Source organism: Bidens hawaiensis, unplaced genomic scaffold (assembly GCF_021521415.1).
Source record: "Bidens hawaiensis isolate Kalapana, Puna unplaced genomic scaffold, B.hawaiensis_p1.1 tig00021688_1, whole genome shotgun sequence".
NCBI classification, from domain to species: Eukaryota; Viridiplantae; Streptophyta; class Magnoliopsida; order Asterales; family Asteraceae; genus Bidens; species Bidens hawaiensis.
In genome coordinates this window covers 235,661-307,749 of record NW_027493372.1, presented here as the reverse complement: position 1 = coordinate 307,749, position 72,089 = coordinate 235,661, and the positions used below count along the sequence as shown (strand labels likewise).

At 35.3% G+C, this 72,089-nt stretch overlaps 1 protein-coding gene and 1 long non-coding RNA gene across 7 annotated transcripts in view; one reads left to right on the top strand and one right to left on the bottom strand.

The window, feature by feature from the left end:
• The window catches only part of LOC143564010 (uncharacterized), a 2,214-nt gene extending 555 nt beyond the window's left edge, over nucleotides 1-1,659 (bottom strand). The window contains exons 1-3 of one of the 6 annotated variants that reach the window (XR_013140766.1): nucleotides 1,636-1,659; nucleotides 570-1,511; nucleotides 1-472 (exon numbers count right to left, since the gene is read on the bottom strand). The exon at nucleotides 1-472 is cut by the window's left edge and continues 437 nt beyond it. This is a non-coding gene — a long non-coding RNA (uncharacterized LOC143564010). Of the gene's footprint in view, nucleotides 1,512-1,635 lie in introns of all 6 variants that reach the window. The other 5 variants (XR_013140768.1, XR_013140769.1, XR_013140765.1 and 2 more) reach the window with 5 other exon arrangements.
• Nucleotides 1,660-37,729: 36,070 nt separating this feature from the next.
• LOC143564012 (uncharacterized) lies at nucleotides 37,730-51,903 on the top strand. The gene is made up of 18 exons (XM_077051414.1): nucleotides 37,730-37,735; nucleotides 37,826-37,876; nucleotides 37,952-38,248; nucleotides 38,363-38,380; nucleotides 38,471-38,750; nucleotides 38,839-38,942; nucleotides 43,483-43,552; nucleotides 43,666-43,761; nucleotides 44,044-44,172; nucleotides 45,350-45,550; nucleotides 45,644-46,082; nucleotides 46,186-46,606; nucleotides 47,269-47,337; nucleotides 47,786-48,059; nucleotides 48,639-49,012; nucleotides 49,249-49,411; nucleotides 49,531-49,660; nucleotides 51,234-51,903. Exons 1-18 carry the CDS (start codon nucleotides 37,730-37,732, stop codon nucleotides 51,901-51,903), a joined length of 3,792 nt encoding a protein of 1,263 aa, XP_076907529.1.
• The last annotated feature ends 20,186 nt before the right edge of the window (nucleotides 51,904-72,089 follow it).

Sequence of the window (72,089 nt, the reverse complement as noted above, 5' to 3'; positions counted from 1 at the left end):
GATTTTGATTAAGCTTACTGTATCCAAACATTGTCCCTCTCTCACAAACCATTACATTCTGATTACCATCCAATTTGCAATGCCTATCTATGAGTAACTTGATAGGTGATTAAAGGATGGGTGAGTTTATAAGCATTACTATCATTATCATTATATTTAAAATGCCAAATCCAATTCCCCGTCAGATTATTTGAACTTCCAAAAAAATGCTATAAATGGAACTTTTTATAATCCCCTCATAAACGAAATACTCACACCACCCGAAACCGGAAAGGCAACCCGAAACGTATTACTGCACTGCAAACAACTCCATCCCGAATTGTGACCCCACAACCCACACCAAACTCACATAAACAAATAAATTAAACATACCGTATCGCTCCTGAAATTCAAGTGTGCCCTGTTAATATATCCAGTAGTAGCATCTTTAATCAACATGTTACCATTAATCCAATAATCAACAAATGCATCCCTACAAACAAACAAATAGCATTTACAAAACATGAATAAATATGTATCCTTGATAAAAGTAACTATATGAAAACTTATTTTGTGGAGTAAAGTCGCACTTTCATTGCAGCTTCTTGACCTTGAATTCTCCCTTTTTTAACTGATTTACATGTTTGCCTAAAATGCCCTTTTCCTACTTTTTCATGGCTTCACCAACCTGGAACATGTTTCCAAAATGCTTTTAAAAAAATGGCGAAACATTTATCCAGTCTTGTAGCCTAAAACCCCTGTTCACTAATCACCAAATGCCTTTAACAAAGAAAGAAAAAAAGAATTAATCACCTAAGAGCTCCGCAGTTTAGACTTGAATTTTTATCTGAATATATTCAATGAAGCAAAAACAGAATAAATAGAACTGTCAATGATTACAAACTGCAAAATTAATGAAAACCTATAAGTGAAATAAGAAGTACCATCAGTTTCGTGGCAAATTTGGCACTCTCTCCGGAACCAACTTACAAGTCGATAATCTGATTCAGTGATGTGCAAGTGGATGAATCAACATGCAGACTCATGATCAATCTATCAAATATCAATAAACACAACAATACATACATCCTAAATCAAAAGGTATAGAAATCCAAATCCAGCAAAGAAATTATAAAAATTGAAAGAAGAATGAAGCAAGATCTGTACTCTTTTTTGGGATTTCAAAGACGTAACCGTAACCATATAAATCTGCTGCAAACCTGAAAAATGGCTTCAGGCTGTTATTGCATAAACAACTTCAGACTGAAAAGAGTATCGATAGAATCAAATCAAGGGTTGTAAAGTAGAGAGATAGCCAGATAGGGTGAACCAAAACACTATTGGGGTTAAATTAGGGTTACCTTTTAGCTTGAGAGAAAGATGCATCACCCAAAGAGACAGTCGCATGAAGAGGACGAATGGCGTTAGGATTGTGTTTCCATCAGTTTCCTCCATCTCTTCTACAAACCATCAAATTGATGATCAATCATCCCACCATTAAAACCCGTTGAACAGAAAGGAAAAGAAGTTGTCTGCAACCAAGGAGGAAAAAAAAAGCGAAGCATTCATTATTCAGAGGGAAAAACAGCGAGGGCAAGACACGCCAAGGAACACGTGTAAGCATCAAGAGGTCTTCAAACGTACAAATGATGATACCTTGCGTACAGCTCCTAAAGCGGCGTTTGCAATGAACAGTTAATTTGTGTGTGTAGCCTATGTTTAAATTTAAAACGAAGATCACCGTAAATATACATAAAACTTATATGAATGAAGATAATGCCAACTTAGAAAATTAATCTAGAAAGTAATGGTCACGGTTTATACAATAGAACTATGAAGTGATCATTCAAAACCATTATGATGCATTTAGTAGTATACCTTTAGACTAGTTTAACTGATTCACATGATATCTTATGAAATCCTAAAAACACAATTAGTATAACATTCTTAAGTTGAGAGTTTTAGATGGTTGACAGTCCTAAAGGAGATGGATGACTAATATAACAGATTTTAGTAAATGCATTCACTGATGAATAAAGGCAACACAAACAAATATTTTTGTAATAACTCAAAACATTTTGAGTTCTCCATAAGCATAATTTAGGATCCTTCTGGATTACAGTATGAGTAGTTGAGAACTAGTGGAACTTGATCTCAATCTTTAAGTTTGCTACATGAATTATGTGTAAACTAAAGTCTAAAATCATAAAATAACATATTATTATATAAATATATAGATCTAGTGAATCAATGAAGTTGTTATTATTATTTTTACTACTCTTATTATTATTAGATTATGACTATTAGATCGTATCTAACAGCTTTAGTTGACAGTTGTTAAAAGTCTAAGGCAGAATATGTAAATTATGAGGCGCGAACTCAAAACTGACTGGAATTTAAGCCAAATTCAATATTATCGGAACAATTTCTATGAAATTTCCACCATAAATCAAGAATTTTGTTATTAACAACGCTAACTATAATATACCAAAAATAAACTAACCTAAACCCTAAATGTCATGAAATTAGGTTACGATTCAACAAATTTACAATTGCAGACAACATTAAACCAATCTAAACAAGCTGAAGTGAGATTAAAACAATAAAAACAATGGCTGACCTATAAATCGATGGAATTGAGATGGAAGTAGTCAGATAGAACGTATTGTGATGAGTGTTTGCCGATCGAATCGCAACCATTGGTAGCGCATAGACTGACACAAGCTCTGGTGCCGACGTTCACATCTAGGAATATTGAACGACAGAGAAGAGAAGAGGCGGAGGCGATTGCGGCGGCGAAGACGGCTACGGTTGCGGTGGTGGTCATCTGGGAAGAGAAGAAACCGTCGTACCTCATAAACTAGGGTTTGAGAAATTGGGGGAACATAAATTAACATTTTTATTGCTTTTGCAAATGAGTTAAATGGTGGCAAAGTTCCCGATTTTATTTTTGTTTTTTTATATGTTTAATTTTTCTCATATTAAAAATGCCATTAATCTTAAATTAGTGGCATACACACACCGTCACTAAAATCTTAAATTTAGAGGCGTTAAAACTAAGTGTCACTACAAATGTGTTATAAACAAAGGTGACATACGTCAAGTGCCATTAAAAAACTAAATTAGTGACACAAAAGCTAAATGCTATTAAAATCGTGTAACACTATATTTTTAGTGGCATACGCGAAGTGTCACTAAAATCATAAATTAGTGGCATTAAAACTAAGTGCCACTAAAATGTGTTATAAGCAAAGATAACATACGCAAAATGCCATTAACAATGTAAATTAGTGGCACAAAAGTTAAATGCCATTAAAAACGTGTGACACTGGATTTTTAGTGGCATACACAAAGTTCCACTAAAATCATAAATTAGTGGCATTAAAATTAAGTGCCACTAAGCATGTGTCATAAGCAAAGGTGGCATACACAAGGTGCTATTAAAAACCTAAATTAGTGACACAAAACCAAAATGTCATTAAAGATGCGTGCCACTAAATGACTTTTTGTTTGTAATGTGATCTCCACCACCGATTCTCTCTCTAATCTCCCGATGATTATACCAACCCTAATTCCGGCGGCGAGATCTACAATCAATTCTACCACTGATTTTCGGTGTAACTTTCCGATGAATATACGAATCCTGCATCCGCCGTTCAGATCCACCATCGAACCTCTATATTGTTTATCAACAATACGAGCCCTATTTGTGCCGTTTGGATTCGAACCGATTGGAGACATCAAAATACTGGGATTTGATTATCCGATGATTATATTGAAGGTAACTATCAATCCAATTTTGCAAATACAGTTATTTTATTTAAAAAATCCTCAATCTTTCCGACAAATCTGTTATACGCCTATTTAATGTTTACTGATTCTTCCGGTCAATTATTAATTTTTTTGTTTACTGATGTGGACTGATTCTTCCGGCAAAAGTTTCCTTCAATACTTTATATCCGACCGATTTGTTGATATATTTCTGTATAATTTATAATTGTTTTCTTTGTCCCAATATTAAAATTTTCCGGCTAACCTGTTCTTATAGTTTTGTTTTTCAAATATTTATATTTAAAATTCCGGCTAATTTTCGTTCAATTTATTTCCCTGGTGGTTTTTGTATTGTTATGGAAATATTATTTTAAGTAATTTATATCCGACCAATTTTATGATCTATTTGTGTTAAATTTATAATTGTTTTCTTTGTCCAATCTTAATTATGATTTCCGGCTAATTTCCGTTAAAATTTTTTTTCCGGCCAATTTATTTTTAGTTTTATCAAAAAAACAGAAAATTTTAATTTTTGTTAAGATTATACGTTTAGTAAGCTTTCTAAATCATAATTGTGATTTTGTAAAACAAACAAATAATTTTAAGTTTGGCGATAATAACAATAATTAAGTAATTAAGTAAAGAATTAATGATCTCAGTAACTGATTTCATTGATCAATATATAACAATAAAATAATTCTAACCTTAAATATTTAAATCAAATATTTTTGTATAATAATACATTCTAAATTTTATAGGGTTGCAGTTAGACCTGCAATGCTATATGGAGCAGATTGTTGGGCCATCAAGAAGGCACAAATGCGGAAGATGGAGGTAGCAGAAATGAGAATGCTACGTTGGATGTGCGGGCACACAAGGTTAGACCGAATAAGAAACGTCGTGTTTCGGGAGAGATTAGGGGTGGCGAACATAGCAGACAAGATAAGAGAGTGGAGATTAAGATGGTTTGGACATGTGAAGAGAAGACAAACGACGAATCCTGTTAGATCCATAGAAAACATTACTATAAAGGGGAGAAGGGGTAGAGGCCGACCTAAATTGACTTGGGATGAGAGGATTAAGCATGATTTGATAGGCCTAAACCTCTCCGAGGACATGGTTGAGGATAGGAATTCTTGGAGAAGTAGAATTAAAGTTAAGGATTTTTAGGGAGAAAAGAATACCTTAGGGCTTCTATTTACCTTATTTTAGTCACACACCATAATAATATTTTCTCTACATAAATAGTATTAATATCATTATTATTTTTATTATTACTATTATTATTACTTTTGAACTCTGATTACCTTTGTATTGCTTCATACATATGTACGTTAGAGCCGAGGGTCTCTCTGGAAGCCACCTCTTTATCCATGTGGATAGAGGTACGGTGTGCCTACATCCCACCCTCCCCAGACCCTACTTATAACTATGCTATTGGTGGGACTTTACTGGGTATGATTGATTGATTGATTGAATACATTCTAAATTTATATATTCGATATGTTATTTTCGGGAAAAAAAAATCAATAAACCGATTTAATTATATTAATAATGGTTTTCAGTTACCTTTAATATTTAAAAGATTTTTATTATATAATAATACATTATAGATATAATTTCATAAAATTATCAAGCGGTTATTTTTGGAATAATGAATTACAATTAACCGCTTAAATTATATTCAAACTATATTTAGAAAGTGTCTAAACATAATACGTTTACCAAAATTTTTATTTTCTACATCCTACTATATAACATATGTCTAATCACATAAGCCTTTATCATACTTTTCTGAATTAAAAAATTCTGCAACAATGTAAGCTCCTCCCATTTTAATATTTGTTTTTATGTTTCAATTATTTTTGTCTAATCTGTTAAATTTAATTTTATTCATAGGACAATGGAAGCTCAAAATTTTACCATGCTTAATGAGATTGATATTCTAAAAACATCACCATCAACTCTTAAGGTTAGAGTTATAAGACTTTGGAGCATAAAAGACAATAAAAATGTGAATGAGGATTTTCTGATCGAAATGGTGCTCATGGATGAAAATGTACGTATGTAATTATGAATCTGTATATATGTTACAGATTCTACCTTTTTATTTAATTATTGATTCACTTGAAATTCTAATTCTCATATATATTTTTGGCTTTAATGATAGGAGAATCATATCCAAGCAACAGTTTACAAACAGGATATCTTTAGATTCAAAAGATTCCTCAAGGAAAACTCAACTCTGACTATAGTTAATCCGAGCGTTGGTCTAAACGGATCTAATTACCGTGTCATTGACTGTTCCAACAAATTAGTGTTGGGACCAAACACACATGTGAATCCATGTCAGGAGTTTGATAGTCGGCTATTTGGTTTTAAGATGATTTCTTTTGCATCACTAATCAATAAAGATATTTCTTTGAAATCCACAGTTGGTATATAAAAGTTTTCATTCAAATAAACTGATTTATATATTTAGCGTTAGATGTCCATTAAATCTGTTAATCAATTATTTATTTATTTTTGTTTGTTTTAGATATTATTGGTCACGTGGTTCATGTGTTCAAGAGCAATGCTTCAATCGTCAAGGAAAAAAACAAGCGTACAATGGAGATATGTGATTTAAGGTATTACTATTATTGTCTGTAACATGTAACATCCTACTTTTGGTTATAATAATAAAATAAATTTCGTCTATTTTATAGTGGGTTGTTATCGGTTTAGATAAATAGAATACGAGTTGGGCTAGTGTTGGGTAAATGGATATGGGTTATGGACTTGGGTTAGGAAAGAAAGAAGGAAAGACCATGGGCTTAAACACATGATCCATAAATATATAAACCCTTAATCACCATTTAACTCCTCATTTACACATATTCCATACACCACCAAAACACACACTTAAGCTTTCTCTCTAGTCCTCTCCTTACCTAAGCCGAAATCAAGAAGGAAACCGAGCACCGACCCGAGGTAATGATAGTATGATATTGTATAAACCCAACCTGTTAGATATGGTCACGAAACGACGAGCCGACACCGTTTAAACCGTTTAAGTCACGAGATCCGAATGGAATCAGGTATAAACCGAACCTAAGATGAGCTTAGGGATCACCCTAGCTCAGATCTGGATCAAACAGGACGAAAAACGGTGAAAACGGTGCTGAAACACGTTTTTCCGGCGAAATCACGCTTTTCCGGCGACGACGGCGCCGGAAAGACAACGCCGGAAAGGCGGCTGGGAATTTAAGGATGTTAGAGAATGTTTCTGACATTCCCTGACCTAACCCTAATTCGCTAACGAAGAGTTAACGAACTAGGGGTAATTCATCAGCTGATTCGCTAAGGAAAGATTGACGAACTAGCTTTAATTCGTATCCAATTCGTTAAGGGAAAAAGGATAACGAATTACCCTTGATTCGTTATAGTCATTCGTCAACAGAGATAACAAATTAGAAGGTCCAATACGTTATATGGACTGATTCGTTATATGGACTGGTTCGTTATATGGATTGATTCGTCAGAGGACCAGTTCGTTTAAGGGTCCAATTCGTTACAGGACCAGCTCGTTATGATAACCCAATTCGCTAAGACCAAAGTAGCGAATTAGAAGTTTAATAAAATGGCAGAATGGTCCCTGGACATATATAAGAATGGTTTATTTGCAAAGAAGCCCTCGAACTTTTAAGTTAGCTAAATAAATAATGATTCAAATTCTAATGGAAAATGTGTTAAGACAGTTAATGGAAATAAAATTTTTCCAAGCTGACCTGGCAGCTCGACCCCATCTAGGGGCTCTGACCCTTGGACCCTGCTAGGGGCTGCCGCCCCTAGACCCCGCTGCCAGGGGCGCTGCCCCCGGACCCCCGTTCGTTGTGGGTTATGAATAAACTAGAAACGTGATATAGATAGTGATAGTTAATTAATATGTGTAATTGCTATACAGTTAGTCGTGCACAGCTCAAGAAAGGAATAACTATAAACGGTGAACGTAACCGCATTCAAGTGAGTTTCTAGCCCCATTCCTTATTATGTTTTCGGGGCTGTGTGCATACTCGATGTGATTACTTAATACACTTATCCTAAGTGATAAGTGTATGTCATATATGTATCATGCGAAATGTATGAATGCTTTCTTGTCGGTACATGAACGGTCTTCGGATATTGCATGTACTGCCAGGTAGCGGTTGATGTTATATGTATGTTGTAAGATGACGAATGAATGATGTATGTATGTGCGAAACTTACGATTATGTATATAGGAAGTATGTTAAGGAGGTATGGAAGAAAGGGTACCGGACCCTAATAATATCCGAGGATGAAGGGTGACCGGACCATAATAATATCCGAGGATGAAGGGTGACCGGACCCTAATAATATCCGAGGATGAAGGGTGACCGGACCCTAATAATATCCGAGGATGAAGGGTGACCGAACCCTAATAATATCCGAGGATGAAGGGTGACCGGACCCTAATAATATCCGAGGATGAAGGGTGACCGGACCCTAAATGTTCGAGGATGAAGGGTGAACGGACCCTAATAATGTCCGAGGATGAAGGGTGACCGGACCCTAATAATATCCGAGGATGGAGGGTACCGGACCCTAATAATATCCGAGGCATGTAGGGCGAATGCTCTTTATAACGTAAGGTTAGTTATATATGTGTATGAAAGATTGATGGACAGGTTAAGTATGTAATGCGTACCTTCGGGCACGTATATGTATATGTAAAGTAAGTTATGTGATTAACTAGAACTCACTCAGCGTAGCTGACTTTTAGTATGCACGCAGGCAAATAGGTTGAGGCAGCTCGCGTGATTGAAGACACATGGCATGGAATCGAAGATACTGACATCTCGAAGAAATGTTGTGATGTTTTAAAGACTATGTTTTGTTTTAAGTGACTATGAATGTTTTATAAGACAAGATTTGGAGGTTATGTAAGATATTATGGTTGAAGTTTATATTCCGCGTAAAGTTTTAATTAACTCTGATTTGTAGAACTGTGTTTATGAGTAAATCCAACACCAAAGTAGGGCTACCGGTAACGGGGCCTTACAAGTTGGTATCAGAGCAAAGTTCGAGAGATTTAAGCATCCTATATGCTTAGACTCGAACAGATAATGGGATTAAAGTAAGAAAATAAAGAAGATGCCAGTTCGAGATAGCCATGTGTCACTCAAGTAAGCTCAGTAACGATAAAGTGTATGATTAAATATGTATGTAAATGTTAGCTTAATTGCTAAAGAAAGAATATGTGAATGTTAGGGATAGGATTAATTGATTGTTCGATTGGTTAACTGTTTACAGTAGAACCAACACAAATAGACTCATAAGAGGAAGTGTATAGGACACGGAAAGTAACGTGATCAGCTAATCAAAGCTAACCACTGTTATTACCTGTTAGCCTTACTATCCTTGTACTAAATAGTTCCTTGAGTGATGACGTTTGTGTTTTCCTTTCTAGAACACGATGGCTGGATCTAGGGCAATTGTTGGAGCAGGAGGCCGTACTGGACGTCGTGGCAGGCCTCGTCGTGCCCAACAACCTTCAGTAGAAACAGCTTCCAACACCGGAGCTGAAGGAAGCGCAGCTGGAAGAAACCCTGATAACAATGAAGGGGTTCAACTCGATCCCTTAATCCAAGCAGCTATTGTTCAAGCTGTGGCCACTGCTGTAAAGAACATGAACCCGGAGAGGTCTGCTGGAGATCGTGAAAGAACGGCTAAAGGAGCAGGAGGAGATGGCAGGAAAGACGATGAAGGAGAAAGAGAGGCCTCAAGTGAGGTTAAGTCTGTGAAGGTCGATGACAGGAAAAGGGGCCGAGGTGGTTGCAACTATAAGTCCTTCAAGGGTTGTGACCCGCCGAAGCTGACTGGCTTGGAAGACGCAATCGCTACTCTTCAATGGATAACCGCTATGGATAAAATTATCTGCATTAGCGAGTGCCGTCCAGACCAAGCTGTCGGTTATGCCACCCAATCGTTTGGTGAGGAGGCCATGTATTGGTGGGAATCGATCGAGTAGAGGAAGAGCCAAGAAGAAATCAAAGCACTAAAGTGGGAGGATCTGAAAGAGCTGGTGATGAAGAAGTTCTGCGCTGACGCCGAAGTCGAGAGGGCGGAGATGAAGTTCCTAAACTTGAAAGCTGAGACGATGACACATCGTGAGTACACCATAGAGTTCAACTGAATGTCTAGGTTGGTACCCGATATGGTCAACACTGAGGCTAAGAGAATCAAGTGCTATGTGAGGGGATTGCCACAGAAAGTCCGCATACTGGTCAGGGCGAATAAACCAGCTACTTTTGACTCCGCTGTAGAACTCGCAGAGATGGTTTATGAGGACCTGGCGGTAGATGAAGTTGTGGTAGGGGAAGAAAAGAAATATAAGAAGTGGGTCAATCATGTCAAGCGACCGGGTACTCAGTTTGGAACTCTACGGACAAGAAGCAGAAGGTGTGGGAGAGGAAGACGTGCAAGACGTGTGGGAAAGTGCATGGTGGCGAGTGCAAGTGGGGTACTGGTTCGGATGTGTGTCATAAGTGTGGAAAGGCTCATGGTGGAGAGTGTAGGCTTGGGACAAATGCCTGTTATAAGTGTGGGAAGGTGGGGTACTATGCTAATGAGTGTTATGTAAAACCCGCATGCTACAAGTGTGGTAAGACGGGTCATATGGCAAGGAGTGTACTGATGGTGGAGCTGGAGGTAGTGGAAAGAAAGATGCCGACCAAACTAGGACAAGGACTAGAGCCTACATGTTGACCCAGGAACATGCCAAGCAGATTCCAGAGGTTGTGACTGGTACGTTTTTTAGTAAACGGTATTTCTGCTTCAGTATTATTTGATTAGGGTGCGAATAAAAGTTTCGTAGCTACACCGTTTAGTAAATTAGCTAAAATGAAATGTTGTCGAGTTTCTGAAACTTTTATAGTAGAAACCGCTAGTGACGCTTCGGTTAAAATAACGAGAGTGGTTAAAAACTGTAAGATAGAGTTAGAGGGACATGAGTTCCCTATTACCTTGTATGTTATGACCTTAGGAGGGTTCGATGCAGTTTTGGGAAAGGATTGGTTTTCTGAGTATGAAGCTCAGATAGTATGTAAGAGTAGGATGATAAGGTTAAAATCCTTGGATGGTAGTACGGTGACGGTTTATGGTGATAAGGAAAGTTATGGGCTTAATGTCATTTCGATGATAAAAGCCGAGGGTTTGCTAAGGCGAGGGTGCGGTTCCTACCTGGCGTATGTAGTCAACGCTACGGCCGAGACGAAAGAAATGAACGATGTTCCTATCGTGCGCGACTACCCAGAAGTATTCCCTGAGGATCTTCCGGGGTTGCCACCGGAGCGAGAGATAGAATTTCAGATAGATTTAGTACCAGGAGCCCAACCCGTCGCGAAAGCGCCTTACCGTCTAGCACCGTCCGAGATGAAAGAATTGATGTCCCAACTGCAAGAACTCCTTGACAAGGGTTTCATTAGGCCAAGTGTTTCCCCGTGGGGCGCACCTGTGCAATTTGTTAAGAAGAAGGATGGAAGCATGAGAATGTGCATTGATTATCGTGAGTTGAACAAGCTTATGGTAAGAATAGATATCCTTTGCCAAGGATCGATGATCTGTTTGACCAACTGCAAGGTTCAAGTTGGTTCTCACGAATAGATCTCAGATCAGGCTATCATCAGCTGAAGGTGAAAGAGGAAGACATCCCTAAGACAGCGTTTCGGACGCGGTATGGACACTACAAGTTCCTCGTGATGTCATTCGGTCTAACGAATGCTCCTGCAGCATTCATGGACATGATGAATAGGGTGTGTCGGCCGATGTTGGACAAGTCAGTTATCGTCTTCATTGATGATATAGTGATTTATTCAAAGAACGAGTCTGAACATGCTGAGCATCTGAGAGAGGTGTTGGAGACTCTGAAGGAAGAGAAGTTATATGCTAAGTTTTCGAAATGCGCGTTCTGGTTGCGAGAAGTGCAATTTCTTGGTCACGTGATTAATCTCGAAGGGATTACCGTGGACCCAACTAAGATTGAGACAATAACGAATTGGAAGACTCCACAGAATCCGACTGATATACGAAGCTTCCTAGGGTTAGCTGGCTACTATAGGAGATTCATCGAAGGTTTCTCCAAGATAGCCGCACGGTTGACCGGTATGACCCGAAAGTCGAAAGTATTCAGTTGGGGTAAGTTTCAAGAAGAAGCTTTTCAGGAGTTAAAGAAGAGACTCACACAAGCTCCAATCCTTGCTTTACCCGATGGTGACGAGGACTTGGTTGTTTGTACTGATGCTTCGCATCGTGGGTTAGGTTGCGTGTTGATGCAATGAGGAAAGGTGATAGCTTACGCGTCTAGACAGTTGAAAGTCCATGAGAGTACTTATCCGATGCATGATTTAGAGCTAGCAGCAGTAGTGCATGCCTTAAAATATGGACGCATTACCTGTATGGTACTAAGTGTACTATTTATACGGAACATAAAAGTTTAAAGTATTTCTTCGAACAAAAAGAGCTGAGCATGAGACAGAGGAGGTGGTTGGAGTTGATTAAGGATTACGACTGTGACATCAAATACTATCCTGGTAAAGCTAATGTGGTCGCCGACGCGCTAAGTCGTAAGAATGAGGAGGTCATCGCAACAGTGAAGTCATACCAGTTGATTATGAATTCAAGTCTGTTTGATGAAATCATCAAAGTACAGTCTGAAGTGTTGGTAGATTAAGGGCTAGTGAAGAAAGAAAGGATTTTCGGTCAGAAAGACTAGTTGATGGAAAATACTCATGGTGTTAAGACTAGGTTTGACCGTATGTGGATACCACGCCATGGAGATCTCAGAGGCCGAATCTTAGATGAAGCTCATAAGTCAAGATATTCGATTCATCCAGGAACTACGAAGATGTACCAAGATTTGAAAAGAGATTACTGGTGGCCAGGCATGAAGAATGATGTAGTAGATTATGTCAGCAAATGCCTAACTTGCTTGCAAGTCAAAGAAGAACACCAGAAACCTTATGGAAAGATGCAGCCTCTAGAGATACCAGAATGGAAATGGGAACACATCACCATGGATTTCATAACTAAGCTACCTCGTAAAGCTAAGCATCATGATACCATCTGGGTGATAGTGGACCGTTTGACCAAAAGTGCTCACTTTCTACCCATACGAGAGGCCATCTCGTTAGAAACGTTAGCAAATTTGTTCATAAAAGAGGTTGTGGCCAAGCATGGAGTGCCGTTATCGATCGTGTCTGATAGAGATACTCAATTCACTTCGAGGTTTTGGAAGAAGTTCCATGAAGCTATGGGAACGAGATTGAACATCAGTACGGCGTATCATCCTCAAACCGATGGACAGTATGAAAGGACGATCCAAACCCTTGAGGATATGCTACGTGCTTGTGTTTTAGACTTTGGTGGAAGTTGGGATGATCACCTGCATCTAGCAGAGTATTGGTATGCCACCATTTGAAATGCTTTATGGTAGAAGATGTAGAACCCCGATGTGTTGGGGCGGGGGGGGGGGGGGGTGGGGATTGGTCAGAAACAAATGGGAAACCTAGAAGTGGTTCAAGAAACGTCTTCAAAGTTCGATCAGATTAAGGCTAGGATGAAAGCTGCTCAAGACAGACAGAAATCGTATGCTGATAAGCGGCAACGACCGATTGAGTTTAACGTTGGTGATAATGTGATGCTCAAGGTCTCGCCTTGGAAGGGAATTATCCGTTTTAGGAAAAGAGGAAAGTTGAGTCCAAGGTACATTGGACCGTTTAAGATTATAGACCGTGTAGGTGAAGTGGCTTATAAGCTGAATTTGCCTGAGAAGTTAGAAGGGATTCATTCAACCTTCCATGTCTCTCATATGAGAAAGTGTCTTGCTGATGACACGTCGCACTTTGTTAGTGCACGGTTTTGCGTCTTGAGTCTTTGTAATTATCGTTAACGTTTTTGTTTTATATTTAATGTAATAATTAATTAAGTTATTCTCTAGTTCGTTATTGTAATGTCTAGTTCGCTAAGGATGTTTAGCGAACTAAGACTTAAGTTATTATCCCTCCTGATTCGTTAGGGGATGTTAACGAATCAGGGGGTGATTCGTTAAGTTATTTTGTTTATTAATGTATGTAACGAAGTAGTGTCTGGTTCGCTAGGGAATGTTAGCGAACCAGACCTATCTTTTATATATAGTGAACACTGTTCACCTTTAATAATAAGTTTTGAGAGTTAATTAACAAAACCCTGTCCAAATCCTCTCTCTATCTTCATCCTAATATTAAACAATAACTAATACATATATACTGATAATACATAAACATATATAACACTTAATCATACGTAATTATGAGCTAGATCTATAGTTTAGGTATTAATCGATTATACACAGATCTGAGATCTGTTATAGTTATTGGATTGATACACCCGGGGTTCCAACAAGTGGTATCAGAGCTTTCGGGGCTCAAATTACACTTGATTCTGATGTTTAGACAGTTAATTAGTCTTAGTTATTATTAGTGTTCTGTTTTGGTTAAATTTGGATCAAATTAAGGTTAACTGAATGAATTATGGACGAGTTGGATTGGATTTGAGTTGATATGAGTATTGGTAGGGTATTGTGAGTTGGAATTGAGTTTTGGTTTGGTTTTGGATTTATTCGGTATTGTTTTGGTTTGTGGCCGAAACAAGGTTGATGTTTTTGGATAATTGAGTTAGTTATCGGTGAAAATCGGTTACGAGGTTTGGTGTATTGGATTCGCGATCGTATTACGAGTGTTTTGGTAGGCAATTTGTGGATTTTGGTAAAGAATCGAGATTGTATTACGGATTTTAGGCTTTTGGGTTTCTGGGTTTGGTGTTAATCATTTCCAGATTTCTGGAAATCCTTTTTGAAGATTTAAAGATTCAAAGATGAATATGATTCGCTACATTGATTCGCTATCCTGTTCACTTTGATTCGTTCATTAAGGTCGTCAATTCGTTATTCATTTCAAGTGATTCACTATCCAGTTCGCTATAATAGTTGATTCGTGTTATCTAATTCGTCATTTGGGTTAACTGATTCGTGTGACACGCGTCCACTTTGGGATTTGTGTTATAACAACCTTTGCCACGTGGCATAAGGTGTCAGAGTTTGTTACAAACGGTTGTAACAACCTGATTCGTTATAATTGATTCGCTAATCAACTGTAGCTGATTCGTTATCTATTTCGCTAAGTGTTTCTTAGTGATTCGCTACTGAATACTTTCTAATTCGTTAAGTTTTTCTTATCAATTCGCTAGCTAATTCGTTAGTTTGACTATCTGATTCGTTGACTTTCTGATTCATTAGATTGATTCGTTAAACTCAATCGTGATTCGTTGTTTGATCAATCTTAGCTTCGTTAAGATTTGATTCGTTAATCTACTGTTCACATTTCGCTACAACTGTTTACAGTTTGTTACAATTCTCATTCGTTAATCTTATTCTCTGGTTGATTCGTTACATCATAAAGTTTTGGAAATTTGTCAAAAATGGCCGGTATATATGCATTAGCGTCTCAAAACATGTTGATGCAACAAATGTTGCAACTTGATACCGAGATAGGTTCACATTCGAAATGACCAAGATTGATGAAGTTCAGTGACTTTGCCAAATGGGAACCTCGGTTTCGTGCTCATCTAGGATCAGTTCATCCTGACTGCTCATATTGTTTAGATGAATTTTATATTGTTCCTATGATTGGAGATGAGACTATCGGATTCAGACCTAAAGCTATATCTCAATACTCACAAGAAGAGAAAAAGGCTCTAGAGATAGAGATGAAAGCATATTCTACTCTAACTATGGCTTTACCTGAAAATATATTTCACCAAGTGGGTAGTATTAAGATATGTGCTTCTTTGTTTCAACATATCCGAATGAGAAGTATGGGCAATACGGCTGAAAGCAAAAAGGTGATGCTTAAGTTTCAGTTCAGAAACTTTAACTTACTTAAAGGTGAAACGGTTGAAGAGATGACTACGAGATTCAATCACTTGATTGCTGAAATGGATAAAATGAAGATGGAAATTTCTGAGATTGACAAGATTGATACTATTAAGAGTGCATTACCAAGTTCGTACTCTACTTTTCTAATGGTATTAAAAGAAAACAGTTATTTCAATGAAGACTTGACTGCAAGTGAGTTCTTACAAAAGATTGAAGCTCGTGAGTATGATCTCAAGTGTCAAAAATCATCAAAGGAAAGTCAAGATCCTGCTTTCTATGGTGGTAGCATGCCTTTAAGTTCAACAATTTCACCAATCACTGCTTTTCTGACACAGAACGCAAAAGAGAATGAAACAACAATCTATAGTGATCCTGGAGCATGTTTTTATATTGCTAGTAACTCTGGATCACCAAATGTTTCTGCTGGTTCAGGAAGTTCGTCTTCAACAAATCAATACTCATCACCTCCGGATGTCAACATGAAAGAAGTTGAACAAAATTTTGCTTTCTTATCAGCTTTCATGACGTCTTATGAAAATCTGGTGAGTAGTAAAATTGCCACAAGTGATCTGACCGATGAAGACTATGATCAGATTGATCCAGATGACTTAGAAATCATGGATTTAAAATGGAACATGGCAATGATTGTTCGAAAGGTGAAAAGATTCATGCAAAGATCTGGAAAAGATCTTCCTGCTCTAAACAAAAAGTTGGGATTTAATAAGTTGAAGGTGAAATGTTATAATTGTCAAGAATTCGGTCATTTTGCAAAAGAATGTGACAAACCGAAAAAGGAGTATAATGGTCCTCGTGGTCAAAGTTCAAACTCTTCAACACCACGAGGTAATGATGCTGAGAAGAAACCAACAAGTTCCGAGTCACAAGCAATGTTAGCTAATGGAGATGATTGGTCACAACGATTACTGTGCAACGATAATCAAGCTAATTTGGCTTTGTTCGGGTTGACTCAATTTTTTCCATGGAAGTGAGGTGTCTTCTGATAATGATTCTGGATCGGATTCTGACGATTCATGTGACAAGCCTACAACAGTCTTTGCATGCATGGCTAAGATAAACGAGGTTAGTCATTCTATTTCTGCTACATCATTTGTTAAAGTAAATTGTGCTGATTGTGAATCTAACAAACCTAAGTTAGAATATTTGAAGAATCACAATGACAATTTAGTGAGAGAAATTGTGTCTCTAAAGGATACTTATCGACAATCTCTTGAATCTCAAATGAGATCTCGAGAACAGATTGAAGCATTGTCGACAAGTAATCATGATCTCAAAGCTGAGTTATCTGTGAAAATGACAAGTAATGACCAAAAGTTTCAAGAAATCTTGAAACATCATTCAAAGATAACTGAACTTGAGAATGAGGTTCTTGAGTTAAAGAACAAATTGGGTAAATTTCGAAATTCATCTTTTATGTTGAATGAAATTATCGAAGTTTCTGGAAAACAAAAGGATTCAAAGAAAGGTATAGGCTTTGTTGAAATTCCACCACCATTTCACAATGATTATAAAATTAATCCTTTTGCTCCAACTGAGGAAGATGTTATTCTTAAAGAGCCTGTGATTTCAGAAAAATCTAAACCTAGTAAGTCTGAAACTGTTAAAACCCAATTTGTTTCTCAAAAACCTCATGTTCAAAGCAACAACGTTTTTGTAGAAGATGTTGACAAAGTTATCATTGAGGATGTGTTTGAACCAGAACTTATACACAAGAACAAGAACGTTCCAAGTTCTAATCACATACTGTGTGAACCTCATGAATTTGAGGAGGCTGTGTATGGTTCGCGCACAACTAAGATAAAACAAGATATTCAAGCTAAACCAGTGAAGACTAAGAGACCAGAAAAACCCAAAATTTCTGATGAGGATTTGTTGCGTTTTATAAATCCTAATGCACTTAAGCCATCATCTGCTCATGTTTTTAAGTTAAAATGGATGGACACAATGTTCACTGAGAAAGACATTCCAATAAGTATCATTAAACCTGAACTGATTGAGAGTGTATTTCACAATGAAACCTCCAAGGTTCGTGAACTTGAACGTCAATATGCTCATGCGAAAACATCAGTTTCATCTGACACGTTGACTAAAGCAAAACAAGTTTTAAAACAAGCTAAGAAAATTAACTTTGTGAAGTCAACTGGGACAGATACGTTGAAAAGTTTTTCTGACTGTTCTAATTTAGATTTTTACTTGAAAAAGAAATCTGAATTATCTGATGATTTTGCTAAGAGCATGGCTAAATATGTGAGTCATCAGTCATCATCTGTGTCACATGTTCCAACAAATTTTCAACATCATCATGTTGACATGCGAAGTTGTTTTATTTGAGGTCAACAAGGTCATGTTGTAAGAAACTGTGGCCAGAAGAACTATCAGAATCTTCATCCTTTTATCAAGGACCACTACAAACTGATTCCTTTGGTAAAGGAGATTCTAAAATGACCTGTGTCGTATGCTGATGATACTCATATTATGTTTTCGAATGTACATCCTCGAAAAGTTGTTCATGTGAATGAAACTCATGGTTCCGTTAAACCTAAGTTTATTCCTACTGAACCATTATGCAAAAATGTTAATTCAAATGTGGTTCAAGCTGCATATATAAGACAAAAGTCTAAGAAACCTGTAACTTATTCTCAAGTTGCTGAACAAAAATTGAATGCAACTAAAGTTAACTTTTCTCAAGGAAACCAAAAGGTGCCCAAGACTGAGGCCTGGGCTGCCTTTTTGAACTAATCATTTTCTTTTGTGTGTAGGGTGCATCCAAGACTATTTCTGGTGAAAACCGGATCATGGATAGTGGATGTTCTTGTCATATTACTGGGAATCTCAACCTCTTAACAAATGTGAGAAATATACAAGGGGGGTTATGTGGCGTTTGCTGGGAATTCTGGGGGTATGATTACACAAGAATGTGATGTGTTAAATGGGGAGATTACTTTTGAGAAGGTTAATTATTGTGATAAAGTGGATCATAACTTATTAAGTGTGTCGCAAATCTGTGATAAGCAATACACGACAGTATTTACGGAAAAAGAATGTCTGATTTTGAAACCGGGTTATGTGATTTCGAGGACATGGTTGTCATGCGATCACCTCGATCAAATGATATTTATGTCTTGAATATGAACTCTAAAGTATCTACTTCGATCGAAACATGTTTTATCTCGAAAGCAACCGAGAAAGACTCAGTGCTTTGGCATCGAAGAATGGGTCACATATATATTCGAAAGATGAATTATTTAATGGCAAACGATCTGGTAGAGGGGGTGTCGTTAAAGAATTTTAAGTTATCCGATCACCGTGTTGCTTGCAAGAAAGGCAAACAGATTAAGAAATCACACCCCTCTAAGTTATTGAATTCCATTGATACTCCACTTGAACGACTTCATATGGATTTATTCGGTCCAGTGAATCGTGCAAGTATCTCTGGAGACTGGTACTGCCTGGTTGTTACAGATGATTATTCACGATATTCATGGGTTTTATTTATGAGTTCAAAAGATCAAACACCGAGTCTCGTTCAAAATCTAATCACTAAGATCGAATCACTTTACAAACTGAAAGTGAGGAGAATTCGGAGTGACAATGGTACTGAATTTAAAAATACTGTATTGGATTTATTTTGTGTACAAAAAGGAATTCATCGAGAATACAGTGCCCCATATGTACCACAACAGAACGGTGTAGCTGAAAGAAAGAATAGAACGTTGATTGAAGCTGCTAGAACAATGCTTGCTGATTCAAAGCTTCCTGTCCAGTTTTGGAATGAAGCGGTGAATACTGCTTGTTATACACTCAATCGTGTTCTAACTGTTAAACGACTCAAGAAGACCAGTTATGAATTATTGAATAATCGTAAACCTAATTTAAAGTACTTGGAGCCATTTGGGTGTCCTTGTACTATGTTGAAAAAGGATGAAGGAAATTTGAGGAAAAAGCCATTGAAGGTTATTTCTTGGGGTATGCGTCACCTAAGAAAAGAGTGTTTAACTTCACGTCCGGCTGTGTTTAGGAATGGTACCATATCAAAAGTACACTACTCCTCCACAAGGGAAAGGTCCTGACTGGATGTTTGACTACGATGGCTTATTCAATTCATTTACTCCAACAATCGATCATCCATATGAAGATTTAGTTCGTGCTTATTTTGAAGAACATTTGGAAATTCCAAGGTTCGCAAGTTCAAATGATGTTGAAGCTCCAATTGCTGCTCCAATTGAAGAACCTGATAATGAGTCTCCTGTTCATTATGATAATGCTTCTACTTCATCTGATGATAATGCAATTATGGATCAAGTTATTGAACTTGACAGTGATGTTTCATCTCCTGAATTGGGTGAACATTACACTAATTTATTTGAAAATGTTGCTGTTTCTGAAAATCCTACTCTCAGGATTCATAATTACCATCCACAAGAATACATTATTGGAGACCTTGATGTAGGGGTTCAGACAAGACATCAAGTTGCTTCCTCAAGTGAAAATAATGCTTTATGTACTTATGCTGACTTATACTCATCTGAAATTGCAACTGTTGCTAAATTCACTTGTTTTCTATCTCAAGTTGAGCCAACGACTCCTCGTGTGGCACTTCAAGATCCTTCTTGGGTAGAAGCCATGCAAGAAGAATTACAGCAATTTGCACATTTAGGTGTTTGGGATCTTATTGACAAACTTGCTAGAGTCAAGAAGGCAATTCCGACTAAGTGGGTATATAAGTGTAAGAAAGACGATCGTGGGGTAATTGTGAGAAACAAGGCACGATTAGTGGTACAAGGTTTTCATCAGCAAGAGGGTATTGATTACACTGAGGTTTATGCTCCAGTTGCAAGATTAGAGTCGATTCGAATCTTCCTGGAAAATGCTGCTTACCAGAATATTAAGGTGTATCAAATGGATGTTAAAAGTGATTTTCACAATGGTGAACTTCATGAGGAAGTGTTTGTCTTACAGCCTCCAGGTTTTGAAGATCCTGATTATCCTGACCGTGTTTACCGATTAACAAGGCATTATATGGTCTACATCAAGCCCCGAGAGCTTGGTATGGCACGCTCTCCGACCACATGACGGATAATGGTTTCAAACGTGGAACTGTCGACTGCACTTTATTTTATAAGAATATTGATGATGATCTTCTGCTCGTTTAGATTTATGTTGATGACATAATCTTTGGGTCTACAAACGACACGTTGTGTAAGGAGTTCGAGAAGTCTATGCAAACCAAGTTCGAGAAGAGTTCGATGGGAGAGATGAATATCTTTTTAGGATTGCAGGTTCATCAGTCTGCGAAGGGTATCTTCATTCATCAGACAAAATATGTGAACAACGTCTTGAGCCGATTCAAGATTACTGCCGGAAAAATCCCTTCTACTCCTCTTCCCGTGGGTCACAATTTATCACCGGATGAATTGGAGGATACCGTTGATCCGACCCTCTATTGTGCTATGATTGGTTCTTTAATGTATTTAAATGCTTCTCGACCCGACATAATGTTTGCTGTTTGTTTATGTGCTAGGTATCAAGCTAGTCCCCGAGTGACTCACCTGGCAGCGGTCAAGCGTATTCTGCAATATCTAAGGGGAAATCCTGACATCGGGTTATGGTACCCCAAAGATGATACTTTTGATCTTACCGCTTACTCAGACTCAGATTATGAGGGATGCAAGATCAATTTCAAGTCTACTACAGCGGGATGTCAATTCTTAGGAAGCCGGCTTGTTTCCTGGCAGTGTAAGAAGCAGACAACGGTCTCCACTTCAACCGCTGAAGCTGAGTATGTTGCAGCCTCGAGTTGTTGTTCCCAGGTTTTGTGGATACAACAACATCTTCGCGACTACGGTTTGAAGTTTCTTACTACTCCCATCTTGATTGATAATTCTGCTGCTATTAGTATCACCAAGAATCCCTTACAACATTCGATATTATTTTATACGGGATTGTTATGAAAAGAAATTAATTGACCTTGAGAAAGTACATACTGATTTTCAAAAAGCCAATCTATTTAGCAAAGCCTTTGATAAAACACGTTTTAACTTTCTGCTTGGTTTAAATGGATTAAAGACCCTTGCTGAGATCCAAAAATTTGGATAATTATCTTTATTTTAGTTCTAGTTTCAATTTTATTTTGTTTTTAGGTTTTAGGGGGTGAATCTTAAAAAATACAAAAATATTGTGCTTTTAGTTTGTATATATAAAACCCAAAAACATTAGAAAACTTTGAAAATACCAAAAAGATTGTGATTTTTGTTTGTACAGAAAATTCTGAAAAAGTAAAAAAGAATGTGTATTTTTTAGTTTGTAAAAAGAAAAACCAAAAATATTTTTGCTTATGTTCGCTGAAAATTATGTCATTTGCTTCTATTTTGAAGGACATATACTTGTATATGTTTGGTCCTGATAATTTCTTGTAAATCTTCGGGTTAGCCATTTACCTGACAAATGAAAAGTACTTGGGGCGATCGTTAAGCTTCTATTTTATTCTTAACTGAAAATTTAGTCAGTTATTTAGGTTTGTGAAGCGTGCTTGCATGTTTTGGTCCTGTTCTCTACTTGTAGATGGATAGGATAGCCATTAATTTATAAACTTAAATTAACTGGGGCACTTAAAATCATTTTATTTTATGCTCCTCAAAATTTTGAGTTTTTGAAGCAAAAAGAGAAAATGATAGTACATTGATTATTGACCCCAAATCCAGAAAGAAATAAGCTTAAAAGACTGAGTGCTTAACCATTGGTGCATTGATAGGTCTTAAACAAGCTGTTAGAGTAAAGTAAGTGATATAAACTTAAAGAAAAGCCAAATTGAAAGAGGTATTAGTTTCTAGCAAAAGTCTCGGTGAAGATGGCAGAAATGTAATAACCGGTCATACTCAAGCCTTATAGTTGTTGATCACCCAAAAATATAATAAAGCAAATAACAAGCGTTAGGGTTCTAGACACTGTGAGTCTTTATGCGGCTTAATCATCTGGGTATTCATAAGCATGAATATTTCACTCGCTTTTTAGAGCAAACCCAAAGTCATTAAACTTGATCACCGCTGTACTTCGTACAATCCAAATTACTGACTTGATCAAAATCCGCTGTTAGTCATACAATTGTTCCTCCCTTGCGTGCGTCTCAATACCAATAAGAAATGGACCCCAGGGGATACAATGTATGGAAGCAGACAGATGGACTCGTGCATACTCACTCACAGTAAAGGAAACTTGATGCATTGCTTAAAATTTCACAATTGGTATCAAAATTTTTGTTCAACACTATAATGGTTTAAGTCAAGTTGGGGTGATTTGGCAAAAATCAAATTAAGCTTGAACCGAGATTAGAGGCTGATAGTTTCTGATATTCTATGCGCAAATTGAACAATAAATCATACCACAAAAATGCTCGAAGGTTTGATATAAGATTTAAGTGGACAACAATATCAATGACCGACTTAACGCCAGTCATAATATCGCTGAAATATAAAACTGTGATGGAAGGACATTTTGGTCAATATGATTCTCTGCTCAAACTCAACAAAAATACAAAATTATGTACTGCTTTTGATAAATCATAGAAAAACACAAAAAGATTGTCAAATTTTTATGTTCGGATGCTTCATTGTAAATACATTCTTTAATTCTTTACAAAATACCAAAAATATTTTATTCTTTTTACTTTACATATTATTTATTGATTTTAAGTTATGTTTCGTAAAAGTGAAACGTGTTTAAGTTATTCAATTTTCGGGATAAAAGATCCTCGGTAATTAATTTTAAGTTAATTTTTTTTTAATTTTATTTAATTAATTACTCATTTAATTAATTTAATTATTTAAGTTAAAATTAAATAAAGATTTAATTCGTTATAAGCTACTTCGTTAAGTATGGATAACGAACTAGGTGATTCTTTAGCGAACTAAGTTCTAGATCGCTCACGTTATTCGCTTCCGCACTCTGTAACGAATCATCCCTACTTCGTTATACATATTTAATGAATCAAGACACGATTCACGTCTTGTTCGCTACTCTGAGGCAACGAATTGGAATAGCGAATTGTCTAATTCGTTGTTTAAAATTCAAACGAATCGTTTGATTCGTACATAAGGTACTTCGGGAAACGTGTAAGGCTACATAAGACAAAGCAAACGAACAGTTCTTCACTGTTCATCTTCTTTCTTCAACCCAAAGTCACATTTTTCAAAAATTTTCTTTGATTTTAGACCATTTTTCGATCTTTTACGAATATCATTGTGTTACTAAGGTATAAACAATCACGGCGATGTGAATTTCGTCAAAAATGACGGTGTCTTAATAGACTAATTATGGGTTTTTATTCTCTAAGGGTTTTCCGAGTTCAAAACCCTGATTTATTTATGTTTCAGTATGTTAATGTAGCTTATTTATGATTCAATGTAACCGGAATGTGATTCCGAGACCTTGGGTAGACCTTAATCAACGATTGATTATCGTTTTGCTGGGTTTGATTGAATGATAATAAGCTTGGGGTTTAGACTCTGTTTAATTTACTGAGCGTTCTTATTTGAGTTATGATGCTAAGCGTTAATCTTCGTACCATGTGCTTCGGATTGAGATTCCGAGTTGGACAAATCTGTATTTTTGATTACTCGACGATTAGCATGAGCGAATTGAATCTGGTTTGTGTCCAGTTGACCGTCGGTGTTCTTATTAATTTTGACTTTGACTATGCGGGTCAAAGAATAAGTCTAAATTATTGACCATTTGTGATCTTTAGTGAATTGGAACTGCTTCGTGTCCAATTAGTTAAGAAAATACACGAACTAGCTCAGCGAATCTATTTCTTAACGAATCAAATATGGATTCGCTAAATCTGTAATGAACTAGACTTTAGTTCGTTAAACTCTTATAGTTGATTCGCTGTGTCTCTTTCGTTACCCTATTTACATGATAGCGAACCGCTTGATTCGTTACTGGATGGTAACAAATCATAGTGAGTATCACACAAATGACATTTAGTATTATTTATTTAATTAAATTTTATTTATCATTTCAATCAACTAAATTTATTCCAATCATCTAAACGCGTAAATATATTAATTACACATAACATATGAAAGTTAATACACCATTTAAAATAAATAGATATATATATGTGCTAAATGTATACTACATCTTCACATTTCTTATATTCGTTTATACTTATACAGTAATAATGGCTGATCAAATAAATCAAGATCCACCAGTTGCTGATCAAGGGCAACAAGAACAACCACCACAAGAGCAACCACCTCAAGCACAGCAGGAAGCTATCGTTTTATTACCTTATGACAAAAAGCACAACATATGTGTTTATGTTGACTCAGATGTTGCTGATATAGCTACATTTGGAGATATGTTGGCTTTTCTAAGACGGTCAGTGATACATTACGCCATTACTGTTCGACCTAAGGTGTATCTGAGTATTATCAAGCAGTTTTGGGCTACTGCTGAGTTTGTGGAGGTGGAGAATCATATTCGAGCAACGATTAATCAATCTCCTATCACAATTGATGTTAAAGTAATTCGGCGTGTGCTTCGATTTGGTGATAATGATAACAACCCGAGTGAATTTGACAAGCAATTGGTCAAGGGTTTGTTTACACGTGTGCGTTACGGTGGAGACATTGATAAATCTATGTTGAACAAGAATGGTTTATGCCCACCATACAAGTATCTTCTCCATGTTCTTATTCATTTCATGAGTGGTCGTCGTGGCGGTTTTGACGAATGTCGACTCAGTTTGCAATCAGCTTTTGTAGCTTTAATTCTGAACAAGCCGTTTAACTTCTCTGAGCTTGTCTTCGATCATTTGAAAGAAAAAGTTCAGCAAACGATTCAGTCGAAGAAATTTTTAATGTATCCTCGTTTCTTGCAGATGATTATTCAAGATTTTATACCTAATTTAGCTATTGATCAGACCTTGGTGAATGATGTACTTCCTATGGAACATATGACGACGGATACCGTACGTCGAATGTCGCTTTATAGAAAGGGGAGGCCAGCAGATAAACGAATGATTGGTCATATAATTAATCGGAATTATGTATGTCCTCCTGATGAACGTTGGATCCATGACGATTCGGATTCCGAGCGTGAAGGGGGAGAAGGTGGGAAGGATGATGATGGGAATGATGATGATAATGATGGTGATGGTGGAGCTGGTGATGCTGCCTTTCAAGAGCAACAAGAGGCAGTAAATGCTGCATTAGCTGCCACCATTGCATCTCAACAAGAACGTAAGAGAAAAGGGAAAGCGGTGGCAACTGGAGAGCCATCTAAGAAATAACGTGTGTCAGCCGGGGCTGGGGTAATTATTGGTGTACCACCACCTCGTCAATCAACGCCTCAACGCTCGGTAATGCCGCCTACTACTAGCACTCCGATGCTTACATTGACGACGACGTTGGTGTCCCATGAAAGACTTGGTTTAATTCCGCAAATGGTGTTATTTGAAATACCAAGGCCTCCTGCTACATTATCTATTGTCCCTTCAACACCATCTATGAGGCCTCCTCCTCCTCGTCCTCCTCCTCCCAGTGATGTCTCTTTCATTTGAATCACTCGGCCTCAGGGACCAATCCAACCTGTTCATCCATCGTTATACAACTTGCCACCAAACCTTCAGACTGAGATGCTGTTGAATATTCTCCACCTTTATGAAAGTCAAATGGCAGCCGACCGTCAGAATCAAGAACGTCTTATGGAGAATCAAAGACGGATGATGAGTTATATCTCATTTTGTCAAAAAGAGACTAAAGCGCTGCGGGCGATTGTTGAGTCTCAGGGGGTGAAAATGAAGGAACAAGAAGAGTTAATATTGCAGTTGACTTGCAAAGAAGACGCCCTAAAGAAACTCAAAAACGATGATCAAGATCCTGATGAGTCTGGTGCATGAGGTGAGCCTAAACAATCGCACGGCTCATCTTCCGGTGCTGGTACAAGTGGCGGTGAGGACTCGGGTAAACAAATTATTATATATTAGGATCCAACTGCCGCTAAGCCAATTGAGATGATTGCAGCTAACACCATATTATTTATGGATGGTTCAGGAGTTGTGAAGAGTATGGTGAATAGGGATGAGATAGAGGTGGGTGAGTTTGTTGATAGGACTCTGACACGGGAGCAGATTTCCATACTGCTTGGGTTGAATGACGATCAGTTGATTGTATTAGAGACCGAGCCTGATGTCGAGGTGGTGAATGAGGAAGGTATATTGGATGATCCGTCTATTCAGATGAATACGGATTTCATTTATGAAGACGAGGATGTTGAGATGGAAGATGTAACTGCTGAGGAGTATCCTGATTTGTTTCAACACACGAACGTTGATCAAGGTGCTCCTGTGTTTGATGAGCAGACGGTTAAAGCAGCAGAAGATGATTTGGAAAAGATGTCTAAGGGAAAGAAGGTTGTGGATACTCGTTTCAGATCGATTGAGAACCCAACTGATGCTGATATTGCTAAGTGGTTCAACTACAAAGCGGCGGGTAAGATTATCAAGGCATATCATTTTGTTGATCAAGAACGAAAAGACACAGCTGCTGCATGGGTTAAAGAAAACCAAGTGACCTCCTTCAAGACTGTTTCCAAGGTACATGGTGATATTGTCTCATGGCTTTATGATTCCGAGCTTAAAGTATGTATTATTAAGTGGGAGAAGGGGATCCAGTACTACGAAAAGATAATGGACGTTCTTACTTTACCGCGTTGGGATGTTCGTACCCTCACGAGACGTCCATTTATCAATCGTGGGGGTTATCGGACAACTGAGTGGTTTCATCAACACTTACTATTCGAGGTCAATCATGGCTTTAAGTTCTTCAAGCCCCAGGTCCCGAGACGCAAACGTATTGACGAGATTGATCCGAGGACTGGCTGGAGGAAACTTGTCCTTAAGGTAAAACCGCCAAAGACGATGAAGAAGGTTCCTGTGAAGACGATGCCCCAGCAGATGCATCTCTCGTTCAACCGCTGGTATTATGATAATCGTACTGGCGAGACCGTCATTGTCCTTGGTAAAGGACTGAAGACAGAGCTCATCAAGATAATCGACCCGATGTGGTTGGTTAATTTATCTGAGACCGACAATGACGTGCTCCACAGGAAACAGATTCTGATCGAGCGCAATGAAGACTACGACCTGGCTATGCAATTTCAACGCATTGTGCGCGTTTGTCATGAAAATGGAATTCATAGTTGCAGAGACTGGCAGTCCAAGCGCTTCAAGTAATTTAAAGACAAAGAGCTCAAGACGAGGGGGTGTCTGTTAGTGCACGGTTTTGCGTCTTGAGTCTTTGTAATTATCGTTAACATTTTTGTTTTATATTTAATGTAATAATTAATTAAGCTATTCTCTAGTTCGTTATTGTAATGTCTAGTTCGCTAAGGATGTTTAGCGAACTAAGACTTAAGTTATTATCCCTCCTGATTCGTTAGGGGATGTTAACGAATCAGGGGGTGATTCGTTAAGTTATTTTGTTTATTAATGTATGTAATGAAGTAGTGTCTGGTTCGCTAGGGAATGTTAGCGAACCAGACCTATCTTCTATGTATAGTGAACACTGTTCACCTTTAATGATAAGTTTTGAGAGTTAATTAACAAAACCCTGTCCAAATCCTCTCTCGATCTTCATCCTAATATTAAACAATCACTAATACATATATACTGATAATACATAAACATATATAACACTTAATCATACGTAATTATGAGCTATATCTATAGTTAAGGTATTAATCGATTATACACAGATCTGAGATCTGTTATTGTTATTGGATTGATACACCCGGGGTTCCAACACACGTGCCATTGATGGACATTGAGGTTGATGAACAATTGAACAACATTGAGCAACCGATCGATATAGTTGACCACAAGGAGAAACAACTTCGTAACAAGGTTATACCTTTAGTGAAAGTGATATGGAAGCATCGCAAAGGTTCAGATGCTACTTGGGAAGCGGAGGATGAGATGCCCAAGTTTTACCCGAATTTGTTTATGTAATAGTTAGGTTTCGGGGACGAAACCTCTTTAAGGAGGGAAGACTTGTAAAATAAATTCGTCTATTTTATAAGGGGTCATTATCGGTTTAGATAAATAGAATACGAGTTGGGCTAGTGTTGGGTAAATGGATATGGGTTTTGGACTTGGGTTAGGAAAGAAAGAAGGAAAGACCATGGGCTTAAGCCCATGATCCATAAACATATAAACCCTTAATCACCATTTAACTCCTCATTTACACATATTCCATACACCACCAAAACATACACTTAAGCTTTCTCTCTAGTCCTCTCCTTACCTAAGCCGAAATCAAGAAGGAAACTGAGCACCGACCCGAGGTAATGATAGTATGATATTGTATAAACCCAACCCGTTAGATATGGTCAAGAAACGACGAGCCGACACCGTTAAACCGTTTAAGTCACGAGATCCGGATGGAATCAGGTATAAACCGAACCTAAGATGAGCTTAGGGATCACCCTAGCTCAGATTTGGATCAAACGAGAAGAAAAACGGTGAAAACGGTGCTGAAACACGTTTTTCCGGTGAAATCGCTGGGAATTAGAAGTTTAATAAAATGGCAGAATGGTCCCTGGACATATATAAGAATAGTTTATTTACAAAGAAGCCCTCGAACTTTTAAGTTAGCTAAATAAATAATGATTCAAAATTCTAATGGAAAATGTGTTAAGACAGTTAATGGAAATAAAATTTTTCCAAGCTGACCTGGCAGCTCGACCCCAGCCAGGGGCTCTGACCCTTGAAACCTGCTAGGGGCTGCCGCCCCTAGACCCCGCTGCCAGGGGCGCTGCCCCCGGACCCCCGTTCGTTGTAGGTTATGAATAAACTAGAAACGTGATATAGATAGTGATAGTTAATTGATATGTGTAATTGCTATACAGTTAGTCGTGCACAGCTCAAGAAAGGAATAACTATAAACGGTGAACGTAACCGCATTCAGGTGAGTTTCTAGCCCCATTCCTTGTTATTTTTTCGGGGTTGTGTGCATACTCGATGTGATTAGTTAATACACTTATCCTAAGTGATAAGTGTATGTCATATATGTATCATGTGAAATGTATTAATGTTTTCTTGTCGGTACATGAACGGTCTTCGTATATTGCATGTACTGCCAGGTAGCGGTTGATGTTATATGTATGTTGTAAGATGACGAATGAATGATGTATGTATGTGCGAAACTTACGATTATGTATATAGAAAGTATGTTAAGGAGGTATGGAAGAAAGGGTACCAGACCCTAATAATATCCCAGGATGAAGGGTGACCGGACCCTAATAATATCCGAGGATGAAGGGTGACCGGACCTAATAATATCCGAGGATGAAGGGTGACTGGATCCTAATAATGTCCGAGGATGAAGGGTGACCGGATGTCACACCCTCAAAATCCACTAACGGAGTTTTACCGTCAGAGGGTGTGAACTAACAGAATCGGAATCATCAGTTATAATCAAACCATAAAAACGTTTAAATGAAAATAAGTGCGGAAGCGTAAAACCATAGAAACAATGTTACGTCACGCAGGACGATTTAAAACCAATGATAACAGTTAAAAGTAAGTTTGCATGGTTAAAAGTTTTTCAAGCAATGCATGTTCCTAAACCGCGCGCCCGCCTCGGCTACCTGAGAATAACATACTAAAAGTGTCAACACAAGGTTGGTGAGTTCACAAGTTATATAAAAATAAATCGTTTAGCGTTTGCGTTCAGCGTTACAGCGTTACAGCGTTATAGCGTTTTGCGTTTCAGCGTTACAGCGTTTTGCGTTACAGCGTTTTGCGTTACAACAAGTATTACTAAGTGTTCGACACCGAAGCTGACTCGTTTATTAAGTGCCTTGTCACCAGGTCCTCCAGACCATGGTACGTGTTAGCCAAAATTACACCCGCTCGACCTCCAGTCGAGTTTAGCGTTGGGTGGGGTTTGTTAAACCCAGTAGTACTACTCAACAGTGACTCGCTATTCAAAAATATTAACCGGTTCGATGTGTAGGACTTCAAATGTTTCGTTTGCCACTTAGCCTTTACAAGTGATATATAATTTATAACAAAATCTTAAATGCGTTGTGGAGTATGTTATCTCCCCCAAGTGAAAATCGTTTGAAAAGAGTTTAAAGAGGGGAAAGTGAAACTCACTGTTTGCGAAGAATTTCCCAAATTAAATCACCAAGATGCGCGTCACCGAAAAACTCTCTCTAGCGTTCTAAAACAATAAAGAGATTTTTCTAAGTGTCGGAATATTATCGAGTCTCTAGACCCGGCACATAATACCAATGCACATAACATGTTTCGTGTTTCGTTTGTGAATCGTGTGTGGCTTTAACCAGCGTATTTGGGACACATTACATGTGTAAGCAATCATATACATGTCGTATATTCATAAAGTACCTCACTATCAATTATTCCCCGTAAGGGCATTTTGGTCAACAAATAACAATTAACTAGCCATTATTCCCCATGAGGGCAATTTGGTCAAATCATGGCAATCAATTAGCAATTATTCCCCGCACGGGTATTTTGGTCAAAACATAACAATTATATAGCAAGTATCATGTTTCATGCATTTTTACACAACTCAGCAGCCAGTTTCACCGAGACAGAAATCCTACTAGAAAGATTGTACTATTTCACCGATCATAGCATTTCAATTAATTTACCAATAATCATCACAGAAGCAAATATGTCTTAGGTTTCCAGAACATATTTTATTATATTTTTATTCCACATAGTTTTCTCACAATCATCAAATCATTACAGAAAACTCATAACAGTCAAATTCATGCGCAACAGAATGTTATTTGCAATTCCCGTTAAACGAAAAATCCAATAAATGCAAGACCACTTGGGTTAGGTTTCTAACTCAATGAGTCAACTTCCAGAAGTGGAACCGACCCAATTGTTCTCGTAGTTCATGAGATACAACATTTACAAAACAACCTAACAGCAGGTCTAACAGCTCAGCTTTGCACAACGTTTTTGTAAAATCATAAAAGTTAACTTCTACTTGTCCAAAAATTACAAGTTTATATTCTTTAGAAACTAGACTCAACCTAGTTTACTGTAGTATTAATAATCTCAACCAATTTTCATGTTTACACTTCATTACAGTCACTTAAACATCAAATACACATTCTGTCCAGAAACTGTTTGCATCCAAACTCAACATAATAACAATCTATGAACTATCATGCATTCATATAACACTCTAGACTCCATAAACACCATCCATGCACATCAATTACCCATTACATACATGATTAAGGTTTTTGTTTGAACTCAAATCATAGACACAACAATCAACATGTAACAACATCAATACTAGTTATCAATCATCATTAATTCAACAACAATCATGTTAACACACACCATACAAGAAATCGGCAGCTTAGGGTTTGTTATTAACCCAACAAACATCAAAATCAAGTAACAAGGATGTATAGGATAATCAATTATACCTTCCTAGCACCTAGTTTTTCAATCAAAGGCTTGATTTCTTGGTGTTATGTGTGTGTGAAGGTGACGGCAGCCAAGAGGGATGGAGGGGGTGGCTGATCGGTTTTGGGAGAAAAAAAATAAGAGTTAGGGTTTATTATAACATAGTATTTATAGAATACTATGTTACACTTTAGCCCCTCCACTTCTAAGTATTACTTATCTAGCTTAACTAACTTGTTTACATCTTGAGTTAACGTTTATAACCATGTTATCACATAACACATAAGTCTAACACATAATTATCACATAATTACTGTTTTGACGTTTTTCGTTTATTCATCAATCGTTTGCGTCAACTCGTTTGCGTTTCGGTGCAATTCCCGAAAGACTACACATGTAGTAAGTGTTAAGCGTCATTTAAACCCTAGTTTAATTGTAATGAAGTGTGTGTTATAGATTCAGTGATCTTAAGTTTTGAATTGACGGAATTGAGTTAACGGAGTTAACCTGAAATTGACGATTGTCACACCGGACCCTAATAATATCCGAGGATGGAGGGTACCGGACCCTAATAATATCCGAGGTATGTAGGACGAATGCTCTTTATAACGTAAGGTTAGTTATGTATGTGTATGAAAGATTGATGGACAGGTTAAGTATGTAATGCGTACCTTCGGGCACATATATGTGTATGTAAAGTAAGTTATGTGATTAACTAGAACTAACTCAGCGTAGCTGACTTTTAGTATGCACGCAGGCAAATAGGCTGAGGCAGCTCGCGTGATTGAAGACACATGGCATGGAATCGAAGATACTAGCATCTCGAAGAAATGTTGTGATGTTTTAAAGACTATGTTTTGTTTTAAATGACTATGAATGTTTTATAAGACAAGAGTTGGAGGTTATGTAAGATATTATGGTTGAAGTTTTATATTCCGCGTAAAGTTTTAATTAACTCTGATTTGTAGAACTGTGTTTATGAATAAATCCAAAACCAAAGTAGGGCTACCGGTAATGGGGCCTTACATAACATAACATTTGCTGACATATTTTTGTAATAAAAGATTTATACTTATTGCGGTTTGTAACACTTCTCTTATTTCAGTGGAAATTGTGTGTATCTCACACTATGGGATCATTATGCGTCTGAGCTCTCCAAATATGTAATTGATCATTTTGATGAAGGCCAGGCCATTATTGTTCTGCAGTTTGGTAGGGTTAAGTATTACACCGGTTCTGATGGTAAAGGTAAGTATGTTTACTGTTTTGAATTTTCTTGAGTTTTAACATGTCACTAACTTAAACTAATGTGTCGTTGTATATTTTTCAATTTTGTTAGAGAAAATGTATGTGTCCAATTCTTTTGGATCTAATGTTAGCTGTTTCTTTATAAACGACTTTTTATTTGAAATAGAAGAATACAAAAACCGGTATATTATTAAACCAATAATTATATTTTTATTTATGTATTTAGTTTTTTAAATTTCATATAATGTTACTTATTCCTAAATTGATTCAATTATAAATTTTGTAGTTTGTTGGCTTTGCTAAATGGAAATGATGTTTCTCTTCGTAAACCGATTCTGGTGAAGATGTTGTCTTCTGTTGATGATGAGTTTTTGAGGCAACAGATTTTTTTAACATCGGAGATATTTGTACCATTATATTTGTAAGTTAATTATTACACTCTTAATGTTATCGTAAATATTTTTCAATCCTAATTGAATATTTATTAACTAACATTATACTTTAATCAAGCCTAAAAGTATCATTATCCTTGGTACAATTAAAGCCATCTGCCCAGACACGGAATGGTATTACATTGGTTGTAATACTTGTAGTCGTAAGCTCATGGAAAATAATGGTGAAGGTGGAAAGGAGTATGAATGCAAAACAGTAAGATGCAATGTTTTAGGTGTTATCCCTACACCTAGGTATTTATTGAATTCAAATTCAAATGTGTAATTTGTGCATTGTAAAAGTATATGATATTCATGCTATTTACCTATTTATAAACTTTTTTAGGTTCAAGATCAAGATAAGGGTGCAAGATTCAACTAGAGTTGTGTCGTTGACTCTGTTTGATAGAGATGCTAAAATGTTGACTAACAAAACAGCAAAAGAATTGATTGATTCTCAAAAAGAGGTTTGTTTTCAATTAAAATACTTTGTTATTTATACATTGACATCTATATAATAGATTGTAAGTTTAACAACGATTAATATTATATTTGTTTCTTTGTCATCTAATTTTATTACAAAATAAGGTTGACAATGGTGGATTCCCTGCTGAATTGGATTGTTTATTAGAAAATATATTTGCTTTTAAGGTCGATGTGGCAGATTTCAACTTCAGAAACAATGTCGAGGACTATGGTATTGTGACATCCCACATCAGTTGGGAAGGAGAACTAAGCCTTCCTTATAAGGAGGTGGATACCTTCCTCATCATAACACGTTTTGGGCGCTTAATGGTAGTGGATGAGAGGAGAATTCCACAGTTAAGCGTGCTCAGGTGGGAGAAGTATGAGCATGGGTGACCACCTGGGCAACCAAAAAGCAAATCCGTGAGGCGATGGTGGTACGTCCCGGCCAAAGCGGACAATATTATGGTGCGGTGGTAGCTGGGTTGTTACAAGTGGTATCAGAGCCAGGGACGGACCGGTGGTGCCAGCGAGGACGCTGGATCCCTAAGGGGGGTGGATTGTGACATCCCACATCGGTTGGGAAGGAGAACTAAGCCTTCCTTATAAGGAGGTGGATACCTTCCCCATCATAACGCGTTTTGGACGCTTAATGGTAGTGGATGAGAGGAGAATTCCACAGTTAAGCGTGCTCAGGTGGGAGAAGTATGAGGATGGGTGACCACCTGGGCAACCAAAAAGCAAATCCGTGAGGCAATGGTGGTACGTCCCGGCCAAAGCGGACAATATTATGGTGCGGTGGTAGCTGGGTTGTTACAGGACATCCCACATCGGTTGGGAAGGAGAACTAAGCCTTCCTTATAAGGAGGTGGATACCTTCCTCATCATAACACGTTTTGGGCGCTTAATGGTAGTGGATGAGAGGAGAACTCCACAGTTAAGCATGCTCAGGTGGGAGAAGTATGAGGATGGGTGACCACCTGGGCAACCAAAAGCAAATCCGTGAGGCGATGGTGGTACGTCCCAGCCAAAGCGAACAATATTATGGTGCGGCGGTAGCTGGGCTGTTACAGATGGTATCAGAGCTAGGGCCGAACCGGTGGTGCCAGGTCCACGAGGACGTTGGACCCCTAAGGGGGGTGGATTGTGACATCCCACATCGGTTGGGAAGGAGAACTAAGCCTTCTTTATTAAGAGGTTACCTTCCCCATCATAACGCGTTTTGGTCGCTTAATGGTAGTGGATGAGAGAAGAACTCCACAGTTAAGCGTGCTCAGGTGGGAGAAGTATGAGGATGGGTGACCACCTGGGCAACCAAAAGCAAATCCGTGAGACGATGGTGGTACGTCCCGGCCAAAGCGGACATTATTATGGTGCGGTGGTAGCTGGGCTATTACAGGTATAAACAAGCTTACTGATGACACTAATATTATCACAGAATTACAGATGAGGCATAATGGTCGTTTGGTAATAATATATTCTTAATTATTTTATTATTAAATTCAATTTTATAACTATTTCCACTAACATATGTTGATTTTCCTATTTTGTCTCATCAACAATCAGATTCTACTCCTGTAACATTGGGAGCATCTATTTCTGAATTCCATTCATCCGGTTTGGTTTCTGTTAAGGTATGGATATTTTCTTAAATATAATAGTTTAAACTTATAAATATAGTTAATAGAAAGATGTGTAACATGATTGTTTACTGTCTCTTACTTTTTTAATAACAGCTTTCTGATATTGGAGATAATCAAACTCCAAGTTCAAATGTTGATGCTCAGGATTTGGCAACTGATACAAAAGGAATGTCAACGTCTTCTGACGATAAACTTAAGAGAAAACTGGTGGAAGTTTTTAAAGTTGACGATGATGATAGCATGTCTGCCACTAAGTTGAAGTTTAAGACTATCGAAGAGATGGGAACCACCCGTCAATCATGCAAAGGTGCGACACTTTTAACTCCTAAAGTCGAGAAGGAATCTAAGTGAACAATTTCATTTATGTTGGTTTACAGTTATGTTAAACCTTTTTGAGACATTTGGATATTCTATGTTTGGTTTTTCTCTTTTGTTTTTTTAAACGATTATGCTTGAATTTTGGTTGAGATGAACAATTTATTCTTCTTTGTTTTTTTTGATTATATATATGTTTTTATTTTAATTTTTTTAACTTAATGTTTAGTTGATTTTATCTATACTATCATATGCTTCCTATACATTATATAAATTATCATTTGACCATATTAACAACTAAATACAAAAATAGGTTGAATGTTCATAAATAAATATTATAAAACCATTGAGTTAAATTGTACTTTATATGATATATGTATTTATGTATAAACTTAATTTAAGACAAAATATTGTTATTTTGGAATTGTTGTTAATGTAACCCGTTTAATTGTTTGGTCTATATATAATTTAATAATTTGTAATATAACATGCAAGTAAATAAATTAGTTTTTGATTTTCAACTTTTTTTCTAACACGTTTTTAATATAACAATAAATTAGTTTTTGCTTTTCAACTTTTGTCTAATTTTGTATACAACGGTTTCGTTTTAATTTTTGTATTACAAATATATAGTATATTTTTAAAATATTTTGTTTTATAATTTACTAAATGTAACACATAAATAAAAATGTTATTTATTAATTATTTTTAACATATATTTATCACTATCTTTATAAAATACTGATTTTAAATTGTAATTTGATAACAAATCAGTAATAGAAATTACTAACTAACTTCTATAACTTTGTTAAAGATATTGGCTAATTTTATAAAGTTTTAACATGATCCAACAGAAAAAGCCCATTCCATTAGGCCCATACCCATATTTTCTGTATTAATTTTTAAAAATAAACGACTCTTCGTTTATTAATCTTAATTATCATCTAAAATTCTATTAAAATTTTCGGCCATTGAAACATAAGATCGACTGAACTTATAAAAAAGCTTCTTCCTCTTTGATATAGATATCAATCGATGGATAATGTAAGTACTATTATGTGAGATACTTTAATTTTCTTAATATTCTTATTTAATACAGTTCTAATCTTTAACTGAAGATGGGTTTTAGTCATAATCTTTAATGTTGTTGTTTAGGGTTTAGTTATAACATCAAGTTTTTCTATTTAGTTCGTCTTCAACTAAATTATAAACTGCTTATACTCTCTGTGCATGCTTGAGGGTGTTAACTGTAATATTTTTTTTTTTTAAACAGCGATCATTGTGTTATCGGTTTGTTGATAACAACTTATTGGTTTTTTATTCTTATTTTATTATTGTTATGTGTCATTGGATTTGTTTTGTTAAGATTTTGGTATAAGCATGTTTTAATAGGACTAATTACTATATTAACACAATCATATAATTATCAATGACAGTATATGTATATATAATTATAAAAATAATAACATATTAGTTAGTGTCTTTAAAATTTTTTATTAACTCATATTAAATTTTAACTAAATAGAATGTTATTCCTGCGGTTTGCATTTTCTATCACAATTTCAACGGAGAGACGGTATGTATGATAAAGTCTTTATTTGTTTTTCAACTCTTGCATTATACTTTACCTACCACATAAAATTCATTTCAGACACTTCCAGCTGTGTTTTGTCAAGAAATTTTTGAACCAGGTGCTAATATGCACCCGGTTGTTTTATATCACAAAGACAAAGATTGGTTTGTTCAAGTTGAATTCACAAACGGACGTTATGTTTTTCAAAATGGTTGGGCTGAATTTGTTGAAGACAATCGGTTGATGTTTGGAGATGTCTTGGTTTTCTCTCCAATTAATGAAAATGAATGGAGATTCGTTTACGTTAGAGATCATCCAGTTCATGACGACATGGTTGTTGATGCTGTGGTTCGTTACCCTACTCTTAAATATCTTGTAAGTCACGGTTTAAATTTTTTTATTACTTAATAAATAAACCTTTTTGTCATTTATAAAAGTATTAATTTTTCTTATACTATTTATGATCTTATTTTTTTGATTTGTTTGTAGCCATTGAGAGATGATCAGGTTAGAAGCCACTTTAGTTTACAGCCAGGACAGTATGATGAAATCATTGCTGAGTCTGTTGATGGATTTAAATGGAATCTGTACATTTAGTGCGTCAAGCTGACTACTCCTAGATTTGGTTTTACTGGTATGTGGGAAGAGATGTCCAAGCATTGTAAGCTTGCCGTTAATGATTATTTGGTGTTTCAACGTCTTCAAGGTACGTGGACGTTCAGAATGCATGTTTTTGATAGCCGTGGTATCGAACGTGTAAATTTTAATGATGATTTGGTTTACACCGGTCCAAATCTCCATCCCGAACTCGGTTATGTTCCAATGGTTATTGAGATTGAAAGTGATGACCAACCTGACCAAGACAATCTGCTTGAAGGTATTTTTATCAATTTTTGATATCTTCTATATTTTTTTACACTTTATATTATTAATTACTTTATAAGTTATATGATGCGTATTTTTAGCACTTGATGTTGGTATGGAAGATGTTGATGAGCCGGTTTTGGATATTATTGTTCCTCATGTTCAAGAAGACAACATTTTGGAAGTGATAGTACGAGATACGCTGGTAAGTAAACTCATTTTATACAAGTCTTTTAATTTCATATGTTTGATGTTCAAACAAATAACTTTTATTTGATAGCGTTTGCCGGTTGAGTTTGCATGGAACAATAACTTGGATGTGGAAACAGATTTAGTTTTGTAAGGCCCCGTTACCGGTGCCCTACCATTTGGTGTTGGATTTATCATAAATGCAGTTCTAAATATCAGAGTTAATTAAAACTTTCGCGGAATAATATAAAACATCAACCATTCATTACAATTATCCATAAATTGTCTTTTAAAACATAACATAAATTATATCATTCAAAACATCATGACAATCTTCAGATGCCAGCCTCTTCAATCCTGCCATGTGTCCCTCTCAAACCAGCTGTCTCAATCTGTTAACATGCGTGCATACTAAAAGTCAGCTACGCTGAGTGAGTTCTAGTTAATCACACATTAAACCATACATACACTTACCTCCGATTATGCATCCAAGACACATAATCGTTACTTTACTAATTTACTTTCATTACATAAGTTCATACATGCGTTCATACTTTATTACTTTCGTACTATATAAATTACTGTCCTTTTTTATCTCGGATATTATTAGGGTCAGATCCCTTCCTTTTCTATCTCAGATATTATTAGGGTCTGATCCCTTTCTTGTCTATCTCAGATATTATTAGGGTCTGATCCCTTTTTTTACTTCTCTATCTCAGATATTATTAGGATGTGATACATTTCTTCTCTATCTCAGATATTATTAGGGTCTGATCCCTCTTTCTTCATCTCCGTACATACTGTCTATACATGCCCTTAACATACATACTTTCTTTAATCATTCCCACATATTCATATGTTGTACATATTTCTATCATACACATTCATCTATCATAAACATACCTCCCTTGTCAACACGTGCAATATCCGAAGATTGTTCACATACCGACAAGCTTTCATTCATATTTAAGATATACATTCATAACATATAAATCATACATGGCATACACTTACCATTTACGGTAAGTGTATTAACTATCACATCGAGTATGTACACAGCCCCGAAAACATAACAAGAAAATGGGGCTAGAAACTCACCTGAATGCGGTTACGTTCACCGTTTATGGTAATCCCTTTCTTGAGCTGTGCACGGCTAACTGTATAATATGTACATGTATCAATTAACTATTGCTACTCATATCGTATTTCTATCTTTATATAACCCACAACGAACGGGGGTCCGGGGGCAGCGCCCCTGGCAGCGGGGTTCTAGGGGCGGCAGCCCCTAGCGGGGTCCAAGGGGCAGAGCCCCTGGCTGGGGTTAAGCTGCCAGGTAGGGGTGTTCACGGTTCGGTTCGAAACCGTGAAACCACCCAAACCGGTCACCGGTTTGGTTTCATGGTCGGCTTCTTTTCTTAACTTTTGGTCGGTCGGTTTTGAAAATTTAAAACCGTAGTTAACGGTTTGGTTTACGGTTTATACCAAAAACCGGACCGGACTGTAAGATTTTATCATTATTATAATTTTTTATGTATTATGCTAAGTTAACTAATTGTAATTATATTTACCTAAATATCAAGTTGGGTTTTTATCAACTATATATGACTTTTATCAAAATATGTCATCTAATAAAACCTTATCAATATTGTGTCAATCCCCAATTTTTTCCTTCTTCGTACAACACAATCTAACATTAAGTTTTAGCTTCAAGTTTCTAACGATCTCCCATCTCTTGTTCTCTACTATACTGTTAGATAGTTCGTTGTAACTTGGTTTAAGCATTTTTATGACTCTTTAAATTTTGAACATCTTGTATCAGTTATTAAGACTCTACAAGCTCAAACCATGAAACCAAACCGGAACCAAACCGTAAGTAACGGTTTGGTTTTGTTTGGTTTCAAATTTCAACGGTTCGGTTTCGGTTTTTAATAACAAAAACCGTTGCTAACGGTTTGGTTCATGGTTTGACTTAAAAATCGTCAAAACCGGACCGTGAACACCCCTACTGCCAGGTCAGCTTGGAAAAATTTTATTTTCATTAGTTGTCTTAACACATTTTCCACTAGGATTTTAAATTATTTTCTAAATCGCTAACTCATTCTCTATAACGAATTAAGCCTAATTTGTTGGCTAATTCGTTATCCTTTGTTCTGATTCGTTATGTTTTCCACCTTAATTTGTTACCTTGATTCTTCCTCTTATCCTCTGATTCGTTATTCCAATTCGCCATTTGGACATGACTTAATTCATGGTCTAATTCGTTATTGGATCTTAGCAAACTGGTGAGTAATGAATCACCTGATTTGTTACCTGGTTCGCTATCCTAGTTCGTTAGTCTACTTCGTTTACTTGAGGTAACGAACTGGGTGAGCTGATTCGCTACCTTGACACAACGAATTGCACCATCCTTAACGAATCATTCCTGTTCTTATCCAGACTTTGACTTAGGGTCAAAGTCAAAATTACCAAGAACACAGAATAGTCAACATTCATCAACATCTGCAATTAAACCCTCGTTTCTTAACCAAATATCATGATTTAGGTATCAACGGATTCGGAATTACAACGGCTACAAACCCCAGCCATCAAATCGACCAAACATTAATGTTTAAGGGGTGCGATTTAGGCATATAGGTCACGGGTTCTTAAGCTAACAATTAACCTATCAGATGCTAGCCAATTTCAGTGATATTTGTTTGGTTAGATTCGTTTTCAACACACTACAACAGATTTGTGATTATCTAATTGAATCCGGACCTAAATGAACGATTCCTAGTTATAAACGTACCTTAAACGAGTGAACTACGGACACGAGCTGGTCTTTGATGTTGTTTTGGCTCTTCACAACGATCTAGCACCAACAAGCTCGGGTTTTCGCCTTCGGATCTTGGTTCGGGTTAAACGATAGTGTTTGTGTGTGTTTTCCAAGGTGTACGCTATGGTGTAAAGATGGATAAAATGGAAAGGATTAGGGTTTAAGGGGTATTTATACTCCCTTAAGCCCATGGACCTAAGGCCCGTTCCATTTTATATTCCATCTTCTAAAGTGCAAGCCCAACCGTGTATAGTTTATTATCTAAATCGATAACGACACAATATAAAATAAACGAAATTTATTTTATTATTATAACCAAAAGTAGGATGTTACAAGTTTTAATCAATCCAAATGGTGTTGATGTCTCCACTGAGATTGCTATTGAACTCTATTGAACTGAATGGCAATAATGAGAGGTATAGGGTTAGACATTGGACAAATTTTGTTCGGTCGAATGGGCGTCAGATTGGAACATTGGCTGTTTTTTAGTACAACGAGACTAGTCATTCGTTGATACTCACTTATGTTCTTGGTTGATGTTGAAGTTTATCATGGACTGTTTTTTTTTTTTTTGATGTATTAGGGTTTAAACAATACAATTATGCTAACATGTTCTATATATATTCTGTTAGCTTTACTTATGTAAATTATCCTAATTATTTTGTTAGCTTTAGTATGTATGCTTTGTACTACTAATTATGACTTTATGTTATGGTTTTTTGGTTATAATTTTAAGAACATTGTCATTAGTTGTATTGTATTTATCTTTTATAAGTATATATATTTATATTTAATAATTATTACCTATAATATTTATTGCCATCCGTGCATTAGGAAACAAATATATATTACCTAAAGTTGAATGTCATATAATATTTATTCTATACAATAATTCGTATATAATTATCTATGCCATAAATTAATTATTTATCAAAACCTTATATATTATTTTATACGAATACTTATACGTTAATTGTTTTAAAAAAGTCAAAATTAAATTAAGAATAATATTGAGAAAGATTATCATATATTAATGGCATAAATCTATTTTATTTTAGCCATCATATTTCTAAAATTATTATCACCATATTTCCTCTAAAAATAAACCAATCCTAATATAATGCCAATTATTGTTTCCATTTAAAGAGTATAATTTCCATTATTTGTGTTTATATACACATATAAATTTACATTCTTTGTCACTTATATTCGTTTTCATTATTGTCATACGTTTGTTCCTCAAGAAGCGTTTACACAAGAAGCTTAATATTGATTTTGTAAGTGTTTTCGACATTTTTTTTAGTTTTTTTTTTGTTGGTAGGATGTGAACCATGTCAATTGTTTACGTTTGGCAGAAACAAAAAATTGTTTATATTCAAACAATAATTTCCGGATAAATTTTTGGTTCATAAATACCAATTTTAAAGTTTTGTTTTTTCAATTTCATTTTTTTTATATATTTAGCCGACCGTGATGTTTATTTAAATCCAAATATACACATATAGAAAATTGATTCTTAAGAAAGCAGTTGTTAAATATTTTGTTTTTCGATTTTTTGTGTAAGAATTAAAGGTAATATTATTTGTTTCTGGTATTCCTCATTCACTTCGATTTTCATTTTGAGTTATATTACTTAATGGTGTTTTGAAGCTTTAATCTATAAGACTTTATTTTTCTATCTTATGGTTCAATAAATTAGGCTTAACTCAAGTTTTAGGGTTGTTATCTATATTTTTTGAAGATGTCTACATTAAAAAAGAAACGAAAAAATGAAGGATCATCATCTTCTCAGAATAAGCTAAGTAACAGTGGTAGGTACAGTAATTTTATTTGTTTTTACCCATTTAATGATATTTCTATGGTTTGAATTTGTTTAACGGTGCAATATTGTTATTATTTTAATTTTTCATTTTTTTCAATGTAGCCCAAAGTCAACGTTTACCATTGTCTACCATATCCAATAATAAAAACTACATCGATTATCAATCAACACCAATTGTCACTCTACCATATCAAGCAAGTATGTAAATTTTAGTAAATCATGAATTTAAATTTGAAATCACTTTTTAAAATAAATTAATATTTGATATTCTATAGTTTAGGTGGTTGTAATTTACCGGTTAGTAGTTACCAAGATAATATCCATCGTTTATCTAATAATACAAATTCTTATCCGCATTCAACATATTCCTCCTTTAATCCTTGTGTCCCTGCTACGTTAATAAAAATATCGTTATTATATATATATTATTGATTAGTTTTATGTTTTTTATTTTTTTGTTTTATATTTAAAACGTTACAGTTAATCGGATCTTCGACACCTTGCAAAATTTTTCATCATCAACACAAGTATCGCGTTTACAATGTAATAAGGAGAACGTGTCTCCATCAACAATTTCGAATGTCTACTCTTCGAATGTAGTAAACAGCGGTTAGTATTCACGAATTGTTTTCAATTTAAATATACTCTGTTAATATTTTTAGTATTTTTTACAACCTTTATTTTTGTTTAAATAATGATGTTATAACCTTTGTAATTTCAAGACTCTCAAATATGTACACCATTTTTGAACTCTGCTGCGTCCAAAAGGAAAGAAAGACGATCAATTTTAGACGCAAAAAGAACTTCCTCCGTTGACGGGAACAAAAATGGTCTACAAAATAGGTCTTCAAATATATTGCATTTTCCTTATAAGTATTATTTTCTTATTTTGAATTTATTTTAAATAAATGATAAGCATATGGCGGAAACCAATTCGCAAGTATGTAAATTGTATTAAAATTATAACTTTATATTATAAAAATTATTTATAAATGAAAATTAACAAATCAATTGTCTATTCCAGGTGCTTCTAATATATCTGTTAGTGGTTTAAGCAATAACCCAAATTACTTTCCGCATACAACATATAAATCATTTAATCCTTGTATCCCTGGTATGTTATTAAAATGTTTTTCACTATGTATTGTCATCATCAATTTGTGTTTCTTATTTTTAAGATTAATATGTTAAACGATACAGTTAATCAAAATTTTGACAAATTGAAAAATATCCACTCATCCACACAAGTTACGCGTTTACAATCTAATAACGAGAACCTGTCTCCATCAACAACGCTAAATGTCTACTCTTCGATTGTATTAAACAACGGTTAGTGTTTTAAAATATTTATAAATAAACATGTTTTATTTAGTCTTTAGTTATGCTTAAATATTGATATTATTACCTTTGTAATTTCAAGACTCTAAAACATGTACACCATTTGTGAACACTGTTGCGTCCAAAAGGAAAGAAAGACAATCAATTTTAGATTCCAAAAGAACTGCTTCTGTTGACAGAAACAAAGCTGGTCTCTGAAATACATCTTCAGGTAATTTGTTTTTCAAATTAAACTATTATTGTCCTTTTTTATGTATGTTTTTTTAATAAAACAAAAAACAATTGTTCAATCAAACGTTTCATAATTTGTTAATTTAAACATGTTACAATTTAACACCAAATAATTTGAATATAATTTACAATTTGAATAACTTTCTTTTTAACAACTTTCTTTTTTTAATTTTGTTGACAACCTTTATAATAACTTTCTTTTTTTAATTTTGAACAGGTCGTATAAATAAATTTAATGTTCAAGAAGGATCAAACGCGTCTTGTGTTGTTGATGACATTCCGGAGTCGTCTACAACCTTTCGTAGAAGGTTAAGAAAAAGAACCCCTATAGTACCTATACCTATGACTGATTTAAATGAACATGCTACAACTATCAATTATCATAATGTTGTAGATGTTTATAAAGGAATATCATCAGGTATGATATATATTTCATAATTTACTTGAAATCATTTATTATGTATTTAGGTATACTAAGTAACTCCAAATGTTGATATTAAAATTTTACTAGAATATCTTGATCATGGAAATCAATCCGTTATGTGTCCAAGTTGCAATGCTTTGTTGTGGAAAGCCGAAGTTAACAGACCAAGTAGTGCTAGTGAAGAAGGAGCTTTTTCACTTTGTTGTTATAATGACAAAGTCGAACTTCCCGATGTTAGACAACCAGATGACACTTATCTTGACTTATTTTATGGTGAGAGTTCCATGAGTAAGTATTTCTTGAAAAACATTAGACGTTTCAATTCGATGTTTTCGTTTACGTCTATGGGAGGAAAGATTGATCATTCCATAAACAGAGGCAATGCACCATATACGTTTCGACTTAGCGGTGAAAACTATCATTGTTTGGGAAGTCTTTTACCATTAGAAGGTTGTAAACCACAGTTTTCTCAACTTTACATTTACGACACTGAAAACGAGGTTTCTAACCGTCAGGGTGTTTTTGGGTAAATACTTTTAATGATATTCGTCCACTTTTGTTATGTTATTAATTTTTAGTATAATTTTTATTATTTATAATCTTAGGAAATGTTTTTTTTTTGTGGGCAGTGATAATAATTCAATGGACGATGAGCTAGAGATGTATATTATTAATTATTTGAAGACTATGTTAGATTCAAATAATCATTTGGTCCAAGCTTATCAGATGGTAAGAGATTGTTTTGAAGAAAACCCACAACTCGATTTGAAGTTGTGTATTATTGGAACAAGACAGCATGATGCGAGACAATATAACTTACCATCCAGTTCTGAAGTTGCTGCTTTAATCGTCGGTGATATTGGTCACGCTGTCGACAACCGAGATATAATTGTTACCAAGCAATCTAGTTCGTTAAAGCGTATTATTGAACTTAATCCATCGTATACACCTCTTCAATACCCGTTGTTTCATCCTTTTGGTCAGGATGGTTATCAGGTTAATATACTTCATAAGAATGTTTTCTCTTCATCAACCGCAGCACGCACGAAGGTTACAATGCGTGAGTTTTTTGCTTATCATATTCAAGATAGGACAAATACGTTTTCAACCATGTTAAATGGTAGGCGTTTGTTTCAGCAAATTTTAGTTCACAAATATACGATGATTGAGGCTCAAAGATTATATTTTATAAGCGGTAAACAACATAAACTTCGATGTGATACGTACCAAAGTTTACGGGGTATGCAATCTGTTGGGAATACTGATATTTCAACAGCTGGTCAACGTGTTATTCTACCATCCTTATTTACTGGCGGAGCAAGATATATGATGCAAAATTATCTAGACGCTATGTGTCTCTGTAGATGGTTTGGTTATCCCTATTTTTTTCATAACCATAACATGTAATCCCAATTGGCCAGAAGTTAAAAGATTTCTTAAGGATACAACATTAAAGTCGGAGGATAGACCTGATATTTAATGTCGGCTTTTTAAAGTCAAACTTGATGCAATGATTAAATTGGTGAAGGATAAGTCTTTGTTTGGAAAGGTTCTAGCAGGTAATTTTATTTAATTTGATGAGTATAAAATTTTAAACATGGCCTACTTGAATATTTTACTTTCTATAGAGTTAAAAATCAATTTAAACAAACAGATTATTTATTTAACTAATAAAATTTGAGTAATTTTTACTTTTATTATGTATGTTGCAGTTGTTTACACGATCGAGTTTCAAAAAAGGGGGCTACCGCATGCTCATATTTGCATATTTATGCATCCAGGTAGTATATTCATAATCCACAAGATGTAGATAAATTATTTCTGCTGAGATTCCAAACAATTTATTTTTGCCGAGATTCCAAACAATTTATTTCTGCTGAGATTCCAAACAAAGACACTGATCCAGACCTATACAAGCTTGTATATGATCATATGATTCAAGGTCCGTGTGGTGATGCTAATTCGAAGTGCACCTGCATGGTAAACAAAAAATGCTCCAAAGGTTTTCCTAAAATGTTTAATGATGAGACAGCTGTTGATTCGCAAGGTTTTCCGGTATACAAAAGAAGAGATAACGGGAAATATATTGTTAAGTCAGATATAATGATGGATAACAGAACTGTTGTTCCATACAACAAGACTTTATTAAAATAATTTCAAGCACATATTAATGTTGAGTGGTGTAATCAAGATGGATCGATAAAGTATTTGTTCAAATACATTAATAAGGGTCCAGACCGAGCAACAATTTCTCTTGTGCAAAATAACAATGCTGATAACCCAGATCCTAATTTAGATGAAATCAAAGCATTTTATGATTGTAGATATGTGTCTGCATGCGAGGCAACATGGAGGATATTTTCATTTGATGTGCATTATAGAATTCCGTCTGTTATGAGACTTGCTTTTCATTTACCTGGTGAGCAACAGGTAATATATGGTGCTAACGAAGATATTGAAGATATTTTAAACAAGACAACTAATGCTTCTTCGATGTTTACCGGTTGGTTTGAGTGTAATAAGAACCATGACCTTGCAAAAACTCTCACATACGCAGAGTTTCCAACAAAGTATGTTTGGAAAAAACAGTTACGTAAATGGGAACCTCGCCTAAGGGGTTTCGCAATAGGTAGAGTTCAAGCTGTTCCGTGGCATTCGACGAGGCTTACTATCTAAGGATATTATTAAATAAGGTTAAAGGCCCAGAATGTTTTGAAGACATTCGAACAGTTGATGGAGTTGGGTTTGAAACATTTCGAGATGCGTGTTACAAAAGAGGTCTTTTAGATGATGACAAGGAACACATAGAAGCCATTGAAGAAGCAAGTCATACCTCTACCGGATATTATTTAAGAATTTTATTTGCTACAATGTTGATTACTTATAGTTTATCTAGACCTCATTTTGTTTGGGAAAGCACTTGGCAACTTTTAGTTGACGGTATACTATATAAACAACAAAAAGATCAAAATAACCCAAGTACGATTAACTAATTTTTTAATTTTTTCAATTATGGAAAATATCTAATATCCATTAATATTTCATAAATATTAATTTAATTAGTTTTTTTATTTATTTTCAGGTTTGATTCTTAATGAACAACAGTTAAAAAACCTAGCAGTTCTCGAAACTGAAATTTTTTTAATTTCAAACAACTCCAGTCTTAGAAAATATCAACAAATGCCATTTCCAGATATGGAGACAATTTCACGAGCAACTAATCCGTTAATGGTGGAAGAGCTCTCATATGATACCGAGACCATGAATAACGAATTTAATAATCTGTTTGATTCGTTAACAGATGAACAACGAGGGGTTTATAACGAAATAATGAGTGCTTTGATTGGTAAAAAAGGTGGAGTATATTTTGTTTATGGTTACGGCGGTACTGGAAAAACTTATTTATGGAAAACCTTATCTGCATCGATAAGGTTAAAAGGAGAAGTTGTGTTGAATGTAAATTGGTATAGCTTCTTTGCTTTTGTAGGGTGGAAGAACCGCACATTCGAGATTTTTAATACCTATTAATTTGACCGAAGATTCCATTTGTCCGGTAATATTACAACCCACTTTATGTTAATTTTTATATTAATCATTTTTTGAGTATATATGGGTTTATTTGTTATTCCAGTATCAATTTACTTTTAAATATCTTACTTTGTTTATGTTTTTTAATTTCTTTCATAAATTAGGTTAAAGGAAATACCGACGTATATGAGTTATTGAAAAAGACAAGCCTAATAATTTGGGATGAAGCACCCATGATTCATAAGCATGCTTTCGAAGCGTTGGACAGGACTTTAAACGATGTTATGCATGGTGATTCTTGTAATTCTTCTGAAGCCGTTTTTAGAGGTAAGGTTGTTGTTTTTGGTGGTGATTTTCGTCAAATTTTGCCCGTTGTAACCAACGGTACAAGAAGTGAATGTGTCAATTCTTGCATAAATTCTTCTTATATCTGTCAAAATGTAAAGTTCTTAAACTAACTAAGAACATGAGGCTTATAGTTGGATGTCGATCTTCAGATGTTGAAAACATCAGAGAGTTTGCTGATTGGCTATTAGACATACGTCAAGGAAACGTTGGTGGTCCAAATGACGGACAGTCATTGATATTCCAGACGATCTTTTAATATTGAACTCAATTAATCCGATGGGTGACTTAATAACCTTTGTATATCCTAATAAATTAGATAGATTCAACGAACTTACTTACTTTCAGGTGGAAGGCCCCGTTACCGGTAGCCCTACTTTCGTGTTGGATTTACTCATAAACACAGTTCTAAATATCAGAGTTAATTAAAACATTCGCGGAATATAAAAACTTTAATAAAACATTTCATAGCAATCCAAAACTTGTCTTAAACAACCAACTTGTCTTTCAAAATAAACAAAACATTAACTTAAACGTCTTAAGTCTTCCGATGCCAGCCTTTTATTCAGTGCCACGTGTCCCCTCAAGCGAGCTGCCTCATCCTACTCACCTGCGTGTATACAAAAAGTCAGCTACGCTGAGTGAGTTCTAGTTAATCATATATTATACAATACACACAAACTTGTACTCTTTCATTCATACTTTCATACTTTCATACTTTCTTTTGTACTAACTTGCTTTCATATCTTACGTTATAAAGAGCATTACGCCCTACATTCCTCGAGTATTATTAGGGCTCGGTACCCTCCTTCCTCGAGTATTATTAGGGCTCGGTACCCTCCTTCCTCGAGTATTATTAGGGCTCGGTACCCTCTTTCCTCGAGTATTACTAGGGCTCGGTACCCTCTTTCCTCGAATATTAGTAGGGTTCGATTCCCTCTTCGTTACCATACAACCATACATCATACCTCGAGTATTATTAGGGCTCGGTACCCTTTTCGTAACCATACAACCATACAACCATCCTTTCCTTCTTTTATTAACTTTATCACGTTCATACACATAAGCATACATATCATACTTACCATATACATAGCGTTACAACCTGACAGTACGTGCAATATCCGAAGATCGTTCACGTACCATCAAGCAATCATTCATACATTTCACATTATTCACATAAGGCATACACTTATCTCTTAGGATAAGCGTATTAACAAACATATTGAGCATTCGCCTCTGTTCATTCGTAATCACCAGAATCACCCTCGTTTTGTCGAGAAATTCTTGGATAAGACGTTAACAAGTCCCACGATCATTCCCATGGCCTTGTTCGGGTAAAACTTAGCCCGGAATGACGTAAAGTTTGGACCTTTATGGTAAAAACGTTCAATAAAACGTACAATTTAAAGGTCAAGAACATACCTTTTGTGCTCGTTCGATCTCGTTTAACTTGTTTATGCACTCTAGATCTCGTGTAATAAAGATCTAATACCAACTAACGTTTAATCTCTCCCGGATCTTGCTCGTTTCTCTCCCTCGGCCGCCGACCGTATATGGCGGTGTGTGGTGTGTGTGTGTTTTTGAGTGTGTAGAGATTAAGATGGAAATGAATGAGGGTTTAGGGTTTTAGGTTGGTTTAGGGGATATTTATATCCCTTAAAGCCCATGGACCTAAGGCCCATTCCCATTTAACCCACCTTAATTAATCTAAGTCCATGATCCGTTCTTTACTCGATATTAATTAATTAATAACGCGAAATCACTAAACGTAACTTTCTTTATTTAACATTATAATATTTAGGATGTTACATCAGGATCGTGCACTGTTGGCACCTTTGAATGAGGTTGTTCAAGAAATTAATGAACGTATGTTAGCCATATTTCCTGGTGAAGAAGTCGAGTATCTAAGTTCCGACAGTTTAGCTGAATGTGAAGACGTTTCAGAGGATTTTGATCCACAGTTGTACTCTCCTGATTTGTTAAATGTTTTAAAGATGTCAGGAATGCCCAATCATAGATTGGTCCTCAAAGTTGGTGTTCCCATCAAGCTATTAAGGAATATTAATCATAAAAAGGGTTTGTGCAATGGAACGCGCCTTCAAGTCGTTAGTCTCGGTAGGCGTGTAATTGATGCTAAAGTTGTCTCTGGTACGAATATAGGATATCGTACTCTAATTAGTCGAGTAACTCTTACACCAACTGATAAGAAACTTCCTTTTAGATTAAAAAGAAGACAGTTTCCTATCTCGGTATGTTTTGCCATGACAATCAACAAAAGTCAAGGTCAATCTTTGTCAAGAGTTGGATTGTATCTTAAAGATCCAGTATTTTCCCATGGTCAGGTTTATGTCGCTTTGTCAAGAGTGAAGAGTCGATATGGTATTAAGTTAGTGATACTTGACAAAGAATCAAAGCTTACAAATAAAACAACAAATGTTGTGTACAAGGAGATTTTTGGAAACGTAGAATGAAAACATAGTGAATTTGTCATGTCTTTGAAATTGTTATATTCTACACTTATTGTTATCATGTAACTTTTTTTTGTCTATACTTATTTTGTTCTATACTTTTGTTTGTTATCATATCTTAAAAATTGTTATTAAGTTATAAATAAATATTTAATGTTAATATATACAAAAAAAATTTCGGATTCAAATGTTTAATAACATACCATTGTTTATATGAGTATTTCAATTTTAACTTAAAGTATTAAAAATAGTAAATATAATATTTAATAAAATATTAGAAATATAGGGTAACTATGCATGATATACTCATTAGATAGATATAATGATTTACATCTTTGGAAAACTAAACCATCACTTCATTTTTATATTTTATAATTATCAATTTAATTCATCATCATCTTCTTCTTCTTTTACACTCTAAAGGTTTTCATAACAAAATTAATAGGAAAAAAATGTCTACCATTGTCAATTGGAAGTTTTCTACTGTTTTACGTAAGTATGAATTTCTGTTTAGCGATTTACTCATAATACACAAAGATAATATTGAATCTGTGATGATGTTTAATAACCTCCTTAAACATCAGATTCATGAGATTGGTGTTAGACTAACTAATAAGTATTTTATGAACTTTAGATTTGTAGGTTGTACATAACAACTTTGTAATGCTTAGATGTTAGTATTTATTAAACATGTTGTTATGTTAAGTTTAATTTAATTGAATATTGTGTTGTTTTTATAACTTTTTAGGTTATTAGGAAGTGGAAGTTTATGTTGGTATAACTTTTGAAGACTTTGATGATGTTAATATCAAAAAACATGTTTAGTGTTTTTCTTAAGGTCTTTTGGTTGTTTTGTTTCAATTAACTTATTGTAATTTTGAAGTTTGAATCTTAAGACAATGTAATTTTATAAATACTTTGGTAACAAAATATGAAAATTTAATCACTGTAATGTACTTTAAAACAATTTGAAAATACTTTGAAAGCATTATCCGTCATAAATTTAATAGGTTTAAAAATCATCACGACAATATTGAAAAAGTAGTTGTCTCACGTAAATGTGAGTTGTACAAAGACTCGAATGTCTCACCTTGTAAGTTTATAATAAACGAGAGCTTCCTGGTATTAAATACTTAGGTTAAAAACGAAGTAGCATATTTAAATAAGTATAAACCCAAAAATTATAACGATAATCATGAGATTAGAAACTTTACATATTGCACAATGTCTTACATTGTACAGGCAGAGCTTTCAGATTCGTGTATAAAATTTTCTATCGATCGGAGAGGGTATCGTTACGACTACTAGGGGTATTATACCAACTTATAAATATAAGAAAAATTGAGAGCGAAAGAAATTTTTGGACGAGAGATTGAAGCCAGGATCCCAACCTATTTATAGTTGAAACTAGGTCAGTTCGCGTAGCGCGAACCAACACCATCAACCACTTCATGTCGAGTGAAGCAACAATAGGGTCGTCGAGTCAGCCCTAGTTATGCCACGTAGAACACCACGTGTCACTGTTGCGTGACTACCACCTCGCGTAGCGCGAAGGACTACTTCACGTAGTGCGAAAGACAAAAGAGTTTCTGGATAAATATAAGACTTCGCGTAGCGCGAAGGGACCTATGTTCATTCCTCCGCGCAGCGCTAGAGAACAACTTTTCAAAAACACTACGACTCTTAAGCAGCGTGCAAAGTGCGCCATCAAAGAGCACATTGCACATCGCCCGAGCCGTGCGCGTCGGGTGCTTCGCACACTCCGCTATGACCACTGGGTGTGATTTGTCTTATAAGAGCATTATCATATAAACTAGTATTCTTATAAAAAGCTTACTAGTTTTATAATCTAGCCATGTAGGACAAAAACTCACTTTCTTATTTATACCAAGGTGGAAGGGTTCCATTTTCTTTCCTCCACCAATGAGGGATGGAATTCTCTTATTTTATTTTCTTCACTTTTCCTTTTTCTTATTTTATGGATTATTATATGCATTAAGCCTAAAGTGCGTTGGTGATTTAAGAGGTTGGACAATTACTTATGAATCAAGGATCTCTCATGTCAACAACTAATGTGGGATTCATCTAGGGTTTTACAAATAGCCCTCCCCCATTTGAACTCATCGTCCTCAATGAGGTTTGCCCCACCATCCAATCTAGGATGTGGGATTTGCCTAAGGTGCACCTCTCGACACCCATGGGGACTCACCATCCTTGATGAGGTTTGCCCCACCATCCCGAATGGCACATAAGTGGCTATGATATCACCAGTAACATCCGGCATCTCGTATCACCAATATTGTCCGCTTTACCTATGAAGACCTCACAAATTTGCTTTTGGTTGCCTAGGTGGAGACATCCCAAGAGGTCATTCATCCTGCTACTACTCTCATCTGAGCATATTTAACTATGGAGCTCTCCTCTCGTCCACTAGCATTAAGCCCAAAACGATTTAAGATGTTGGATATTTACTTATGAACCAATGATCTCTCTTGTCCACAACCAATGTGAGAGTTGTCTAGGGTGCTACTGATAAAGTGCTAACATGAAACAAACACCTATGTAAGACTCTTTGATATCCCACAGAACTTTAATCGATAATATTAAAGATAATACTAATAACTATTAAACCATGAAGAAATTAATATTCAATAGCCTATTGATCTAGTAATTTCAAAGAGATAAATAAACAGGCAGATTCCTTATCTGTGGAACAACCCGTCAAAGTATTAAACAATTACTCGAATCACTACTAGTATAGAATAAAGGTGAATTGGCCTCATATAATCCAAACTATGCCCAATTGGCTAATACAAGTCCACACTATTGAAATGGCAAAATATAATCCCAACTACGCATGTGGGTGCAAAGTTAACGGAAACTTAATCATTCGTTAGTTTTTGTGACGTGACAACTGAGTTCTCGAAACCGGTTGATGGGGATGCTGACGGGGCCGATGAGCTGTCTATTAAGAAACTAACAATGGATGACGAAAGGGATGTTGAGTTGTATCTTATGGAGGATTATAAAATGTCGATGTTTAAGCCCTAAACCCCCAAATTGGGATCCTTCAAGAACCCTAGAAACATGAAATCCATGGAATTAAGCTCGTCTTCCACTTTGTCATCCCGTCATTAAGGATTGTGGATGGAGGATTGGAGGGTGAAGACGACGAAGTGGATGGCGGAGAGAGAGGCGTCAACGTCCTTGACAGAGGAGAGCTGGGAGAGGAGGTCATCATGGCGGGAGAGGACTTCGAAACGGAGTTGTTTATGTAGGAAGCAGATTCCACCTTGGATTTTCTTGGCGTGGGCAGCGGCGGTGACAGAGGAGAGGGCGTTAGAGGAGAATTGGGTGGAGTTGAAGTATGAGGAGAGGAATTTGGAGAAGATGGGGTCGGAGGAGAAGGAGTCTATGAGGGTGGATGTGGATGTGGTGGTGGTGGTGGGTTGGAAGGTGGGGAGGCATTGGATGGAGGTGCATTGGACTGCCGGATATGATGACATTGTTGGTTAGTCATTTATGCTAACACGATATATTTATTTGATCGACCTCGTAATCTATTCCATTGGTTTTATTGAAGTTTTTTTATTAATAGACAGCTCAGCGGCCCCGTCAGCATCCCCGTAGCCGGTTACGAGACAACTCAATTGCCACGTCACAAAAACTAACGGAAGGTTAAGCTTCCGTTAACTTTGCCCCCACATGCGTAGTTGGGATTATGTTTTGTCATATCAATAGTGGGGACTTATATTTGCCAATTGGGAATAGTTTGGATTATATGAGGCCAATTTACCTAGAATCTAACAATATTATTAAAGCAATACATGTTCCACATGTCATTCAACTAGGGCATCCACATATAATGCCACATAGATTCCATGTCACATATTACCTTTTTTATTAATGTCAAATCACCCCTAACTACTATATAAATTTTAACATTAAACACCTCAAATTCATTTTTATTTCTCTCTCTCTCTCTCTCTCAATATACGATATATTATTCTTCAAGATGAATCCGTTTTCATTTCAGTCTTCCATTGCTTCGATTAGCCGGACACAACATTCAGGTAAAGTATTTATTCGATATATTAGTCATTTTTATAAACTTATAATATTAGTTGTTGCTAACTTTTGTTTCATATTTATATAATCAGATGATGATAGCTTTGGTGTCGTTGATCTGGACGTGGTTATTGTTATACTGACGATGACCATGTGAATAATAATTCTCTTGAAGTTCTTATTAAGGATCGTTTGGTAAGATATATTGTCATACCAAAATTATTCGTTATTTTCGTTGTCATTTCAATTTCTTTCCACTTTGTTTTTTTGTATTTTTTTAATTGTAATCTAATTTTACTATAATCTATATATGTTCTACATCAAACTCTAAAATTCAATTGACATGTTGAAGGTTTTGAGATATACGAAAATATTGTTTATTTATTTCCTTATCGGAATTATTATGATAATAATTCCAAATACATTCATTGATAATTCTTACTGATTTGTTTTTTAATAGTTCAGTATCTAACATTAATTTATTTTTAATAATTTCAGTTTATGGTTGCCCAACTTGGTAGATTGGCTAATTGCATGGAAAAAGTATTTGATTGAGAGTAGGTTGATTGTGTTTGTTTTGGTCATTATGAATGTATTTTAGTTATTAATTTTCTATCATTTATTATTTTATGTAGCTTAGACAATTCATGTAAATTAATTCATTTTTATATGAATAACAATCTTTAGTTTTTCTGTGTTATAATTTTTGAATCTTATCTTGAAAGTCTTGCCAGTTAGTTATTGAACTTCCAAAAAAACGGAAACTTTTTTATAATAATATTTACATTTATTTATCCTAGTTTTAAAAATCCGAAATTGACCAATATTGCAACATCTCTCATTCGCTCCTTTTATTCACCTTGGTCTCCAAGTTGGTAAGTACATGACGGGTATTAATACTTGGGAGCCGGTGGTGGAGGTGTTTAAAAAAAGATTATCTAGGTGGAAAGCCAAACATCTCTCATTCGGGGGGCGCCTGACGGTTATAAATTCGGTCCTCAATTCCTTACCGACATACTATTTCTCCTTATTTAAAGCTCCCGAAGGTGTCATTGAGAAGCTTGAAAGGTTGAGGAGGGTGTTTTTTTGGGGGAGATCAGAAGAAAAGGCGAAAATTAATTGGGTGGCGTGGGATAAGGTAGTGGCTCCAATTGAGGCTGGTGGTTTGGGCATTGGTCGTTTGAAAGATGTGAATATTATTTCTCTTTTATCAAAGTGGTGGTGGCGGTTTAAAAAAGAGAAGGGTAGATTATGGTGGAAGGTCATATGGGCTTTACATCATACTTCGAGATCTTGGACGGGTGTTCCAGCCAAGTTGTCTTGTCCGGGTCCGTGGAGTCGTATTGTCAAACTTGATGCAACTCTAAGTGAGGACGGAGTCGAGATGAGGCATAGTTTCCAACATTTGGTAAAGAATGGTAGGAAGACTTGGTTTTGGCTGGATAGTTGGGCCAGTTCAGTGCCGTTGGGGGTTCGGTTCCCGAACCTTTTTGGTCTCGAAAATTCGAAAGGTTGTTTTGTGGCTGACCGTTTGTACATGCGTGATGGGTGGATATGCGGTCAATGGGATTGGTCTAGAATGCCGGTTGGTACTGTTGAGATAGAAGGATTGAGAGGGTTGCTCCAAATTTTCCAAGGTGTGTTTCTTAGTGAGGAGGATGATGAGGTGGTTTGGAAGTTTGACACTTCACGGGGTTTCTGGGTTAAAGTGGTTAAAGAAAGGCAGGTTGAGAACTACTTTGTAGCTCCTGTTTATAAGTTTGTGTGGAACCGATTGGTGCCAATAAAAGTCAACTTGGTGGCTTGGAGAGCGATGTTGGGCCGGCTCCCAACTATCAAGGCTTTGTAAAAGAGAAATATCCCGGTGGTTTCAAATATGTGTTCGTTTTGTGGGAGGTTGAGGAAACGGTGGAACGTGTAATGGTTTCTTGTGGGATTGCACAATATTTGTGGAGTGTGCTCGCTCAATGGTGTAAAATGCCAACACCTTTCTTGTTTAGGTTGGAGCTTCACAAGTTTTCGAGGTTTGAGAAAGAAAAGGCGGATGTTCTTCATGTGGTATGCCTAATTGCGGCATGGTGTTTTGGAAGAAAAGGAATGCGCTTGTTTATAAGGGGATCCCGACACATGTCGCGGGTTTGGTGGAGGAGATAAAAGTGTTGAGCTTCCTTTGGATAAAGCATAGGGGGAGAAAGAGAGGGCTTACTTGGGATGATTGGCGTAGGTTTAATGTATAACGCTTGTGTAGTTCGGGTTTGTTGTTTTTTGTTGTTTGTTTTGCTCGTGTGAGCCGTTGTCTGTACTATGGTGTGGTTGTTCTAGCTTCTTGCTAGTTCCCTTTTCTTAATATATTTTGTTGGTCTTTCAAAAAAAAATATTGCAACAATATTTTGTAATTTTTAGTAATATTCTATCTCAACAAACTTTTCATCTTTAATATTTGACCATTAGTTATTGAACTTTCAAAAAAATGAAATGCTTTTTTATAATAATACTTACATTTATTTATTTCTGTTTTTAAAATCCGAAATTGACCAATATTGCAACAATATTTTATAGTTTTTAGTAGTATTAAATCTCAACAAACTTTCCATTTTTTATATTTGACCAAATTTTTATTATCATAAATGACAAATTTAATATATAATGGAAATTTTAAATAATTTACTTTTGATTATACTTTAAATTTGATATGTTTTGTATTAAAAACGCATTAATTTATTTGACCAATTTAATATGTGGTGTATTACGTATTTCAAATTTATATTTAAAAAATCTTAGATATTTACTATAATTGCTTATTTATTTTAAATATTCAGCATCTTTAATTTTAATGATACATTTCAATCATTTATACATTATACATTAATTCGTTTGTGTTTTTAAGAACTGAATTTACCACTTTTTTTTTTACTTTTTAATATTCTCCAATCTCAATAAACTTTACATCTTTTATATTTGACCAATTTTTAATTAGGCATAAATGTCAAGAATTACAGTTTCATCTAAATTATTTCGGCTAAATTAAAAAATAAACTAAATAGAAATTAAAAACTTTCCATCTTTTATTTTTGACCAACTTTTAATTAGGCATAAATATCAAGATTGATGTATAAAAATGAAAAAAAAAAGAATTATCTAATAAAATTTATTGTTAAATAAGGTAATGATGCTAAAGTCTTACAAATAATTTCGTGATAATTAAAAAAGTTAATAGTATATTGTTTAGTTAGTAAACTTCTAAAAAATGAAAAGTTTTTTATGATAGTATTTCTATTTATTTATTTCTATATTTAAAAACGAAAATGACCACTCTTGCAGCAATCTTTTGTATTTTTTAATAGTCTTCAATGTCAAACTTTTCATCTTTTATATTTGACCAATTTTTTATTAGCATAAATGACAAATTTAACGTATACTGGAAATTTAAATAATTTCATTTTGATTATACTCAAAAGTTAATAAGTTTTGTATTAAATACACATTAATTTATATGACCAATTTAATATGTTGTATATTACTTATTTAAAATTAATACTTAAAAAATCTTAGATATTCACTATAATTGTTTATTTATGCTAAATATTTATCACCTTTAACTTTAATGATACATTCCAATCGTTTTGACCACTCTTTTGTAGTTTTTTAATAGTCTCGGAACTCAATAAACTTTCCATCTTTTATATTTGAACAATTTTTAATTAGGCATAAATGTTAAGATTTACCTACTTGTCTAAATTATTCCGGCTAAATTAAAAAAAAATAAACTACTAAATTAAATAGAAAATAAAACTTTCAATCTTTTATATTTGACCAAATTTTAATTAGGCATAAAAATCAAGATTAATGTATAAAATTGAAAAAAGAATTATCTACTGAAATTTATTGTTAAATAAGGTAATAATGCTAAAGTGTTGACAATAATTTCATGATAATTAAAAAAATTAATAGTAGTATGTTGTTTAGTTAGTGAACTTTCAAAAAAAATTGAAAGTTTTTTTATAATAATATATACATTTATTTATTTCTGTTTTTACAAAATCAAAATTGACGACTCTTGCAAAAATCTTTTGTAGTTTTTAATAATATTCAATGTAACCAAACTTTCCATATTTTGTATTTGACTAATTTTTAATTAGCATAAATGACCAATTTAATGTATACTGGAAATTTAAATAATTTACTTTTGATTATACTAGAAAGTTAATGTGTTTTATATTAAATACACATTAATTTATTTGACCAATTTAATGTGTTGTTTATTACTTATTTCAAGTTTATATTTAAAAAATCTTAGATATTCACTATAACTGTTTATTTATGCTAAATATTTATCACCTTTAATTTTAATGATACATTCCAATCATTTATACATTTATTTATTCTGTTTTTAAGAACCGAATTTTGACCACTCTTTTGTAGTTTAGTAATAGTCTCGGATCTCAATAAACTTTTCATCTTTTATATTTGAACAATTTTTAATTATGTATAAATGTCAAGATTAATGTATATATAATGAAATTGATTTTAAATAAAGTAATGATGTTAATAAGTTTGAAACATAATTTACTGCAAATTACAATCACTTTAATAAAATATTAATTAGAAAATGACTTCTATGTAATAAAAATTAAATTAACCGGTTTAGTTATAATTATTTTTATATTATTTTAATTATAATTAGTTAGTGAAATTAGTAGAATAAAACTTTATTAACTTAATACATTTAACTAAAAGGTCCTTGAATCCAGATTAAACAAAAGTTTAATTAAAAAGTAATCTATAATAAAATATACATTTATTTATTAATGTTTTGTTGAAACTCATGTTATTTCAATAAATAATTAACAAAGAGATTTATTTGGCTCGGATGTTAGCCACGTGTTTATCAATAACTAATTATTTGAAATTGAAGAATAAAAAATACTTATATAACAATTACTGTTTGTTTTTTTCTTCTAATATATTTTTATTAATATTTTTGAATATGTTACTTTTATTTAATAACAATATTTGTCATTTGCAGTTTGTTTGGATTGCTAAGTGGCAATGATTTGAACATTCGCAGACCAATCCCATTGAAGTTGTTGTCATCTCTTGGTGAAGAGTTTTTTCAAGCAACATTTTTCTATGATATTTGCGAGATTTGCACAATAATCTTGGTAACTTGTTGGCTATTTTTTAAAGTTTCCAATTGATCTCCTATACCCTATTATATAACGATTAATTAGTTTATTACTTTTGCCAGCGGAAAAGTTGTCACACCCCGAAAATCTTAACTTAAAACAACATAAAACTTTGACTAAGTCGTTTGGGTGGTGAAAGACGCCGTTTTCAGCCAATCATATTTAAGTATACATTTCTAACGAATGTTGAACTTTATTTAACCATTAGAGATATTACATGTGTCATATTTCACGATTTTTATTCAAACTATAAGTTCAACATACAATCAACATTTTTCATTCAAACACACGTCACTATTTTCCCGCACTCTTCGCAAATCTTCCATACTTCATTTAATTACGTGAAAAGCATATTAAAATAACGATCAACACGATGTGTTGGTGAGTTTCCCTTTATAATAAAAATAGTCCATATATATATATATATATATGAATCGAAAACAACATCCATATAATGATCTTTAGTCATTATATCCAATATCAATTCGTGTGTAATCATCACTACATCCCGAATTATATTAAAAACATCCCGTGTGTAATGGCATACCACCATTATAACACCAATCCGTGTGTAATGATCTACCATCATTACATCACAAAAAACAATAGGCATTTTACTTCTTAACCAAATTGTGCTGTTGTAGACGAGCAAAGAATACAACATCACGTATGACTACCATAGTTGATAACCTGACACATACCAGACTCAAAATACGCACACTTCTAACCCAGCGCGATGGAAATGGGGAGCGTCACCCCAATAGATCTACCCATATTTTTTGGCCCCTTTCTAGGGTTAACCGTTATTTAGCCAACTAGATTCATCTCTGGTTTGACACGGTTTGTAAAATAAAATGCCTTTATAAAATCAATAGGTTCCATATGAAATGAAGAATATGCTTTTTCCCCAAAACACAATTAAATATCGATTTAAAACAGTTCCAGTTAAAAACGAATGGGGGTTCGATAGAGAAACTTACGGTTTGAAGCTTTTCGTTCCAAAATTTGTGTGTCCTATATTAGTACATGTTTGTTAATAAAAAATTGGTTTTAGTTTTTATAACATCCTTTTAGTTTATTAATCTTAATCTAGTGACCACACAAGCACATAAGCAATTAAGTTCTTATAATGTTAATGAGTACACATAGTTCGGTTTCCTGTTATGTAAGGCCCCGTTACCGGTAGCCCTACTTTGGTGTTGGATTTACTCATAAACACAGTTCTACAAATCAGAGTTAATTAAAACTTTACGCGGAATATAAAACTTGAACCATAATATCTTACATAACCTCCAAATCTTGTCTTATAAGACATTCATAGTCATTTTAAACAGAACATAGTCTTTAAAACATCACAACATTTCTTCGAGATGCCAGTATCTTCGATTCCATGCCATGTGTCTTCATTCACGCGAGCTGCCTAAACCTATTTGTCTGCGTGCATACTAAAAGTCAGCTATGCTGAGTGAGTTCTAGTTAATCACATAACTTACTTTACATACACATATACGTGCCCGAAGGTACGCATTACATACTTAACTTGTCCATCAATCCTTCATACACATACATAACTAACCTTACATTATAAAGAGCATTCTCCCTACATACCTCGGATATTATTAGGGTCCGGTACCCTACATCCTCGGATATTATTAGGGTCCGGTCACCCTCCATCCTCGGATATTATTAGGGTCCGGTCACCCTTCATCCTCGGATATTATTAGGGTCCGGTACCCTTTCTTCCATACCTTCATAGCATACTTTCTATATACATAATCGTAAAGTTTCGTACGTACATACATCATTCATTCTTCATCTTACAACATACATATAACATCAAACCATTTCCTGGCAGTACATGCAATTTCGAAGATCGTTCATGTACCGACAAGAAATCATTCATACATTTCACATAATACATATATGGCATACACTTATCACTTAGGATAAGTGTATTAACTAATCACATCGAGTATGCACACAGCCCCGAAAACATAACAAGGAATAGGGCTAGAAACTCACCTGAATGCGGTTACGTTCACCGTTTATAGTTATTCCCTTCTTGAGCTGTGTACGACTAACTGTATAACAATTACACGTATCAACTAACTATCACTATCTATATCATGTTTCTAGTTTATTCATAACCCACAACGAACGGGGGTCCGGGGGCAGCGCCACTGGCAGCGGGGTCTAGGGGCGGCAACCCCTAGGACGGTCCAAGGGGCAGATCCCCTGGCTGGGGTCGAGCTGCCAGGTCAGCTTGGAAAAATTTTATTTCCATTAACCGTCGTAACACATTTTCCATTAGAATTTTGAATCATTATAAGTTTGCTAACTTAAAAAGTTCAAGGGCTTCTTTGTAATTAAATCATTCTTTTTCTAAGTTCAGGGACCATTCTGTCCTTTTATTAACTTCTGGTTCGTTACATTGCTCTTAACGAATTGACTTATCTTGGCGAACTGGTCCAAGTAGCGAATTGAACCCTTTCACGAATTGGTTATTTAAATGAACTGGACCCCTTAACGAATCAGTTCCATAGTGAACCAGTCCATATAACGAATTAGTCCATCTAATTCGTTATCTCTTCTAACGAACTGGTCCATCTAATTCGTCATCTCCCTTAACGAACTGGTCATAACGAATCAAGGGTAATTCGTTACCCTTTCCCCTAACGAATCAGAGACGAACCAGAGCTTGTTCGTTGTGCTCCCTTATGCGAATCAACTAACGAATCACCTTCCAATTCGTTAAGTTCCCATAGCGAACTAGGGTTAGGTCAGGGAATGTCAGAACATTCCCTGACATCTCTTTCTTCGTAATCACCTTTTCCAGCGCCGCCTTTCCGGCGCCGTCGCTGGAAAACCGCGGATTCGCCGGAAAAAACGAGTTTTAACTCGTTTTTCATCGTTTTTCGTCCTGTTCAATCCATATCTGAGCTAGGGTGATCCCTAAGCTCATCTTAGATTCGGTTTATACCCGATTCCATCCGTATCTCGTGACTTAAACGGTTTAACGGTGTCGGCTCGTCGTTTCGTGACTATATCTAACAGGTTTAAGCTAATAAAATATCATACTGGTATTACCTCGGGTCGGTGCTCGGTTTCCTTCTTGGTTTCGGCTAGAGAAAAGGGAGGAACTAGAGAGAAGGCTTAAGTATGTGTTTGGTGGTGTATGGAATATGTGTAAATGAGGAATTAAATGGTGATTAAGGGTTTATATATTTAGGGATCATGGGACTCTCCTTCTTTCTTTCATAACCCAAGTCCATAACCCATACCCATTTACCCAACACTAGCCAACTCATATTCTATTTATCTAAACCGATAATGACCCACTATAAAATAGACGAAATTTATTTTATTATTATAACCGAAAGTAGGATGTTACACATTAATTATTAAATAACTAAGTCAATTAATAAACAACTAAAATATATAATATATTTTAAGTTTCAGTTGCTGGAAAGTTTTAAGAAAATATTAATCTTTTATTTTTCATAATTCTTGTCGGTTTCGTTGGTTTTGTCGATTTTATGTTTAAAATGAACCGTTTCGGTTTTTCGTTTAAAGTGTAACTTATAAATCATGAAAAATACTTGTTACATATATATTAATAAAGGTTTATAAGTTAACTTGTGAAAATATATTATTTTTCATTTTTGTTAATATTTTCTTAAAATAGCAACTTTTACGTTTTCGTGTCGGTTTTCACGACACGAACCGTTTAGTACTAAGTTTTATCATCTTGTCCTTTTCCCATGTATTATATTATGTTATATATGAGTATTTTATAACTTTAGGGGCTGTTCTAAAACAGTCCCTAAGAGTTGTGTCGGTTTCGTTTAAAAAGCTGATTTTTCGACCGTTAATGTTACCGACAAGTCAAATAAGTTGAACAAGTTTACACTAATCATCTTATGAACTAATCACACATATAATAACACATAATTCACCAAAAATTCCAGTTTTGATCAAATCATTTCAAAAGACACGTTTAACCCAATTTTCAAGTTAGTTCATATTCTAAGTTTATTAATAATGTTACTACTCAAGTTTTGTTATTTTATATGAACAAATATCATATTAATACCTAAATGTCCAGGTTCAAATCATCATATCATTTATGTATAAGTTCAAGTAGTTCATTAACCAATCAAATTATGAATTTCCTAAGTGTTTAACTAACAAAGTTTCCTATTATAGTAACTTTTATTTTTGATAATTCTATCTAATTCAATCTTCCCACTTTGATTAAGTACAATTCTAAGTTTAATTCATTCAATTTGTTTGATAGGGTTTCATGCATCCTAAGTGTTCTATCCAGTTTTGTTATTTCAATTAGTCATTCAACAAAGTTCCCTTATTTAGTAAGTTGTTTGCTAGTTCCATCAATGTGTTAACTATTCCATCTTGTTAATCATGCATCCTATCTTAATTCAAGTATGCAATTCATCACATATCAAACACATTCATCACAAGTATTCACATCAAAATCCAAGTTTCAACTTTTCTTAAATTAAAGTTTCCTTAATTAGCAACTTTAACAATCTTTGTTAATCTTCAGGTACCAACTATTGATTCTAGCATATATCCTATCTTATTTTCAATTAGATTATTCCATATCATTTATTGAAACAATCCATCCAAAATCCCTAATTAATCCAAAACCCAAAAATCCCCAAATTTCAATTATGAACAAATCTTGTTTTGTTTATCTCTAACAACAATTTCTCAATAATCCAAGTCCTTACTAACAAGCTAATTATGAATAATCAATCCATATTTCATTATAACAACAACCCTAACAACAATTTTATCTATGATTATACCAAACTATCAAGTAATCCAACAAGACTTCTAATCAATCTTAACAATCAATGTATGAACTTCAAGATGAATGTATGCATGTATTAGTGGGTTTAATACTTCCCTTTACACATATACACACACAAGCATCCAAAATTTTCAATCTCTAAGATCAATCTCAACCCAAGAACACCTTTTCTAACCAAATTAACCATAGAAATTATCTTATAACCATAACTTGTGTTCTTGAAGATCTAAGGATGAAAATGAGAATGAGATGGGTGTGAGTGTGATGATCCTTCCTCCTAATCTTCTTCCTAGTTGCCTAACTCTACCATGATCTTGATCTAACTTGAATGTGCGTGTGGTGATTTGAATGTGAGTATGTGATGGTGTGTTTGTGATGTGTATGTGGGGATATATATAGGAGATGAGGACATGGTTTTGTAAGTAAAACCATGGGTGGCCAATGGTTTTAAGGGAATAAACAATGGGATAAATCAATAGGTGGTGGCACATGGGTTTGGGCTACTAAGTAGGTGTTTAAACAGTAATCCTAAGTTTCTGTTTTAACGTATAAGAAACTTTAGCTAATCAAACGAGTCCCGTTTAATTTTTGTCAGGTTTTATCCGATATTGAATTCTAGATAATACAAGCCTAAGAAACTAATTTTCTGCCAACTTGGCGTCGGGTCCTTACGGTTACCTCTACTGGCTTTCGAACACTTATTTTCTAGTTTTCGCGATTCGAACCTTCTAAAATTAAGTTTATATACTGTCTCTAATATCCTAATATAAATTTTAATTTTTTTAGGACATTTAGACACGTTTAGGATTTTATCCGTTCTAAGTCATCACCCGCGGTTATGTTGCGCAGTGTTCGCTATGCGACAAAATTGAACTTTTTCACACATGATTAAATATATCTCAAATATTTTTGGAGTTTTTTGGACTAAGATAATAACATTTATTTATTATATTATTTTATTTACGTAAACACAATTATATTAGTCGCGGTTTAGGCTAATTTTTTGTCGGGTGTCACAAAAGTATCATCTTACTCGAAACATATTTGTGTTGGTTGAATATGTTGTCTATATTTATATAGTTTGTTGATATGTTTTTCCACCCATATGTAACACAGCTATATCCTAGTAAATAATAAATCAATAGTGAATCGAGATCACACACACAAATCAGATTTTAATTTTGATTAATCAGTTACCAAATATGTTAGAATTGTCTTAAATTAATTGATCATGTTAACGAAGATGAAATAAACGAACCTATCTCGTATGTGACAATCAAGACTCATTAAAACACACCAATCAAGATTAAAAACTAATTATAAGCATGCATCAACAATCATTCAACAAGAAATTATATATTAACTTTACTAAAATTTTCAAAGTCAAACTAGAAAGTCAACCGAAGTAGCTAAACCTACTAAAATTCATCACTATCCGAATAAGGGCCAAGTTATTCTACAAAGAAGAACAAAAATGAGAATAATAAGAAGGATTTTTAGTCACACAAAAAAATTGATCAAAAAAATTAGAAAAAAATAAATAAAAAAATCATAACTTAAAATTTAATAAAAAATGAAATAAGTAAAAACACAAAAATGTTTTCACCGTCTTTCTCGTTCTCATTAAAAAAACACAATGGTGAATGAAAAAAATCATTATGTCTTTTTGTTTATCATTGTGTTTTGTGTTTATTTTCGTCATTGATTGTGTCTTTTTTCCGTGAAATTGTGTCTTTTTTTTCTTTATATTGTGTTTTATTACTCAACATTGTGCTATATTTTGTTCGACATTGTATTATATTTTGCAATCCATTGTGTCTTTTTTAGTTATAATTGTGTATTTGTTCATTTTCGTCATTGTGTCTTTGATCTCGGCATTGTGTCTTTTCGTCATTTTTTTTGTATTTTTTAACGGGAATGATGGCGGAAATATTTAGTTTTTTAATTTTTTTCGTTGTTTATTTATATTTTGAGTTATGATTTTTTTTATTATTTTTTTAATTTATTTTTAAGAGAGTTTTTTGTGTGGTCACAAATCCTTCTCACACTTCTCATTTTTGTCTCACTTTGTATTTTAACTTTACACACCCGAATGATTAGATAGAATAGCTATTCATATCAATAAAAGCGAAAACAAAGTAAGTTGAGTTCACGAATGAAAATTGAATTAAAAATAATTATAGATTTTGAAATCGGATAACTAACTTGATGATCACGTTAAACGAAAGCAATCTTTCAATCTTTTTTCTCTGTTTCATTCTGTTTCATTCTCTCGTCCTTTTGTAGTCGTCACCGTTACAAGCAATTCGTGTTGGACTTAATTGGATCGAGCAACATGAACAACACGGATAACTCACCACGACTCTTTCAATATTATTGAAAACGAAAACCACACACAAAAAATTAACTCTAAAACATCTATTTATACTAAGGTGTTTGGGATTCTTTATTTTACCTCCTTATGACTTATACAGTCACAAAACCTAACTTTTCCAAACATCTTTTAGCTTATAAGATATAAAAGTAGGTTAAAAAAAGAATCCTAAACACCTTCAAAACTCCTAACTAAAGTGAAACAAAGAAACAAAAAAAATTGATTAAAATAAACTTTTTTTTGAACGGCCAACTAAGTAACGCCGGGTACCCCGTACGCGGCCCCTATTGGCTAAAGGTAGCCCGAGCCGGCCACTAGTCCGGACGGACGGAGCCCCTAGCGGTCCACCTGTTGAGGGATTCACCGGATTAAACTCGACCCCCACGCCCGCCAAACGGCACGACAGCGAGAAGCCGGTAAAACCGGGTGAGATCAGGACTCGAACCCTGGCAAGCCAGGGTCATCCCTCATATCTCCCATATAAGTTGGTGGTAGTGAGGTTTGATCCCCTACCTCTAACTTATAAAGTGAGTGCTCTACCATTGAGCCACAACCAACTTATATTAAAATAAACTTTATTCCTTACTTTAACAATTATCTTATAATAATAAATTAATCATTTAATGTATTCTCTAATCTTTATCTTAAAATTCGTTATTTGATTTACCCATCCACTTTAAAATTGTTCATATTTAACCCTTTAACTTGTTAATCCTTCAATTCGATCTCCTCCAATTATTCCTTTCTTGTGCGATTTCCTGTTTTATTCTGAAGAAACATGATATGGATCCGAGTCGGATCCATGTCCAAGTTCCCCGGTCTTCAAGATGAACGAACCACCGCCTTGATCTCCTTCTCCGGTTGCTCAGATCTGTCATATAAAAGTGGGGGTGTGGAGGTGACTGCTAAGAGAATGAACTCTTGTTTACAGACACAAAAATATGTGGGAGCCAATGGTCCAAGAGAAGGTCCTTTCAATGAATCATGAAGGCATCTTATATAGGGACTCCATGGCTACCATCATGAACCCTAACCTTTATTGGGTCAGGCCCGGTTAGGGGTTACCTCCACAAACCCCCAGCCCAATGGGCATAATTAGTAGACAATAATAATAATAATGTAATAAACATAATATATTATGTAATAAATAAAAGGTCGTACCGGGTTTGGCGTACCCTACACCTACAAGTCCCCCAGTCCAGTGCTTCTCTTGGGCGTGCAAGCGGTTTGGTGAAGTGTTGGACTTATAAAGAATGCTCAGGAGCGAGGAGTAGTGCTTTTTTGACCCAATGCTTTCTATATGGACCTTTTTGCATGTGCGTCTACTTTGTTTCGGGTTGTAAGAGGTTTTAAATCATGATGGCGATTTTGGCGCGTGGGCCTTTTTATCATAAGATAACCCGCAGGTCATTAATTCGGCGCGTGGCTATATGGGTTTATAAAGAATCCCAACCTTTAATTTAGCACTGGCGTTGAGATTAGCATGTAGCCTTGGCGTTGGCATTAGCCTGTAGCCTGGCGTTGGCATTAGCCTGTAGCCGTGGCGTTGGCATTGGCCTGTTATTTGGACGTCTTCCATCCAAAGATGACCCGCATGTCATTTTCGGCACGTACACCGGGTATAATAAGATGTCTTCCATCCTCGGGCGAATTATGAGGTGTGCCCAACCTTATATCTGGATGTCTTCCACGGCGCTAATGTAGTGGTGATATACCATGATAGTCCTCCAGTTCATTTTTGCTAAATAATGTTAGTAGCATTGAACTTGTAATAGTGAACTTGTTAACAAAGTTTTAATCACATGCGTGGACGAGCATGAACAACTTTTTATATCATGTATAAAAATGATATTTGTTGTTTTAAGATGTCATATGCAATAAAATAATCGCTCATAGTTATAATTTACTAATAATCGTCCCAAAGATTTGGTAATATACACGTTTATTAGTAAAGTCTATGACATCTCCATTTCATTTCATAAACTAGTATATAATATTAGTTTATTAATAAAAATAGAAATTGTGTCAAGATATGACTTGAGCACTCCACGCGTTTTATAACGGTATGTTTGCGTACCCGCATGTATGTAAATATATATATTTACGTACCATAAAAAGTCAAGAATAAAGCGTTAAGAAACTTACTTTTTTGTGAATCAACACAATTAAAAAGAGAGGGCCTTATGTAGTAGTTTTCAACCTTTGTCACATCTTGATGTATGGTAGGATGGGCGGAGTGTAAATAACTCAACTCTATACTTTGTTTCATGGTAAATATAACATAATAGTTAAGGGCCCTTGTGAAAATTGAAAATTAATTCTCTTTAACGGTTTGTGCACATGTGCTACTTCTGACAATGTTTACTTAAAAGATATTTGAATGGTATACCAGTTCATCATGACAATATATCCACCATCTTCCTCTTTCATTTTCTTTTTGTTAGCTTGAAACAGAGCAGCAGCCGGAAGAACTATAATTTCGTCAGAGCTTAGTAGAAACCTGCGGTGACTGGTGTTTAGTCCACCGCCATGCATAAGTAACCCACCACATTCATACGTGACCCGTAGTTATGATTCAAACATGACCAGCATAAAGTTTCGCGGAAGCCGCGACTGACTAGCCGGAGCTTTTCTCGCTGCCCGCGGAAGCTGCGGATGGCTGGATTATGCTCGAGGGAGCTTAGCAAGTGTTCCGCGGGAACGGAAATGCGGGAGCCGGAATTTATTCATCTGCGGATTGCCGGAATATGCTCGAAGGAGCTTAGCATGTGTTCGCGGTGGCATGTTTTTATCCGCGGGAGCACTTTGAGGTCCGCAGTAACCTACTTCCGTAGCTCGGTGGCGGGTGATAATGTCATTCCGCGTATATTACCCGTCTTAGTCGTTTCATGATATACATAAATTGGTCCGCATGGTTTGTTTTTGCCGCCGCGCGCCTAAGACTAAAGGCGCTTGTGATCCGCAGTGGCATCCCCCGATGCATGAGTGATCCGCGGTGGCGGGAGTGACTCCCGGAATGTTGTTCATGGCCCGCGGATGTTTGATTTGGCCCACCGGACCTCGTATGCTGGTGGCGGGAGCTATGACACGAAAGCTGAAAAATGACCCGCCATTGATTCGCTTGAAGTTTTTAAATGATCCGCGGAAGCCGGGATTGGTCTTTTTGAAGCACGCTAGTGACCCGTATTTGGCTTGCAGGAGCTTTTTGTTACAGCCGCGGAAGATGTAGAATGTTAAACCGGAGCTGTACTCGCGGCTCGCGGAAGTAAAAAATTACCCGCGGAAGCTTTGCTTGTTCGTGGTCATTGTTAATCATGCCGGAGCATGTAATTGACCCGCCAACAACGTCACACATCTGACCCATGGTGGTCGGATTTGATCTGCGGAAACCGTATGTGTTCCGCCAAAGATTTTTCGCGGCCACGGAAGCTGTGTGATCCATCATTGCTTTACTTGAAGCTTTTTAGGTACGCCGGAGCTTCTTTGCTCCCGTTGTTTGATACACCGGAGCTTTTATTTGATCCGTACTTGAAGACACATGGAGTCCGCGGTGGCCGTAGTTGACTTCGCGTAACACGCATGCGTGCATAGTAGCGGAGTGTTTCACCGTCACGGCGCACATGAATAGCGGTGTCTGCACCTACGGTGGCCGGAATAAATCCGCCGTACACCCGCGGTGGTCTTCACATATTCTTACTTGGTCGTGACAATCATAAAATATTTT

Bases quoted from the DNA above. Each gene is read 5' to 3' on its own strand.
- LOC143564012 (XM_077051414.1), top strand. The intron at 47,338-47,785 runs GTAGTATATTCA...TACATTAATAAG, and splicing joins TTGCATATTTATGCATCCAG to GGTCCAGACCGAGCAACAAT. The intron at 49,412-49,530 runs GTAAGGTTGTTG...CAAAATGTAAAG, and splicing joins TTCTGAAGCCGTTTTTAGAG to TTCTTAAACTAACTAAGAAC.